Here is a 70,911-nt window from a genome sequence, read left to right as displayed (position 1 = left end):
TATCGGGAGACTTAGGGGAACGCTGGGTGGAAGGAAATTTGTGGCTTCTCTCTGATTCCAGAACTTTCTGTCACCAAAATGTGAGGAAAATGTGTTTTTTTAAGCCAAATTTTGAGGTTTGCAAAGGATTCTGGGTAACAGAACCCGGTCAGAGCCCCACATCTCACCCCATCTTGGATTCCCCTAGGTCTCTAGATTTTAAAAATGCGCAGGTTTTTTAGGTTTCCCTAGGTGCCGGCTGAGCAAGAGGCCAAAATCTACAGGTAGGCACTTTGCAAAAAACACCTTTGTTTTCTTTCAAAAAATGTGATGTGTCCACGTTGCTTTTTGGGGCAGTTCCTGTCGCGGGCACTAGGCCTACCCACACAAGAGAGGTATCATTTTTATCGGGAGACTTGGGGGAACGCTGGGTGGAAGGAAATTTGTGGCTCCTCTCTGATTCCAGAACTTTGTGTCACCAAAATATGAGGAAAATTTGTTTTTTTAGCCAAATTATGAGGTTTGCAAAGGATTCTGGGTAACAGAACCCGGTCAGAGCCCCACATGTCACCCCATCTTGGATTCCCCTAGGTCTCTAGTTTTTAAAAATGCGCAGGTTTTGTAGGTTTCCCTAGGTGCCGGCTGAGCCAGAGGCCAAAATCTACAGGTAGGCACTTTGCAACAAACACCTCTGTTTTCTTTAAAAAAAATGTGATGTGTCCACGTTGCGTTTTGGGGCAGTTCCTGTCGTGGGCGCTAGACCTACCCACACAAGTCAGGTATCATTTTTATCGGGAGACTTGGGGAAATGCTGGGTGGAAGGAAATTTGTGGCTCCTCTCTGATTCCAGAACTTTGTGTCACCAAAATATGAGGAAAATGTGTTTTTTTAGCCAAATTTTGAGGTTTGCAAAGGATTCTGGGTAACAGAACGTGGTTAGAGCCCCACATGTCACCCCATCTTGGATTCCCCTAGGTCTCTAGTTTTAAAAAATGCAGAGGTTTGTTAGGTTTCCCTAGTTGCCGGCTGAGCTAGTGGCCAAAATCTACAGGTAGGCACTTTGCAAAAAAACACCTCTGTTTTCTTTCAAAAAATGTGATGTGTTCACATTGCGTTTTGGGGCCTTTCCTGTCGCGGGCGCTAGGCCTACCCACACAAGTGAGGTATCATTTGTATCGGGAGACTTGGGGGAACTTTGAGTGGAAGGTAATTTGTGGCTCCTCTGTGATTCCAGATCTTTCTGTCACCAAAATGTGAGGAAAATGTGTTTTTTTAGCCACATTTTGAGGTTTGCAAAAGATACTGGGTAACAGAACCTGGTCGGAGCCCCATAAGTCACCCCATCCTGGATTCCCCTAGGTCTCTAGTTTAAAAAAATGCTGAGGTTTGGTAGGTTTCCCTAGGTGCCGGCTGAGCTAGAAGGCAAAATCTACAGGTAGGCACTTTGCAAAAAACACCTGTTTTCTTAAAAAAAAAATATGATGTGTCCACGTTGCGTTTTGGGGCATTTCCTCTCGCGGGCGCTAGGCCTACCCACACAAGTGAGGTATCATTTTTAGCAGGAGACGTGGGGGAACGCTGGGTGAAAGGAAATTTGTGGCTCCTCTCTGATTCCAGAACTTTCTGTCACCAAAATGTGAGGAAAATGTGTTTTTTTAGCTAAATTGTGAGCCTTGCAAATGATTCTGGGTAACAGAACCTGGTCAGACCCCCCCACAAGTCACCCCATCCTGGATTCCCCTAGGTCTCTAGTTTTCAAAAATGCACAGGTTTGCTAGGTTTCCCTATGTGCCGGCTGAGCTAGAGGCCAAAATCTACAGGTAGGCACTTTGCAAAAAACACCTCTGTTTTCTTTAAAAAAATGTGATGTGTACACATTGCATTTTGGGGCAGTTCCTGTCGCGGGCGCTAGGCCTACCCACACAAGTGAGGTATCATTTTTATCGGGAGGCTTGGGGGATCGCTGGGTGGAAGGAAATATGTGGCTCCTCCCTGATTCCATAACTTTCTGTCACCAAAATGTGAGGAAAATGTGTTTTTTTAGCCAAATTTTGAGGTTTGCAAAGGAATCCGGGTAACAGAACCTGGTCAGAGCCCCACAAGTCTCCCCATCTTGAAATACCCCAAGTCTCTAGTTTTCAAAAATGCTCAGGTTTGGTACGTTTCCCTAGGTGCCAGCTGAGCTAGAGGCCAAAATCTACAGGTAGGCACTTTGCAAAAAAACACCTCTGTTTTCTTTCAAAAAATGTGACGTGTTCCCATAGCGTTTTGGGGCCTTTCCTGTCGCGGGCACTAGGCCTACCCCCACAAGTGAGGTATAATTTTTATTGGGACACTTGTGGGAACGCTGGGTGGAAGGAAATTTGTGGCTCCTCTCAGATTCCAGAACTTTATGTCACCAAAATGTGAGGAAAACGTGTTTTTTTAGCCAAATGTTGAGGTTTGCAAAGGATTCTGGGTAACAGAACCCGGTCAGAGCCCCACATCTCACCCCATCTTGGATTCCCCTAGGTCTCTAGTTTTTAAAAATGCGCAGGTTTTGTAGGTTTCCCTAGGTGCCGGCTGAGCAAGAGGCCAAAATCTACAGGTAGGCACTTTGCAACAAACACCTCTGTTTTCTTTAAAAAAAATGTGATGTGTCCACGTTGCGTTTTGGGGCAGTTCCTGTCGTGGGCGCTAGACCTACCCACACAAGTCAGGTATCATTTTTATCGGGAGACTTGGGGAAATGCTGGGTGGAAGGAAATTAGTGGCTCCTCTCTGATTCCAGAACTTTGTGTCACCAAAATATGAGGAAAATGTGTTTTTTTTGCCAAATGTTGAGGTTTGCAAAGGATTCTGGGTAACAGAATGTGGTTAGAGCCCCACATGTCACCCCATCCTGGATTCCCCTAGGTCTCTAGTTTTCAAAAATGCAGAGGTTTGGTAGGTTTCCCTAGGTGCCGGCTGAGCTAGAGGCCAAAATCTACAGGTAGGCACTTTGCAAAAAAACACCTCTGTTTTCTTTCAAAAAATGTGATGTGTTCACATAGCGTTTTGGGGCCTTTCCTGTCGCGGGCGCTAGGCCTACCCACACAAGTGAGGTATCATTTGTATCGGAAGACATGGGGGAACGTTGAGTGGAAGGTAATTTGTGGCTCCTCTGTGATTCCAGATCTTTCTGTCACCAAAATGTGAGCAAAATGTGTTTTTTTAGCCACATTTTGAGGTTTGCCAAAGATACTGGGTAACAGAACCTGGTCGGAGCCCCGCAAGTCACCCCATCCTGGATTCCCCTAGGTCTCTAGTTTAAAAAAATGCTGAGGTTTGGTAGGTTTCCCTAGGTGCCGGCTGAGCTAGAAGGCAAAATCTACAGGTAGGCACTTTGCAAAAAACACCTGTTTTCTTCAAAAAAAAATGTGATGTGTCCACGTTGCGTTTTGGGGCATTTCCTCTTGCAGGCGCTAGGCCTACCCACACAAGTGAGGTATCATTTTTAGCAGGAGACGTGGGGGAACGCTGGGTGAAAGGAAATTTGTGGCTCCTCTCTGATTCCAGAACTTTCTGTCACCAAAATGTGAGGAAAATGTGTTTTTTTAGCTAAATTGTGAGCCTTGCAAATGATTCTGGGTAACAGAACCTGGTCAGACCCCCCCCACAAGTCACCCCATCCTGGATTCCCCTAGGTCTCTAGTTTTCAAAAATGCACAGGTTTGGTAGGTTTCCCTATGTGCCGGCTGAGCTAGAGGCCAAAATCTACAGGTAGGCACTTTGCAAAAAACACCTCTGTTTTCTTTCAAAAAATGTGATGTGTACACATTGCATTTTGGGGCAGTTCCTGTCGCGGGCGCTAGGCCTACCCACACAAGTGAGGTATCATTTTTATCGGGAGGCTTGGGGGATCGCTGGGTGGAAGGAAATATGTGGCTCCTCCCTGATTCCATAACTTTCTGTCACCAAAATGTGAGGAAAATGTGTTTTTTTAGCCAAATTTTGAGGTTTGCAAAGGAATCCGGGTAACAGAACCTGGTCAGAGCCCCACAAGTCTCCCCATCTTGAAATACCCCAAGTCTCTAGTTTTCAAAAATGCTCAGGTTTGGTAGGTTTCCCTAGGTGCCAGCTGAGCTAGAGGCCAAAATCTACAGGTAGGCACTTTGCAAAAAAACACCTCTGTTTTCTTTCAAAAAATGTGACGTGTTCCCATAGCGTTTTGGGGCCTTTCCTGTCGCGGGCGCTAGGCCTACCCACCCAAGTGAGGTATCATTTTTATTGGGAGACTTGTGGGAACGCTGGGTGGAAGGAAATTTGTGGCTCCTCTCAGATTCCAGAAATTTATGTCACCAAAATGTGAGGAAAACGTGTTTTTTTAGCCAAATGTTGAGGTTTGCAAAGGATTCTGGGTAACAGAACCTGCTCACAGCCCCACAAGACACCCCATCTTGGATTTCCCTAGGTCTTTGATTTTCAAAAATGCACAGGTTTGGTAGCTTTCCCTAGGTGCCGGCTGAGCTAGAGGCCAAAATCTACAGGTAGGCCCTTTGCAAAAAACGCCTCTGTTTTCTTTAAAAAAATGTGATGTGTCCACGTTGCGTTTTGGGGCAGTTCCTGTCGCGGGCGCTAGGCCTACCCACACAAGTGAGGTATCATTTTTATCGGGAGACTTAGGGGAACGCTGGGTGGAAGGAAATTTGTGGCTTCTCTCTGATTCCAGAACTTTCTGTCACCAAAATGTGAGGAAAATGTGTTTTTTTAAGCCAAATTTTGAGGTTTGCAAAGGATTCTGGGTAACAGAACCCGGTCAGAGCCCCACATCTCACCCCATCTTGGATTCCCCTAGGTCTCTAGATTTTAAAAATGCGCAGGTTTTGTAGGTTTCCCTAGGTGCCGGCTGAGCAAGAGGCCAAAATCTACAGGTAGGCACTTTGCAACAAACACCTCTGTTTTCTTTAAAAAAAATGTGATGTGTCCACGTTGCGTTTTGGGGCAGTTCCTGTCGTGGGCGCTAGACCTACCCACACAAGTCAGGTATCATTTTTATCGGGAGACTTGGGGAAATGCTGGGTGGAAGGAAATTTGTGGCTCCTCTCTGATTCCAGAACTTTGTGTCAGCAAAATATGAGGAAAATGTGTTTTTTTTTGCCAAATTTTGAGGTTTGCAAAGGATTCTGGGTAACAGAACGTGGTTAGAGCCCCACATGTCACCCCATCTTGGATTCCCCTAGGTCTCTAGTTTTCAAAAATGCAGAGGTTTGTTAGGTTTCCCTAGGTGCCGGCTGAGCTAGAAGGCAAAATCTACAGGTAGGCACTTTGCAAAAAACACCTGTTTTCTTAAAAAAAAAATATGATGTGTCCACGTTGCGTTTTGGGGCATTTCCTCTCGCGGGCGCTAGGCCTACACACACAAGTGAGGTATCATTTTTAGCAGGAGACGTGGGGGAACGCTGGGTGAAAGGAAATTTGTGGCTCCTCTCTGATTCCAGAACTTTCTGTCACCAAAATGTGAGGAAAATGTGTTTTTTTAGCTAAATTGTGAGCCTTGCAAATGATTCTGGGTAACAGAACCTGGTCAGACCCCCCCACAAGTCACCCCATCCTGGATTCCCCTAGGTCTCTAGTTTTCAAAAATGCACAGGTTTGGTAGGTTTCCCTATGTGCCGGCTGAGCTAGAGGCCAAAATCTACAGGTAGGCACTTTGCAAAAAACACCTCTGTTTTCTTTCAAAAAATGTGATGTGTACACATTGCGTTTTGGGGCATTTCCTCTCGCGGGCGCTAGGCCTACACACACAAGTGAGGTATCATTTTTAGCAGGAGACGTGGGGGAACGCTGGGTGAAAGGAAATTTGTGGCTCCTCTCTGATTCCATAACTTTCTGTCACCAAAATGTGAGGAAAATGTGTTTTTTTAGCCAAATTTTGAGGTTTGCAAAGGAATCCGGGTAACAGAACCTGGTCAGAGCCCCACAAGTCTCCCCATCTTGAAATACCCCAAGTCTCTAGTTTTCAAAAATGCTCAGGTTTGGTACGTTTCCCTAGGTGCCAGCTGAGCTAGAGGCCAAAATCTACAGGTAGGCACTTTGCAAAAAAACACCTCTGTTTTCTTTCAAAAAATGTGACGTGTTCCCATAGCGTTTTGGGGCCTTTCCTGTCGCGGGCGCTAGGCCTACCCCCACAAGTGAGGTATCATTTTTATTGGGACACTTGTGGGAACGCTGGGTGGAAGGAAATTTGTGGCTCCTCTCAGATTCCAGAACTTTATGTCACCAAAATGTGAGGAAAACGTGTTTTTTTAGCCAAATGTTGAGGTTTGCAAAGGATTCTGGGTAACAGAACCCGGTCAGAGCCCCACATCTCACCCCATCTTGGATTCCCCTAGGTCTCTAGTTTTTAAAAATGCGCAGGTTTTGTAGGTTTCCCTAGGTGCCGGCTGAGCAAGAGGCCAAAATCTACAGGTAGGCACTTTGCAACAAACACCTCTGTTTTCTTTAAAAAAAATGTGATGTGTCCACGTTGCGTTTTGGGGCAGTTCCTGTCGTGGGCGCTAGACCTACCCACACAAGTCAGGTATCATTTTTATCGGGAGACTTGGGGAAATGCTGGGTGGAAGGAAATTAGTGGCTCCTCTCTGATTCCAGAACTTTGTGTCACCAAAATATGAGGAAAATGTGTTTTTGTTTGCCAAATGTTGAGGTTTGCAAAGGATTCTGGGTAACAGAACGTGGTTAGAGCCCCACATGTCACCCCATCCTGGATTCCCCTAGGTCTCTAGTTTTCAAAAATGCAGAGGTTTGGTAGGTTTCCCTAGGTGCCGGCTGAGCTAGAGGCCAAAATCTACAGGTAGGCACTTTGCAAAAAAACACCTCTGTTTTCTTTCAAAAAATGTGATGTGTTCACATAGCGTTTTGGGGCCTTTCCTGTCGCGGGCGCTAGGCCTACCCACACAAGTGAGGTATCATTTGTATCGGAAGACTTGGGGGAACGTTGAGTGGAAGGTAATTTGTGGCTCCTCTGTGATTCCAGATCTTTCTGTCACCAAAATGTGAGCAAAATGTGTTTTTTTAGCCACATTTTGAGGTTTGCCAAAGATACTGGGTAACAGAACCTGGTCGGAGCCCCGCAAGTCACCCCATCCTGGATTCCCCTAGGTCTCTAGTTTAAAAAAATGCTGAGGTTTGGTAGGTTTCCCAAGGTGCCGGCTGAGCTAGAAGGCAAAATCTACAGGTAGGCACTTTGCAAAAAACACCTGTTTTCTTCAAAAAAAAATGTGATGTGTCCACGTTGCGTTTTGGGGCATTTCCTCTTGCAGGCGCTAGGCCTACCCACACAAGTGAGGTATCATTTTTAGCAGGAGACGTGGGGGAACGCTGGGTGAAAGGAAATTTGTGGCTCCTCTCTGATTCCAGAACTTTCTGTCACCAAAATGTGAGGAAAATGTGTTTTTTTAGCTAAATTGTGAGCCTTGCAAATGATTCTGGGTAACAGAACCTGGTCAGACCCCCCCCCACAAGTCACCCCATCCTGGATTCCCCTAGGTCTCTAGTTTTCAAAAATGCACAGGTTTGGTAGGTTTCCCTATGTGCCGGCTGAGCTAGAGGCCAAAATCTACAGGTAGGCACTTTGCAAAAAACACCTCTGTTTTCTTTCAAAAAATGTGATGTGTACACATTGCATTTTGGGGCAGTTCCTGTCGCGGGCGCTAGGCCTACCCACACAAGTGAGGTATCATTTTTATCGGGAGGCTTGGGGGATCGCTGGGTGGAAGGAAATATGTGGCTCCTCCCTGATTCCATAACTTTCTGTCACCAAAATGTGAGGAAAATGTGTTTTTTTAGCCAAATTTTGAGGTTTGCAAAGGAATCCGGGTAACAGAACCTGGTCAGAGCCCCACAAGTCTCCCCATCTTGAAATACCCCAAGTCTCTAGTTTTCAAAAATGCTCAGGTTTGGTACGTTTCCCTAGGTGCCAGCTGAGCTAGAGGCCAAAATCTACAGGTAGGCACTTTGCAAAAAAACACCTCTGTTTTCTTTAAAAAAATGTGACGTGTTCCCATAGCGTTTTGGGGCCTTTCCTGTCGCGGGCGCTAGGCCTACCCCCACAAGTGAGGTATCATTTTTATTGGGACACTTGTGGGAACGCTGGGTGGAAGGAAATTTGTGGCTCCTCTCAGATTCCAGAACTTTATGTCACCAAAATGTGAGGAAAACGTGTTTTTTTAGCCAAATGTTGAGGTTTGCAAAGGATTCTGGGTAACAGAACCCGGTCAGAGCCCCACATCTCACCCCATCTTGGATTCCCCTAGGTCTCTAGTTTTTAAAAATGCGCAGGTTTTGTAGGTTTCCCTAGGTGCCGGCTGAGCAAGAGGCCAAAATCTACAGGTAGGCACTTTGCAACAAACACCTCTGTTTTCTTTAAAAAAAATGTGATGTGTCCACGTTGCGTTTTGGGGCAGTTCCTGTCGTGGGCGCTAGACCTACCCACACAAGTCAGGTATCATTTTTATCGGGAGACTTGGGGAAATGCTGGGTGGAAGGAAATTAGTGGCTCCTCTCTGATTCCAGAACTTTGTGTCACCAAAATATGAGGAAAATGTGTTTTTGTTTGCCAAATGTTGAGGTTTGCAAAGGATTCTGGGTAACAGAACGTGGTTAGAGCCCCACATGTCACCCCATCCTGGATTCCCCTAGGTCTCTAGTTTTCAAAAATGCAGAGGTTTGGTAGGTTTCCCTAGGTGCCGGCTGAGCTAGAGGCCAAAATCTACAGGTAGGCACTTTGCAAAAAAACACCTCTGTTTTCTTTCAAAAAATGTGATGTGTTCACATAGCGTTTTGGGGCCTTTCCTGTCGCGGGCGCTAGGCCTACCCACACAAGTGAGGTATCATTTGTATCGGAAGACTTGGGGGAACGTTGAGTGGAAGGTAATTTGTGGCTCCTCTGTGATTCCAGATCTTTCTGTCACCAAAATGTGAGCAAAATGTGTTTTTTTAGCCACATTTTGAGGTTTGCCAAAGATACTGGGTAACAGAACCTGGTCGGAGCCCCGCAAGTCACCCCATCCTGGATTCCCCTAGGTCTCTAGTTTAAAAAAATGCTGAGGTTTGGTAGGTTTCCCTAGGTGCCGGCTGAGCTAGAAGGCAAAATCTACAGGTAGGCACTTTGCAAAAAACACCTGTTTTCTTCAAAAAAAAATGTGATGTGTCCACGTTGCGTTTTGGGGCATTTCCTCTTGCAGGCGCTAGGCCTACCCACACAAGTGAGGTATCATTTTTAGCAGGAGACGTGGGGGAACGCTGGGTGAAAGGAAATTTGTGGCTCCTCTCTGATTCCAGAACTTTCTGTCACCAAAATGTGAGGAAAATGTGTTTTTTTAGCTAAATTGTGAGCCTTGCAAATGATTCTGGGTAACAGAACCTGGTCAGACCCCCCCCCACAAGTCACCCCATCCTGGATTCCCCTAGGTCTCTAGTTTTCAAAAATGCACAGGTTTGGTAGGTTTCCCTATGTGCCGGCTGAGCTAGAGGCCAAAATCTACAGGTAGGCACTTTGCAAAAAACACCTCTGTTTTCTTTCAAAAAATGTGATGTGTACACATTGCATTTTGGGGCAGTTCCTGTCGCGGGCGCTAGGCCTACCCACACAAGTGAGGTATCATTTTTATCGGGAGGCTTGGGGGATCGCTGGGTGGAAGGAAATATGTGGCTCCTCCCTGATTCCATAACTTTCTGTCACCAAAATGTGAGGAAAATGTGTTTTTTTAGCCAAATTTTGAGGTTTGCAAAGGAATCCGGGTAACAGAACCTGGTCAGAGCCCCACAAGTCTCCCCATCTTGAAATACCCCAAGTCTCTAGTTTTCAAAAATGCTCAGGTTTGGTAGGTTTCCCTAGGTGCCAGCTGAGCTAGAGGCCAAAATCTACAGGTAGGCACTTTGCAAAAAAACACCTCTGTTTTCTTTCAAAAAATGTGACGTGTTCCCATAGCGTTTTGGGGCCTTTCCTGTCGCGGGCGCTAGGCCTACCCACCCAAGTGAGGTATCATTTTTATTGGGAGACTTGTGGGAACGCTGGGTGGAAGGAAATTTGTGGCTCCTCTCAGATTCCAGAAATTTATGTCACCAAAATGTGAGGAAAACGTGTTTTTTTAGCCAAATGTTGAGGTTTGCAAAGGATTCTGGGTAACAGAACCTGCTCACAGCCCCACAAGACACCCCATCTTGGATTTCCCTAGGTCTTTGATTTTCAAAAATGCACAGGTTTGGTAGCTTTCCCTAGGTGCCGGCTGAGCTAGAGGCCAAAATCTACAGGTAGGCCCTTTGCAAAAAACGCCTCTGTTTTCTTTAAAAAAATGTGATGTGTCCACGTTGCGTTTTGGGGCAGTTCCTGTCGCGGGCGCTAGGCCTACCCACACAAGTGAGGTATCATTTTTATCGGGAGACTTAGGGGAACGCTGGGTGGAAGGAAATTTGTGGCTTCTCTCTGATTCCAGAACTTTCTGTCACCAAAATGTGAGGAAAATGTGTTTTTTTAAGCCAAATTTTGAGGTTTGCAAAGGATTCTGGGTAACAGAACCCGGTCAGAGCCCCACATCTCACCCCATCTTGGATTCCCCTAGGTCTCTAGATTTTAAAAATGCGCAGGTGTTGTAGGTTTCCCTAGGTGCCGGCTGAGCAAGAGGCCAAAATCTACAGGTAGGCACTTTGCAACAAACACCTCTGTTTTCTTTAAAAAAAATGTGATGTGTCCACGTTGCGTTTTGGGGCAGTTCCTGTCGTGGGCGCTAGACCTACCCACACAAGTCAGGTATCATTTTTATCGGGAGACTTGGGGAAATGCTGGGTGGAAGGAAATTTGTGGCTCCTCTCTGATTCCAGAACTTTGTGTCACCAAAATATGAGGAAAATGTGTTTTTGTTTGCCAAATGTTGAGGTTTGCAAAGGATTCTGGGTAACAGAACGTGGTTAGAGCCCCACATGTCACCCCATCCTGGATTCCCCTAGGTCTCTAGTTTTCAAAAATGCAGAGGTTTGGTAGGTTTCCCTAGGTGCCGGCTGAGCTAGAGGCCAAAATCTACAGGTAGGCACTTTGCAAAAAAACACCTCTGTTTTCTTTCAAAAAATGTGATGTGTTCACATAGCGTTTTGGGGCCTTTCCTGTCGCGGGCGCTAGGCCTACCCACACAAGTGAGGTATCATTTGTATCGGAAGACTTGGGGGAACGTTGAGTGGAAGGTAATTTGTGGCTCCTCTGTGATTCCAGATCTTTCTGTCACCAAAATGTGAGCAAAATGTGTTTTTTTAGCCACATTTTGAGGTTTGCCAAAGATACTGGGTAACAGAACCTGGTCGGAGCCCCGCAAGTCACCCCATCCTGGATTCCCCTAGGTCTCTAGTTTAAAAAAATGCTGAGGTTTGGTAGGTTTCCCTAGGTGCCGGCTGAGCTAGAAGGCAAAATCTACAGGTAGGCACTTTGCAAAAAACACCTGTTTTCTTCAAAAAAAAATGTGATGTGTCCACGTTGCGTTTTGGGGCATTTCCTCTTGCAGGCGCTAGGCCTACCCACACAAGTGAGGTATCATTTTTAGCAGGAGACGTGGGGGAACGCTGGGTGAAAGGAAATTTGTGGCTCCTCTCTGATTCCAGAACTTTCTGTCACCAAAATGTGAGGAAAATGTGTTTTTTTAGCTAAATTGTGAGCCTTGCAAATGATTCTGGGTAACAGAACCTGGTCAGACCCCCCCCACAAGTCACCCCATCCTGGATTCCCCTAGGTCTCTAGTTTTCAAAAATGCACAGGTTTGGTAGGTTTCCCTATGTGCCGGCTGAGCTAGAGGCCAAAATCTACAGGTAGGCACTTTGCAAAAAACACCTCTGTTTTCTTTCAAAAAATGTGATGTGTACACATTGCATTTTGGGGCAGTTCCTGTCGCGGGCGCTAGGCCTACCCACACAAGTGAGGTATCATTTTTATCGGGAGGCTTGGGGGATCGCTGGGTGGAAGGAAATATGTGGCTCCTCCCTGATTCCATAACTTTCTGTCACCAAAATGTGAGGAAAATGTGTTTTTTTAGCCAAATTTTGAGGTTTGCAAAGGAATCCGGGTAACAGAACCTGGTCAGAGCCCCACAAGTCTCCCCATCTTGAAATACCCCAAGTCTCTAGTTTTCAAAAATGCTCAGGTTTGGTAGGTTTCCCTAGGTGCCAGCTGAGCTAGAGGCCAAAATCTACAGGTAGGCACTTTGCAAAAAAACACCTCTGTTTTCTTTCAAAAAATGTGACGTGTTCCCATAGCGTTTTGGGGCCTTTCCTGTCGCGGGCGCTAGGCCTACCCACCCAAGTGAGGTATCATTTTTATTGGGAGACTTGTGGGAACGCTGGGTGGAAGGAAATTTGTGGCTCCTCTCAGATTCCAGAAATTTATGTCACCAAAATGTGAGGAAAACGTGTTTTTTTAGCCAAATGTTGAGGTTTGCAAAGGATTCTGGGTAACAGAACCTGCTCACAGCCCCACAAGACACCCCATCTTGGATTTCCCTAGGTCTTTGATTTTCAAAAATGCACAGGTTTGGTAGCTTTCCCTAGGTGCCGGCTGAGCTAGAGGCCAAAATCTACAGGTAGGCCCTTTGCAAAAAACGCCTCTGTTTTCTTTAAAAAAATGTGATGTGTCCACGTTGCGTTTTGGGGCAGTTCCTGTCGCGGGCGCTAGGCCTACCCACACAAGTGAGGTATCATTTTTATCGGGAGACTTAGGGGAACGCTGGGTGGAAGGAAATTTGTGGCTTCTCTCTGATTCCAGAACTTTCTGTCACCAAAATGTGAGGAAAATGTGTTTTTTTAAGCCAAATTTTGAGGTTTGCAAAGGATTCTGGGTAACAGAACCCGGTCAGAGCCCCACATCTCACCCCATCTTGGATTCCCCTAGGTCTCTAGATTTTAAAAATGCGCAGGTTTTGTAGGTTTCCCTAGGTGCCGGCTGAGCAAGAGGCCAAAATCTACAGGTAGGCACTTTGCAACAAACACCTCTGTTTTCTTTAAAAAAAATGTGATGTGTCCACGTTGCGTTTTGGGGCAGTTCCTGTCGTGGGCGCTAGACCTACCCACACAAGTCAGGTATCATTTTTATCGGGAGACTTGGGGAAATGCTGGGTGGAAGGAAATTTGTGGCTCCTCTCTGATTCCAGAACTTTGTGTCAGCAAAATATGAGGAAAATGTGTTTTTTTTGCCAAATTTTGAGGTTTGCAAAGGATTCTGGGTAACAGAACGTGGTTAGAGCCCCACATGTCACCCCATCTTGGATTCCCCTAGGTCTCTAGTTTTCAAAAATGCAGAGGTTTGTTAGGTTTCCCTAGGTGCCGGCTGAGCTAGAAGGCAAAATCTACAGGTAGGCACTTTGCAAAAAACACCTGTTTTCTTAAAAAAAAAATATGATGTGTCCACGTTGCGTTTTGGGGCATTTCCTCTCGCGGGCGCTAGGCCTACACACACAAGTGAGGTATCATTTTTAGCAGGAGACGTGGGGGAACGCTGGGTGAAAGGAAATTTGTGGCTCCTCTCTGATTCCAGAACTTTCTGTCACCAAAATGTGAGGAAAATGTGTTTTTTTAGCTAAATTGTGAGCCTTGCAAATGATTCTGGGTAACAGAACCTGGTCAGACCCCCCCACAAGTCACCCCATCCTGGATTCCCCTAGGTCTCTAGTTTTCAAAAATGCACAGGTTTGGTAGGTTTCCCTATGTGCCGGCTGAGCTAGAGGCCAAAATCTACAGGTAGGCACTTTGCAAAAAACACCTCTGTTTTCTTTCAAAAAATGTGATGTGTACACATTGCATTTTGGGGCAGTTCCTGTCGCGGGCGCTAGGCCTACCCACACAAGTGAGGTATCATTTTTATCGGGAGGCTTGGGGGATCGCTGGGTGGAAGGAAATATGTGGCTCCTCCCTGATTCCATAACTTTCTGTCACCAAAATGTGAGGAAAATGTGTTTTTTTAGCCAAATTTTGAGGTTTGCAAAGGAATCCGGGTAACAGAACCTGGTCAGAGCCCCACAAGTCTCCCCATCTTGAAATACCCCAAGTCTCTAGTTTTCAAAAATGCTCAGGTTTGGTACGTTTCCCTAGGTGCCAGCTGAGCTAGAGGCCAAAATCTACAGGTAGGCACTTTGCAAAAAAACACCTCTGTTTTCTTTCAAAAAATGTGACGTGTTCCCATAGCGTTTTGGGGCCTTTCCTGTCGCGGGCGCTAGGCCTACCCCCACAAGTGAGGTATCATTTTTATTGGGACACTTGTGGGAACGCTGGGTGGAAGGAAATTTGTGGCTCCTCTCAGATTCCAGAACTTTATATCACCAAAATGTGAGGAAAACGTGTTTTTTTAGCCAAATGTTGAGGTTTGCAAAGGATTCTGGGTAACAGAACCCGGTCAGAGCCCCACATCTCACCCCATCTTGGATTCCCCTAGGTCTCTAGTTTTTAAAAATGCGCAGGTTTTGTAGGTTTCCCTAGGTGCCGGCTGAGCAAGAGGCCAAAATCTACAGGTAGGCACTTTGCAACAAACACCTCTGTTTTCTTTAAAAAAAATGTGATGTGTCCACGTTGCGTTTTGGGGCAGTTCCTGTCGTGGGCGCTAGACCTACCCACACAAGTCAGGTATCATTTTTATCGGGAGACTTGGGGAAATGCTGGGTGGAAGGAAATTAGTGGCTCCTCTCTGATTCCAGAACTTTGTGTCACCAAAATATGAGGAAAATGTGTTTTTTTTGCCAAATGTTGAGGTTTGCAAAGGATTCTGGGTAACAGAACGTGGTTAGAGCCCCACATGTCACCCCATCCTGGATTCCCCTAGGTCTCTAGTTTTCAAAAATGCAGAGGTTTGGTAGGTTTCCCTAGGTGCCGGCTGAGCTAGAGGCCAAAATCTACAGGTAGGCACTTTGCAAAAAAACACCTCTGTTTTCTTTAAAAAAATGTGATGTGTTCACATAGCGTTTTGGGGCCTTTCCTGTCGCGGGCGCTAGGCCTACCCACACAAGTGAGGTATCATTTGTATCGGAAGACTTGGGGGAACGTTGAGTGGAAGGTAATTTGTGGCTCCTCTGTGATTCCAGATCTTTCTGTCACCAAAATGTGAGCAAAATGTGTTTTTTTAGCCACATTTTGAGGTTTGCCAAAGATACTGGGTAACAGAACCTGGTCGGAGCCCCGCAAGTCACCCCATCCTGGATTCCCCTAGGTCTCTAGTTTAAAAAAATGCTGAGGTTTGGTAGGTTTCCCTAGGTGCCGGCTGAGCTAGAAGGCAAAATCTACAGGTAGGCACTTTGCAAAAAACACCTGTTTTCTTCAAAAAAAAATGTGATGTGTCCACGTTGCGTTTTGGGGCATTTCCTCTTGCAGGCGCTAGGCCTACCCACACAAGTGAGGTATCATTTTTAGCAGGAGACGTGGGGGAACGCTGGGTGAAAGGAAATTTGTGGCTCCTCTCTGATTCCAGAACTTTCTGTCACCAAAATGTGAGGAAAATGTGTTTTTTTAGCTAAATTGTGAGCCTTGCAAATGATTCTGGGTAACAGAACCTGGTCAGACCCCCCCCACAAGTCACCCCATCCTGGATTCCCCTAGGTCTCTAGTTTTCAAAAATGCACAGGTTTGGTAGGTTTCCCTATGTGCCGGCTGAGCTAGAGGCCAAAATCTACAGGTAGGCACTTTGCAAAAAACACCTCTGTTTTCTTTCAAAAAATGTGATGTGTACACATTGCATTTTGGGGCAGTTCCTGTCGCGGGCGCTAGGCCTACCCACACAAGTGAGGTATCATTTTTATCGGGAGGCTTGGGGGATCGCTGGGTGGAAGGAAATATGTGGCTCCTCCCTGATTCCATAACTTTCTGTCACCAAAATGTGAGGAAAATGTGTTTTTTTAGCCAAATTTTGAGGTTTGCAAAGGAATCCGGGTAACAGAACCTGGTCAGAGCCCCACAAGTCTCCCCATCTTGAAATACCCCAAGTCTCTAGTTTTCAAAAATGCTCAGGTTTGGTAGGTTTCCCTAGGTGCCAGCTGAGCTAGAGGCCAAAATCTACAGGTAGGCACTTTGCAAAAAAACACCTCTGTTTTCTTTCAAAAAATGTGACGTGTTCCCATAGCGTTTTGGGGCCTTTCCTGTCGCGGGCGCTAGGCCTACCCACCCAAGTGAGGTATCATTTTTATTGGGAGACTTGTGGGAACGCTGGGTGGAAGGAAATTTGTGGCTCCTCTCAGATTCCAGAAATTTATGTCACCAAAATGTGAGGAAAACGTGTTTTTTTAGCCAAATGTTGAGGTTTGCAAAGGATTCTGGGTAACAGAACCTGCTCACAGCCCCACAAGACACCCCATCTTGGATTTCCCTAGGTCTTTGATTTTCAAAAATGCACAGGTTTGGTAGCTTTCCCTAGGTGCCGGCTGAGCTAGAGGCCAAAATCTACAGGTAGGCCCTTTGCAAAAAACGCCTCTGTTTTCTTTAAAAAAATGTGATGTGTCCACGTTGCGTTTTGGGGCAGTTCCTGTCGCGGGCGCTAGGCCTACCCACACAAGTGAGGTATCATTTTTATCGGGAGACTTAGGGGAACGCTGGGTGGAAGGAAATTTGTGGCTTCTCTCTGATTCCAGAACTTTCTGTCACCAAAATGTGAGGAAAATGTGTTTTTTTAAGCCAAATTTTGAGGTTTGCAAAGGATTCTGGGTAACAGAACCCGGTCAGAGCCCCACATCTCACCCCATCTTGGATTCCCCTAGGTCTCTAGATTTTAAAAATGCGCAGGTTTTGTAGGTTTCCCTAGGTGCCGGCTGAGCAAGAGGCCAAAATCTACAGGTAGGCACTTTGCAACAAACACCTCTGTTTTCTTTAAAAAAAATGTGATGTGTCCACGTTGCGTTTTGGGGCAGTTCCTGTCGTGGGCGCTAGACCTACCCACACAAGTCAGGTATCATTTTTATCGGGAGACTTGGGGAAATGCTGGGTGGAAGGAAATTTGTGGCTCCTCTCTGATTCCAGAACTTTGTGTCAGCAAAATATGAGGAAAATGTGTTTTTTTTGCCAAATTTTGAGGTTTGCAAAGGATTCTGGGTAACAGAACGTGGTTAGAGCCCCACATGTCACCCCATCTTGGATTCCCCTAGGTCTCTAGTTTTCAAAAATGCAGAGGTTTGTTAGGTTTCCCTAGGTGCCGGCTGAGCTAGAAGGCAAAATCTACAGGTAGGCACTTTGCAAAAAACACCTGTTTTCTTAAAAAAAAAATATGATGTGTCCACGTTGCGTTTTGGGGCATTTCCTCTCGCGGGCGCTAGGCCTACACACACAAGTGAGGTATCATTTTTAGCAGGAGACGTGGGGGAACGCTGGGTGAAAGGAAATTTGTGGCTCCTCTCTGATTCCAGAACTTTCTGTCACCAAAATGTGAGGAAAATGTGTTTTTTTAGCTAAATTGTGAGCCTTGCAAATGATTCTGGGTAACAGAACCTGGTCAGACCCCCCCACAAGTCACCCCATCCTGGATTCCCCTAGGTCTCTAGTTTTCAAAAATGCACAGGTTTGGTAGGTTTCCCTATGTGCCGGCTGAGCTAGAGGCCAAAATCTACAGGTAGGCACTTTGCAAAAAACACCTCTGTTTTCTTTCAAAAAATGTGATGTGTACACATTGCATTTTGGGGCAGTTCCTGTCGCGGGCGCTAGGCCTACCCACACAAGTGAGGTATCATTTTTATCGGGAGGCTTGGGGGATCGCTGGGTGGAAGGAAATATGTGGCTCCTCCCTGATTCCATAACTTTCTGTCACCAAAATGTGAGGAAAATGTGTTTTTTTAGCCAAATTTTGAGGTTTGCAAAGGAATCCGGGTAACAGAACCTGGTCAGAGCCCCACAAGTCTCCCCATCTTGAAATACCCCAAGTCTCTAGTTTTCAAAAATGCTCAGGTTTGGTACGTTTCCCTAGGTGCCAGCTGAGCTAGAGGCCAAAATCTACAGGTAGGCACTTTGCAAAAAAACACCTCTGTTTTCTTTCAAAAAATGTGACGTGTTCCCATAGCGTTTTGGGGCCTTTCCTGTCGCGGGCGCTAGGCCTACCCCCACAAGTGAGGTATCATTTTTATTGGGACACTTGTGGGAACGCTGGGTGGAAGGAAATTTGTGGCTCCTCTCAGATTCCAGAACTTTATATCACCAAAATGTGAGGAAAACGTGTTTTTTTAGCCAAATGTTGAGGTTTGCAAAGGATTCTGGGTAACAGAACCCGGTCAGAGCCCCACATCTCACCCCATCTTGGATTCCCCTAGGTCTCTAGTTTTTAAAAATGCGCAGGTTTTGTAGGTTTCCCTAGGTGCCGGCTGAGCAAGAGGCCAAAATCTACAGGTAGGCACTTTGCAACAAACACCTCTGTTTTCTTTAAAAAAAATGTGATGTGTCCACGTTGCGTTTTGGGGCAGTTCCTGTCGTGGGCGCTAGACCTACCCACACAAGTCAGGTATCATTTTTATCGGGAGACTTGGGGAAATGCTGGGTGGAAGGAAATTAGTGGCTCCTCTCTGATTCCAGAACTTTGTGTCACCAAAATATGAGGAAAATGTGTTTTTTTTGCCAAATGTTGAGGTTTGCAAAGGATTCTGGGTAACAGAACGTGGTTAGAGCCCCACATGTCACCCCATCCTGGATTCCCCTAGGTCTCTAGTTTTCAAAAATGCAGAGGTTTGGTAGGTTTCCCTAGGTGCCGGCTGAGCTAGAGGCCAAAATCTACAGGTAGGCACTTTGCAAAAAAACACCTCTGTTTTCTTTCAAAAAATGTGATGTGTTCACATAGCGTTTTGGGGCCTTTCCTGTCGCGGGCGCTAGGCCTACCCACACAAGTGAGGTATCATTTGTATCGGAAGACTTGGGGGAACGTTGAGTGGAAGGTAATTTGTGGCTCCTCTGTGATTCCAGATCTTTCTGTCACCAAAATGTGAGCAAAATGTGTTTTTTTAGCCACATTTTGAGGTTTGCCAAAGATACTGGGTAACAGAACCTGGTCGGAGCCCCGCAAGTCACCCCATCCTGGATTCCCCTAGGTCTCTAGTTTAAAAAAATGCTGAGGTTTGGTAGGTTTCCCTAGGTGCCGGCTGAGCTAGAAGGCAAAATCTACAGGTAGGCACTTTGCAAAAAACACCTGTTTTCTTCAAAAAAAAATGTGATGTGTCCACGTTGCGTTTTGGGGCATTTCCTCTTGCAGGCGCTAGGCCTACCCACACAAGTGAGGTATCATTTTTAGCAGGAGACGTGGGGGAACGCTGGGTGAAAGGAAATTTGTGGCTCCTCTCTGATTCCAGAACTTTCTGTCACCAAAATGTGAGGAAAATGTGTTTTTTTAGCTAAATTGTGAGCCTTGCAAATGATTCTGGGTAACAGAACCTGGTCAGACCCCCCCCACAAGTCACCCCATCCTGGATTCCCCTAGGTCTCTAGTTTTCAAAAATGCACAGGTTTGGTAGGTTTCCCTATGTGCCGGCTGAGCTAGAGGCCAAAATCTACAGGTAGGCACTTTGCAAAAAACACCTCTGTTTTCTTTCAAAAAATGTGATGTGTACACATTGCATTTTGGGGCAGTTCCTGTCGCGGGCGCTAGGCCTACCCACACAAGTGAGGTATCATTTTTATCGGGAGGCTTGGGGGATCGCTGGGTGGAAGGAAATATGTGGCTCCTCCCTGATTCCATAACTTTCTGTCACCAAAATGTGAGGAAAATGTGTTTTTTTAGCCAAATTTTGAGGTTTGCAAAGGAATCCGGGTAACAGAACCTGGTCAGAGCCCCACAAGTCTCCCCATCTTGAAATACCCCAAGTCTCTAGTTTTCAAAAATGCTCAGGTTTGGTAGGTTTCCCTAGGTGCCAGCTGAGCTAGAGGCCAAAATCTACAGGTAGGCACTTTGCAAAAAAACACCTCTGTTTTCTTTCAAAAAATGTGACGTGTTCCCATAGCGTTTTGGGGCCTTTCCTGTCGCGGGCGCTAGGCCTACCCACCCAAGTGAGGTATCATTTTTATTGGGAGACTTGTGGGAACGCTGGGTGGAAGGAAATTTGTGGCTCCTCTCAGATTCCAGAAATTTATGTCACCAAAATGTGAGGAAAACGTGTTTTTTTAGCCAAATGTTGAGGTTTGCAAAGGATTCTGGGTAACAGAACCTGCTCACAGCCCCACAAGACACCCCATCTTGGATTTCCCTAGGTCTTTGATTTTCAAAAATGCACAGGTTTGGTAGCTTTCCCTAGGTGCCGGCTGAGCTAGAGGCCAAAATCTACAGGTAGGCCCTTTGCAAAAAACGCCTCTGTTTTCTTTAAAAAAATGTGATGTGTCCACGTTGCGTTTTGGGGCAGTTCCTGTCGCGGGCGCTAGGCCTACCCACACAAGTGAGGTATCATTTTTATCGGGAGACTTAGGGGAACGCTGGGTGGAAGGAAATTTGTGGCTTCTCTCTGATTCCAGAACTTTCTGTCACCAAAATGTGAGGAAAATGTGTTTTTTTAAGCCAAATTTTGAGGTTTGCAAAGGATTCTGGGTAACAGAACCCGGTCAGAGCCCCACATCTCACCCCATCTTGGATTCCCCTAGGTCTCTAGATTTTAAAAATGCGCAGGTTTTGTAGGTTTCCCTAGGTGCCGGCTGAGCAAGAGGCCAAAATCTACAGGTAGGCACTTTGCAACAAACACCTCTGTTTTCTTTAAAAAAAATGTGATGTGTCCACGTTGCGTTTTGGGGCAGTTCCTGTCGTGGGCGCTAGACCTACCCACACAAGTCAGGTATCATTTTTATCGGGAGACTTGGGGAAATGCTGGGTGGAAGGAAATTTGTGGCTCCTCTCTGATTCCAGAACTTTGTGTCAGCAAAATATGAGGAAAATGTGTTTTTTTTTGCCAAATTTTGAGGTTTGCAAAGGATTCTGGGTAACAGAACGTGGTTAGAGCCCCACATGTCACCCCATCTTGGATTCCCCTAGGTCTCTAGTTTTCAAAAATGCAGAGGTTTGTTAGGTTTCCCTAGGTGCCGGCTGAGCTAGAAGGCAAAATCTACAGTTAGGCACTTTGCAAAAAACACCTGTTTTCTTAAAAAAAAAATATGATGTGTCCACGTTGCGTTTTGGGGCATTTCCTCTCGCGGGCGCTAGGCCTACACACACAAGTGAGGTATCATTTTTAGCAGGAGACGTGGGGGAACGCTGGGTGAAAGGAAGTTTGTGGCTCCTCTCTGATTCCAGAACTTTCTGTCACCAAAATGTGAGGAAAATGTGTGTTTTTTAGCTAAATTGTGAGCCTTGCAAATGATTCTGGGTAACAGAACCTGGTCAGACCCCCCCACAAGTCACCCCATCCTGGATTCCCCTAGGTCTCTAGTTTTCAAAAATGCACAGGTTTGGTAGGTTTCCCTATGTGCCGGCTGAGCTAGAGGCCAAAATCTACAGGTAGGCACTTTGCAAAAAACACCTCTGTTTTCTTTCAAAAAATGTGATGTGTACACATTGCATTTTGGGGCAGTTCCTGTCGCGGGCGCTAGGCCTACCCACACAAGTGAGGTATCATTTTTATCGGGAGGCTTGGGGGATCGCTGGGTGGAAGGAAATATGTGGCTCCTCCCTGATTCCATAACTTTCTGTCACCAAAATGTGAGGAAAATGTGTTTTTTTAGCCAAATTTTGAGGTTTGCAAAGGAATCCGGGTAACAGAACCTGGTCAGAGCCCCACAAGTCTCCCCATCTTGAAATACCCCAAGTCTCTAGTTTTCAAAAATGCTCAGGTTTGGTAGGTTTCCCTAGGTGCCAGCTGAGCTAGAGGCCAAAATCTACAGGTAGGCACTTTGCAAAAAAACACCTCTGTTTTCTTTCAAAAAATGTGACGTGTTCCCATAGCGTTTTGGGGCCTTTCCTGTCGCGGGCGCTAGGCCTACCCACCCAAGTGAGGTATCATTTTTATTGGGAGACTTGTGGGAACGCTGGGTGGAAGGAAATTTGTGGCTCCTCTCAGATTCCAGAAATTTATGTCACCAAAATGTGAGGAAAACGTGTTTTTTTAGCCAAATGTTGAGGTTTGCAAAGGATTCTGGGTAACAGAACCTGCTCACAGCCCCACAAGACACCCCATCTTGGATTTCCCTAGGTCTTTGATTTTCAAAAATGCACAGGTTTGGTAGCTTTCCCTAGGTACCGGCTGAGCTAGAGGCCAAAATCTACAGGTAGGCCCTTTGCAAAAAACGCCTCTGTTTTCTTTAAAAAAATGTGATGTGTCCACGTTGCGTTTTGGGGCAGTTCCTGTCACGGGCGCTAGGCCTACCCACACAAGTGAGGTATCATTTTTATCGGGAGACTTAGGGGAGCGCTGGGTGGAAGGAAATTTGTGGCTTCTCTCTGATTCCAGAACTTTCTGTCACCAAAATGTGAGGAAAATGTGTTTTTTTAAGCCAAATTTTGAGGTTTGCAAAGGATTCTGGGTAACAGAACCCGGTCAGAGCCCCACATCTCACCCCATCTTGGATTCCCCTAGGTCTCTAGATTTTAAAAATGCGCAGGTTTTGTAGGTTTCCCTAGGTGCCGGCTGAGCAAGAGGCCAAAATCTACAGGTAGGCACTTTGCAACAAACACCTCTGTTTTCTTTAAAAAAAATGTGATGTGTCCACGTTGCGTTTTGGGGCAGTTCCTGTCGTGGGCGCTAGACCTACCCACACAAGTCAGGTATCATTTTTATCGGGAGACTTGGGGAAATGCTGGGTGGAAGGAAATTTGTGGCTCCTCTCTGATTCCAGAACTTTGTGTCAGCAAAATATGAGGAAAATGTGTTTTTTTTTGCCAAATTTTGAGGTTTGCAAAGGATTCTGGGTAACAGAACGTGGTTAGAGCCCCACATGTCACCCCATCTTGGATTCCCCTAGGTCTCTAGTTTTCAAAAATGCAGAGGTTTGTTAGGTTTCCCTAGGTGCCGGCTGAGCTAGAAGGCAAAATCTACAGGTAGGCACTTTGCAAAAAACACCTGTTTTCTTAAAAAAAAAATATGATGTGTCCACGTTGCGTTTTGGGGCATTTCCTCTCGCGGGCGCTAGGCCTACACACACAAGTGAGGTATCATTTTTAGCAGGAGACGTGGGGGAACGCTGGGTGAAAGGAAATTTGTGGCTCCTCTCTGATTCCAGAACTTTCTGTCACCAAAATGTGAGGAAAATGTGTTTTTTTAGCTAAATTGTGAGCCTTGCAAATGATTCTGGGTAACAGAACCTGGTCAGACCCCCCCCACAAGTCACCCCATCCTGGATTCCCCTAGGTCTCTAGTTTTCAAAAATGCACAGGTTTGGTAGGTTTCCCTATGTGCCGGCTGAGCTAGAGGCCAAAATCTACAGGTAGGCACTTTGCAAAAAACACCTCTGTTTTCTTTCAAAAAATGTGATGTGTACACATTGCATTTTGGGGCAGTTCCTGTCGCGGGCGCTAGGCCTACCCACACAAGTGAGGTATCATTTTTATCGGGAGGCTTGGGGGATCGCTGGGTGGAAGGAAATATGTGGCTCCTCCCTGATTCCATAACTTTCTGTCACCAAAATGTGAGGAAAATGTGTTTTTTTAGCCAAATTTTGAGGTTTGCAAAGGAATCCGGGTAACAGAACCTGGTCAGAGCCCCACAAGTCTCCCCATCTTGAAATACCCCAAGTCTCTAGTTTTCAAAAATGCTCAGGTTTGGTACGTTTCCCTAGGTGCCAGCTGAGCTAGAGGCCAAAATCTACAGGTAGGCACTTTGCAAAAAAACACCTCTGTTTTCTTTCAAAAAATGTGACGTGTTCCCATAGCGTTTTGGGGCCTTTCCTGTCGCGGGCGCTAGGCCTACCCCCACAAGTGAGGTATCATTTTTATTGGGACACTTGTGGGAACGCTGGGTGGAAGGAAATTTGTGGCTCCTCTCAGATTCCAGAACTTTATGTCACCAAAATGTGAGGAAAACGTGTTTTTTTAGCCAAATGTTGAGGTTTGCAAAGGATTCTGGGTAACAGAACCCGGTCAGAGCCCCACATCTCACCCCATCTTGGATTCCCCTAGGTCTCTAGTTTTTAAAAATGCGCAGGTTTTGTAGGTTTCCCTAGGTGCCGGCTGAGCAAGAGGCCAAAATCTACAGGTAGGCACTTTGCAACAAACACCTCTGTTTTCTTAAAAAAAAATGTGATGTGTCCACGTTGCGTTTTGGGGCAGTTCCTGTCGTGGGCGCTAGACCTACCCACACAAGTCAGGTATCATTTTTATCGGGAGACTTGGGGAAATGCTGGGTGGAAGGAAATTAGTGGCTCCTCTCTGATTCCAGAACTTTGTGTCACCAAAATATGAGGAAAATGTGTTTTTTTTCCCAAATGTTGAGGTTTGCAAAGGATTCTGGGTAACAGAACGTGGTTAGAGCCCCACATGTCACCCCATCCTGGATTCCCCTAGGTCTCTAGTTTTCAAAAATGCAGAGGTTTGGTAGGTTTCCCTAGGTGCCGGCTGAGCTAGAGGCCAAAATCTACAGGTAGGCACTTTGCAAAAAAACACCTCTGTTTTCTTTCAAAAAATGTGATGTGTTCACATAGCGTTTTGGGGCCTTTCCTGTCGCGGGCGCTAGGCCTACCCACACAAGTGAGGTATCATTTGTATCGGAAGACTTGGGGGAACGTTGAGTGGAAGGTAATTTGTGGCTCCTCTGTGATTCCAGATCTTTCTGTCACCAAAATGTGAGCAAAATGTGTTTTTTTAGCCACATTTTGAGGTTTGCCAAAGATACTGGGTAACAGAACCTGGTCGGAGCCCCGCAAGTCACCCCATCCTGGATTCCCCTAGGTCTCTAGTTTAAAAAAATGCTGAGGTTTGGTAGGTTTCCCTAGGTGCCGGCTGAGCTAGAAGGCAAAATCTACAGGTAGGCACTTTGCAAAAAACACCTGTTTTCTTTAAAAAAAAATATGATGTGTCCACGTTGCGTTTTGGGGCATTTCCTCTCGCGGGCGCTAGGCCTACCCACACAAGTGAGGTATCATTTTTAGCAGGAGACGTGGGGGAACGCTGGGTGAAAGGAAATTTGAGGCTCCTCTCTGATTCCAGAACTTTCTGTCACCAAAATGTGAGGAAAATGTGTTTTTTTAGCTAAATTGTGAGCCTTGCAAATGATTCTGGGTAACAGAACCTGGTCAGACCCCCCCACAAGTCACCCCATCCTGGATTCCCCTAGGTCTCTAGTTTTCAAAAATGCACAGGTTTGGTAGGTTTCCCTATGTGCCGGCTGAGCTAGAGGCCAAAATCTACAGGTAGGCACTTTGCAAAAAACACCTCTGTTTTCTTTCAAAAAATGTGATGTGTACACATTGCATTTTGGGGCAGTTCCTGTCGCGGGCGCTAGGCCTACCCACACAAGTGAGGTATCATTTTTATCGGGAGGCTTGGGGGATCGCTGGGTGGAAGGAAATATGTGGCTCCTCCCTGATTCCATAACTTTCTGTCACCAAAATGTGAGGAAAATGTGTTTTTTTAGCCAAATTTTGAGGTTTGCAAAGGAATCCGGGTAACAGAACCTGGTCAGAGCCCCACAAGTCTCCCCATCTTGAAATACCCCAAGTCTCTAGTTTTCAAAAATGCTCAGGTTTGGTACGTTTCCCTAGGTGCCAGCTGAGCTAGAGGCCAAAATCTACAGGTAGGCACTTTGCAAAAAAACACCTCTGTTTTCTTTCAAAAAATGTGACGTGTTCCCATAGCGTTTTGGGGCCTTTCCTGTCGCGGGCGCTAGGCCTACCCCCACAAGTGAGGTATCATTTTTATTGGGACACTTGTGGGAACGCTGGGTGGAAGGAAATTTGTGGCTCCTCTCAGATTCCAGAACTTTATGTCACCAAAATGTGAGGAAAACGTGTTTTTTTAGCCAAATGTTGAGGTTTGCAAAGGATTCTGGGTAACAGAACCCGGTCAGAGCCCCACATCTCACCCCATCTTGGATTCCCCTAGGTCTCTAGTTTTTAAAAATGCGCAGGTTTTGTAGGTTTCCCTAGGTGCCGGCTGAGCAAGAGGCCAAAATCTACAGGTAGGCACTTTGCAACAAACACCTCTGTTTTCTTTAAAAAAAATGTGATGTGTCCACGTTGCGTTTTGGGGCAGTTCCTGTCGTGGGCGCTAGACCTACCCACACAAGTCAGGTATCATTTTTATCGGGAGACTTGGGGAAATGCTGGGTGGAAGGAAATTAGTAGCTCCTCTCTGATTCCAGAACTTTGTGTCACCAAAATATGAGGAAAATGTGTTTTTTTTTGCCAAATGTTGAGGTTTGCAAAGGATTCTGGGTAACAGAACGTGGTTAGAGCCCCACATGTCACCCCATCCTGGATTCCCCTAGGTCTCTAGTTTTCAAAAATGCAGAGGTTTGGTAGGTTTCCCTAGGTGCCGGCTGAGCTAGAGGCCAAAATCTACAGGTAGGCACTTTGCAAAAAAACACCTCTGTTTTCTTTCAAAAAATGTGATGTGTTCACATAGCGTTTTGGGGCCTTTCCTGTCGCGGGCGCTAGGCCTACCCACACAAGTGAGGTATCATTTGTATCGGAAGACTTGGGGGAACGTTGAGTGGAAGGTAATTTGTGGCTCCTCTGTGATTCCAGATCTTTCTGTCACCAAAATGTGAGCAAAATGTGTTTTTTTAGCCACATTTTGAGGTTTGCCAAAGATACTGGGTAACAGAACCTGGTCGGAGCCCCGCAAGTCACCCCATCCTGGATTCCCCTAGGTCTCTAGTTTAAAAAAATGCTGAGGTTTGGTAGGTTTCCCTAGGTGCCGGCTGAGCTAGAAGGCAAAATCTACAGGTAGGCACTTTGCAAAAAACACCTGTTTTCTTAAAAAAAAAATGTGATGTGTCCACGTTGCGTTTTGGGGCATTTCCTCTTGCAGGCGCTAGGCCTACCCACACAAGTGAGGTATCATTTTTAGCAGGAGACGTGGGGGAACGCTGGGTGAAAGGAAATTTGTGGCTCCTCTCTGATTCCAGAACTTTCTGTCACCAAAATGTGAGGAAAATGTGTTTTTTTAGCTAAATTGTGAGCCTTGCAAATGATTCTGGGTAACAGAACCTGGTCAGACCCCCCCCACAAGTCACCCCATCCTGGATTCCCCTAGGTCTCTAGTTTTCAAAAATGCACAGGTTTGGTAGGTTTCCCTATGTGCCGGCTAAGCTAGAGGCCAAAATCTACAGGTAGGCACTTTGCAAAAAACACCTCTGTTTTCTTTCAAAAAATGTGATGTGTACACATTGCATTTTGGGGCAGTTCCTGTCGCGGGCGCTAGGCCTACCCACACAAGTGAGGTATCATTTTTATCGGGAGGCTTGGGGGATCGCTGGGTGGAAGGAAATATGTGGCTCCTCCCTGATTCCATAACTTTCTGTCACCAAAATGTGAGGAAAATGTGTTTTTTTAGCCAAATTTTGAGGTTTGCAAAGGAATCCGGGTAACAGAACCTGGTCAGAGCCCCACAAGTCTCCCCATCTTGAAATACCCCAAGTCTCTAGTTTTCAAAAATGCTCAGGTTTGGTAGGTTTCCCTAGGTGCCAGCTGAGCTAGAGGCCAAAATCTACAGGTAGGCACTTTGCAAAAAAACACCTCTGTTTTCTTTCAAAAAATGTGACGTGTTCCCATAGCGTTTTGGGGCCTTTCCTGTCGCGGGCGCTAGGCCTACCCACCCAAGTGAGGTATCATTTTTATTGGGAGACTTGTGGGAACGCTGGGTGGAAGGAAATTTGTGGCTCCTCTCAGATTCCAGAAATTTATGTTACCAAAATGTGAGGAAAACGTGTTTTTTTAGCCAAATGTTGAGGTTTGCAAAGGATTCTGGGTAACAGAACCTGCTCACAGCCCCACAAGACACCCCATCTTGGATTTCCCTAGGTCTTTGATTTTCAAAAATGCACAGGTTTGGTAGCTTTCCCTAGGTGCCGGCTGAGCTAGAGGCCAAAATCTACAGGTAGGCCCTTTGCAAAAAACGCCTCTGTTTTCTTTAAAAAAATGTGATGTGTCCACGTTGCGTTTTGGGGCAGTTCCTGTCGCGGGCGCTAGGCCTACCCACACAAGTGAGGTATCATTTTTATCGGGAGACTTAGGGGAACGCTGGGTGGAAGGAAATTTGTGGCTTCTCTCTGATTCCAGAACTTTCTGTCACCAAAATGTGAGGAAAATGTGTTTTTTTAAGCCAAATTTTGAGGTTTGCAAAGGATTCTGGGTAACAGAACCCGGTCAGAGCCCCACATCTCACCCCATCTTGGATTCCCCTAGGTCTCTAGATTTTAAAAATGCGCAGGTTTTGTAGGTTTCCCTAGGTGCCGGCTGAGCAAGAGGCCAAAATCTACAGGTAGGCACTTTGCAACAAACACCTCTGTTTTCTTTAAAAAAAATGTGATGTGTCCACGTTGCGTTTTGGGGCAGTTCCTGTCGTGGGCGCTAGACCTACCCACACAAGTCAGGTATCATTTTTATCGGGAGACTTGGGGAAATGCTGGGTGGAAGGAAATTTGTGGCTCCTCTCTGATTCCAGAACTTTGTGTCAGCAAAATATGAGGAAAATGTGTTTTTTTTTGCCAAATTTTGAGGTTTGCAAAGGATTCTGGGTAACAGAACGTGGTTAGAGCCCCACATGTCACCCCATCTTGGATTCCCCTAGGTCTCTAGTTTTCAAAAATGCAGAGGTTTGTTAGGTTTCCCTAGGTGCCGGCTGAGCTAGAAGGCAAAATCTACAGGTAGGCACTTTGCAAAAAACACCTGTTTTCTTAAAAAAAAAATATGATGTGTCCACGTTGCGTTTTGGGGCATTTCCTCTCGCGGGCGCTAGGCCTACACACACAAGTGAGGTATCATTTTTAGCAGGAGACGTGGGGGAACGCTGGGTGAAAGGAAATTTGTGGCTCCTCTCTGATTCCAGAACTTTCTGTCACCAAAATGTGAGGAAAATGTGTTTTTTTAGCTAAATTGTGAGCCTTGCAAATGATTCTGGGTAACAGAACCTGGTCAGACCCCCCCACAAGTCACCCCATCCTGGATTCCCCTAGGTCTCTAGTTTTCAAAAATGCACAGGTTTGGTAGGTTTCCCTATGTGCCGGCTGAGCTAGAGGCCAAAATCTACAGGTAGGCACTTTGCAAAAAACACCTCTGTTTTCTTTCAAAAAATGTGATGTGTACACATTGCATTTTGGGGCAGTTCCTGTCGCGGGCGCTAGGCCTACCCACACAAGTGAGGTATCATTTTTATCGGGAGGCTTGGGGGATCGCTGGGTGGAAGGAAATATGTGGCTCCTCCCTGATTCCATAACTTTCTGTCACCAAAATGTGAGGAAAATGTGTTTTTTTAGCCAAATTTTGAGGTTTGCAAAGGAATCCGGGTAACAGAACCTGGTCAGAGCCCCACAAGTCTCCCCATCTTGAAATTCCCCAAGTCTCTAGTTTTCAAAAATGCTCAGGTTTGGTACGTTTCCCTAGGTGCCAGCTGAGCTAGAGGCCAAAATCTACAGGTAGGCACTTTGCAAAAAAACACCTCTGTTTTCTTTCAAAAAATGTGACGTGTTCCCATAGCGTTTTGGGGCCTTTCCTGTCGCGGGCGCTAGGCCTACCCCCACAAGTGAGGTATCATTTTTATTGGGACACTTGTGGGAACGCTGGGTGGAAGGAAATTTGTGGCTCCTCTCAGATTCCAGAACTTTATGTCACCAAAATGTGAGGAAAACGTGTTTTTTTAGCCAAATGTTGAGGTTTGCAAAGGATTCTGGGTAACAGAACCCGGTCAGAGCCCCACATCTCACCCCATCTTGGATTCCCCTAGGTCTCTAGTTTTTAAAAATGCGCAGGTTTTGTAGGTTTCCCTAGGTGCCGGCTGAGCAAGAGGCCAAAATCTACAGGTAGGCACTTTGCAACAAACACCTCTGTTTTCTTTAAAAAAAATGTGATGTGTCCACGTTGCGTTTTGGGGCAGTTCCTGTCGTGGGCGCTAGACCTACCCACACAAGTCAGGTATCATTTTTATCGGGAGACTTGGGGAAATGCTGGGTGGAAGGAAATTAGTGGCTCCTCTCTGATTCCAGAACTTTGTGTCACCAAAATATGAGGAAAATGTGTTTTTTTTTGCCAAATGTTGAGGTTTGCAAAGGATTCTGGGTAACAGAACGTGGTTAGAGCCCCACATGTCACCCCATCCTGGATTCCCCTAGGTCTCTAGTTTTCAAAAATGCAGAGGTTTGGTAGGTTTCCCTAGGTGCCGGCTGAGCTAGAGGCCAAAATCTACAGGTAGGCACTTTGCAAAAAAACACCTCTGTTTTCTTTCAAAAAATGTGATGTGTTCACATAGCGTTTTGGGGCCTTTCCTGTCGCGGGCGCTAGGCCTACCCACACAAGTGAGGTATCATTTGTATCGGAAGACTTGGGGGAACGTTGAGTGGAAGGTAATTTGTGGCTCCTCTGTGATTCCAGATCTTTCTGTCACCAAAATGTGAGCAAAATGTGTTTTTTTAGCCACATTTTGAGGTTTGCCAAAGATACTGGGTAACAGAACCTGGTCGGAGCCCCGCAAGTCACCCCATCCTGGATTCCCCTAGGTCTCTAGTTTAAAAAAATGCTGAGGTTTGGTAGGTTTCCCTAGGTGCCGGCTGAGCTAGAAGGCAAAATCTACAGGTAGGCACTTTGCAAAAAACACCTGTTTTCTTCAAAAAAAAATGTGATGTGTCCACGTTGCGTTTTGGGGCATTTCCTCTTGCAGGCGCTAGGCCTACCCACACAAGTGAGGTATCATTTTTAGCAGGAGACGTGGGGGAACGCTGGGTGAAAGGAAATTTGTGGCTCCTCTCTGATTCCAGAACTTTCTGTCACCAAAATGTGAGGAAAATGTGTTTTTTTAGCTAAATTGTGAGCCTTGCAAATGATTCTGGGTAACAGAACCTGGTCAGACCCCCCCCACAAGTCACCCCATCCTGGATTCCCCTAGGTCTCTAGTTTTCAAAAATGCACAGGTTTGGTAGGTTTCCCTATGTGCCGGCTGAGCTAGAGGCCAAAATCTACAGGTAGGCACTTTGCAAAAAACACCTCTGTTTTCTTTCAAAAAATGTGATGTGTACACATTGCATTTTGGGGCAGTTCCTGTCGCGGGCGCTAGGCCTACCCACACAAGTGAGGTATCATTTTTATCGGGAGGCTTGGGGGATCGCTGGGTGGAAGGAAATATGTGGCTCCTCCCTGATTCCATAACTTTCTGTCACCAAAATGTGAGGAAAATGTTTTTTTTTAGCCAAATTTTGAGGTTTGCAAAGGAATCCGGGTAACAGAACCTGGTCAGAGCCCCACAAGTCTCCCCATCTTGAAATACCCCAAGTCTCTAGTTTTCAAAAATGCTCAGGTTTGGTAGGTTTCCCTAGGTGCCAGCTGAGCTAGAGGCCAAAATCTACAGGTAGGCACTTTGCAAAAAAACACCTCTGTTTTCTTTCAAAAAATGTGACGTGTTCCCATAGCGTTTTGGGGCCTTTCCTGTCGCGGGCGCTAGGCCTACCCACCCAAGTGAGGTATCATTTTTATTGGGAGACTTGTGGGAACGCTGGGTGGAAGGAAATTTGTGGCTCCTCTCAGATTCCAGAAATTTATGTCACCAAAATGTGAGGAAAACGTGTTTTTTTAGCCAAATGTTGAGGTTTGCAAAGGATTCTGGGTAACAGAACCTGCTCACAGCCCCACAAGACACCCCATCTTGGATTTCCCTAGGTCTTTGATTTTCAAAAATGCACAGGTTTGGTAGCTTTCCCTAGGTGCCGGCTGAGCTAGAGGCCAAAATCTACAGGTAGGCCCTTTGCAAAAAACGTCTCTGTTTTCTTTAAAAAAATGTGATGTGTCCACGTTGCGTTTTGGGGCAGTTCCTGTCGCGGGCGCTAGGCCTACCCACACAAGTGAGGTATCATTTTTATCGGGAGACTTAGGGGAACGCTGGGTGGAAGGAAATTTGTGGCTTCTCTCTGATTCCAGAACTTTCTGTCACCAAAATGTGAGGAAAATGTGTTTTTTTAAGCCAAATTTTGAGGTTTGCAAAGGATTCTGGGTAACAGAACCCGGTCAGAGCCCCACATCTCACCCCATCTTGGATTCCCCTAGGTCTCTAGATTTTAAAAATGCGCAGGTTTTGTAGGTTTCCCTAGGTGCCGGCTGAGCAAGAGGCCAAAATCTACAGGTAGGCACTTTGCAACAAACACCTCTGTTTTCTTTAAAAAAAATGTGATGTGTCCACGTTGCGTTTTGGGGCAGTTCCTGTCGTGGGCGCTAGACCTACCCACACAAGTCAGGTATCATTTTTATCGGGAGACTTGGGGAAATGCTGGGTGGAAGGAAATTTGTGGCTCCTCTCTGATTCCAGAACTTTGTGTCAGCAAAATATGAGGAAAATGTGTTTTTTTTTGCCAAATTTTGAGGTTTGCAAAGGATTCTGGGTAACAGAACGTGGTTAGAGCCCCACATGTCACCCCATCTTGGATTCCCCTAGGTCTCTAGTTTTCAAAAATGCAGAGGTTTGTTAGGTTTCCCTAGGTGCCGGCTGAGCTAGAAGGCAAAATCTACAGGTAGGCACTTTGCAAAAAACACCTGTTTTCTTAAAAAAAAAATATGATGTGTCCACGTTGCGTTTTGGGGCATTTCCTCTCGCGGGCGCTAGGCCTACACTCACAAGTGAGGTATCATTTTTAGCAGGAGACGTGGGGGAACGCTGGGTGAAAGGACATTTGTGGCTCCTCTCTGATTCCAGAACTTTCTGTCACCAAAATGTGAGGAAAATGTGTTTTTTTAGCTAAATTGTGAGCCTTGCAAATGATTCTGGGTAACAGAACCTGGTCAGACCCCCCCACAAGTCACCCCATCCTGGATTCCCCTAGGTCTCTAGTTTTCAAAAATGCACAGGTTTGGTAGGTTTCCCTATGTGCCGGCTGAGCTAGAGGCCAAAATCTACAGGTAGGCACTTTGCAACAAACACCTCTGTTTTCTTTAAAAAAAATGTGATGTGTCCACGTTGCGTTTTGGGGCAGTTCCTGTCGTGGGCGCTAGACCTACCCACACAAGTCAGGTATCATTTTTATCGGGAGACTTGGGGAAATGCTGGGTGGAAGGAAATTAGTGGCTCCTCTCTGATTCCAGAACTTTGTGTCACCAAAATATGAGGAAAATGTGTTTTTTTGGCCAAATTTTGAGGTTTGCAAAGGATTCTGGGTAACAGAACGTGGTTAGAGCCCCACATGTCACCCCATCCTGGATTCCCCTAGGTCTCTAGTTTTCAAAAATGCAGAGGTTTCGTAGGTTTCCCTAGGTGCCGGCTGAGCTAGAGGCCAAAATCTACAGGTAGGCACTTTGCAAAAAAACACCTCTGTTTTCTTTCAAAAAATGTGATGTGTTCACATAGCGTTTTGGGGCCTTTCCTGTCGCGGGCGCTAGGCCTACCCACACAAGTGAGGTATCATTTGTATCGGAAGACTTGGGGGAACGTTGAGTGGAAGGTAATTTGTGGCTCCTCTATGATTCCATATCTTTCTGTCACCAAAATGTGAGCAAAATGTGTTTTTTTAGCCACATTTTGAGGTTTGCCAAAGATACTGGGTAACAGAACCTGGTCGGAGCCCCGCAAGTCACCCCATCCTGGATTCCCCTAGGTCTCTAGTTTAAAAAAATGCTGAGGTTTGGTAGGTTTCCCTAGGTGCCGGCTGAGCTAGAAGGCAAAATCTACAGGTAGGCACTTTGCAAAAAACACCTGTTTTCTTCAAAAAAAAATGTGATGTGTCCACGTTGCGTTTTGGGGCATTTCCTCTTGCAGGCGCTAGGCCTACCCACACAAGTGAGGTATCATTTTTAGCAGGAGACGTGGGGGAACGCTGGGTGAAAGGAAATTTGTGGCTCCTCTCTGATTCCAGAACTTTCTGTCACCAAAATGTGAGGAAAATGTGTTTTTTTAGCTAAATTGTGAGCCTTGCAAATGATTCTGGGTAACAGAACCTGGTCAGACCCCCCCCACAAGTCACCCCATCCTGGATTCCCCTAGGTCTCTAGTTTTCAAAAATGCACAGGTTTGGTAGGTTTCCCTATGTGCCGGCTAAGCTAGAGGCCAAAATCTACAGGTAGGCACTTTGCAAAAAACACCTCTGTTTTCTTTCAAAAAATGTGATGTGTACACATTGCATTTTGGGGCAGTTCCTGTCGCGGGCGCTAGGCCTACCCACACAAGTGAGGTATCATTTTTATCGGGAGGCTTGGGGGATCGCTGGGTGGAAGGAAATATGTGGCTCCTCCCTGATTCCATAACTTTCTGTCACCAAAATGTGAGGAAAATGTGTTTTTTTAGCCAAATTTTGAGGTTTGCAAAGGAATCCGGGTAACAGAACCTGGTCAGAGCCCCACAAGTCTCCCCATCTTGAAATACCCCAAGTCTCTAGTTTTCAAAAATGCTCAGGTTTGGTAGGTTTCCCTAGGTGCCAGCTGAGCTAGAGGCCAAAATCTACAGGTAGGCACTTTGCAAAAAAACACCTCTGTTTTCTTTCAAAAAATGTGACGTGTTCCCATAGCGTTTTGGGGCCTTTCCTGTCGCGGGCGCTAGGCCTACCCACCCAAGTGAGGTATCATTTTTATTGGGAGACTTGTGGGAACGCTGGGTGGAAGGAAATTTGTGGCTCCTCTCAGATTCCAGAAATTTATGTCACCAAAATGTGAGGAAAACGTGTTTTTTTAGCCAAATGTTGAGGTTTGCAAAGGATTCTGGGTAACAGAACCTGCTCACAGCCCCACAAGACACCCCATCTTGGATTTCCCTAGGTCTTTGATTTTCAAAAATGCACAGGTTTGGTAGCTTTCCCTAGGTGCCGGCTGAGCTAGAGGCCAAAATCTACAGGTAGGCCCTTTGCAAAAAACGCCTCTGTTTTCTTTAAAAAAATGTGATGTGTCCACGTTGCGTTTTGGGGCAGTTCCTGTCGCGGGCGCTAGGCCTACCCACACAAGTGAGGTATCATTTTTATCGGGAGACTTAGGGGAACGCTGGGTGGAAGGAAATTTGTGGCTTCTCTCTGATTCCAGAACTTTCTGTCACCAAAATGTGAGGAAAATGTGTTTTTTTAAGCCAAATTTTGAGGTTTGCAAAGGATTCTGGGTAACAGAACCCGGTCAGAGCCCCACATCTCACCCCATCTTGGATTCCCCTAGGTCTCTAGATTTTAAAAATGCGCAGGTTTTGTAGGTTTCCCTAGGTGCCGGCTGAGCAAGAGGCCAAAATCTACAGGTAGGCACTTTGCAACAAACACCTCTGTTTTCTTTAAAAAAAATGTGATGTGTCCACGTTGCGTTTTGGGGCAGTTCCTGTCGTGGGCGCTAGACCTACCCACACAAGTCAGGTATCATTTTTATCGGGAGACTTGGGGAAATGCTGGGTGGAAGGAAATTTGTGGCTCCTCTCTGATTCCAGAACTTTCTGTCACCAAAATATGAGGAAAATGTGTTTTTTTTTGCCAAATTTTGAGGTTTGCAAAGGATTCTGGGTAACAGAACGTGGTTAGAGCCCCACATGTCACCCCATCTTGGATTCCCCTAGGTCTCTAGTTTTAAAAAATGCGCAGGTTTTGTAGGTTTCCCTATTTGCCGGCTGAGCGAGATGCCAAAATCTACAGGTAGGCACTTTGCAACAAACACCTCTGTTTTCTTTAAAAAAAATTGATGTGTCCATGTTGCGTTTTGGGGCATTTCCTGTCACGGGCGCTAGGCCTACCCACACAAGTGAGGTATCAATTTTATCGGGAGACTTGGGGGAGCACTGGGTGGAAGGAAATTTGTGGCTCCTCTCTGATTCCAGAACTTTCTGTCACCAAAATGTCAGGAAAATTTGTTTTTTTAGCCAGATGTTGAAGTTTGCAAAGGATTCTGGGTAAGAGAACCTGGTCAGACCCCCACGAGTCACCCCATCTTGGATTCCCCTAGGTCTCTAGTTTTAAAAAATGCACAGGTTTGGTAGGTTTCCCTAAGTGCCGGCTGAGCTAGAGGCCAAAATCTACAGGTAGGCACTTTGCAACAAACACCTCTGTTTTCTTAAAAAAATGTGATGTGTCCACGTTGCATTCTGGAGCATTTCCTGTCACGGGCGCTAGGCCTACCCACACAAATGAGGTATCATTTTTATCGGGAGACTTGGGGGAACGCTGTGTGGAAGGAAATTTGTGGCTCCTCTCTGAGTCCAGAACTTTCTGTCACCAAAATGTGAGGAAAATGTGTTTTTTTAGCCAAATTTTGAGGTTTGCAAAGGATTCCGGGTAACAGAACCTGGTCAGAGTCCCACAAGTGACCCCATCTTGAAATCCCCTAGGTCTCTAGTTTTCAAAAATGCACGGGATTGGTAGGTTTCCCTAGGTGCCGGCTAAGCTAGAGGCCAAAATCTACAGGTAGGCACTTTCCAAAAAACACCTCTGTTTTCGTTCAAAAAATGTGATGTGTCCATATTGCGTTTTGGGGCCTGTCCTGTCGCGGGCGCTAGGTCTACCCACACAAGTGAGGTATCATTTTTATAGGGAGACTTGGGGGAACGCTGGGTGGAAGGAAATTTGTGGTTCCTCTGTGATTCCAGAACTTTGTGTCACCAAAATGTGAGGAAAATGTGTTTTATTAGCCAAATTTTGAGGTTTGCAAAGGATTCCAGGTAACAGAACCTGGTCGGAGCCCCACAAGTCACCCCATCTTGAATTCCCCTAGGTCTATAGTTTTAAAAACTGCACAGGTTTGGTAGGTTTCCCTAGGTGCCGGCTGAGCTAGAGGCCAAAATCTACAGGTAGGCACTTTGCAACAAACACCTCTGTTTTCTTTAAAAAAATGTGATGTGTCCACGTTGCGTTTTGGGGCATTTCCTGTCACGGGCGCTAAGCCTACCCACACAAGTGAGGTATCACTTTTATCGGGAGAATTGGGGGAACGCTGGGTGGAAGGAAATTTGTGGCTCCGTTCTGATTCCAGAACTTTATTTCTCCAAAATGTGGGGTTTTTTGCCATATTTTGAGGTTTGCAAAGGATTCTGGGTAACAGAACCTGGTCAGAGCCCCACAAGTCACCCCATCCTGGATTCCCCTAGGTCTCTAGTTTTCAAAAATGCACAGGTTTGGTAGGTTTCCCTAGGTGACGACTGAGCTAGAGGCCAAAATCTACAGGTAGGCACTTTGCAACAAACACCTCTGTTTTCTTTCAAAAAATGTGATGTGTCCACGTTGTGTTTTGGGGCCTTTCCTGTCGCGGGCGCTAGGCCTACCCACACAAGTGAGGTATCATTTTTATCGGGAGTCTTCGGGGAACGCTGGGTGGAAGGAAATTTGTGGCTCCTCTCTGATTCCAGATCTTTCTGTCACCAAAATGTGAGGAAAATGTGTTTTTGTAGCCAAATTTTTAGGTTTGGAAAGGATTCTGGGTAACAGAACCTGGTCAGAGCCCCACAAGTCACCCTATCTTGGACTCCCCTAGGTCTTTAGTTTTGAAAAATGCACAGGTTTGGTAGGTTTCCCTATGTGCCTGCTGAGCTAGAGGCCAAAATCTACAGGTAGGCACTTTGCAACAAACACCTCTGTTTTCTTTAAAAAAATGTGATGTGTCCACTTTGAGTTGTGGGGCATTTACTGTCGCGGGCGCTAGGCCTACCCACACAAGTGAGTTATCATTTCCACGGGAGACTTGGGGGAACGCTGGCTGAAAGGAAATTTGTGGCTCCTCTCTGATTCCAGAACTTTCTTTCACCAAAATGTGAGGAAAATGTGTTTTTTTTAGCTACAGTTTGAGGTTTGCAAAGGATTCTGGGTAACAGAACCTGGTCGGAGCCCCACAAGTCACCCCATCTTGGATTCCCCTAGGTCTAAAGTTTTAAAAACTGCGCAGGTTTCGTAGGTTTCCCTAGGTGCCGGCTGAGCTAGAGGCCAAAATCTACAGGTAGGCACTTTGCAAAAAACACCTCTGTTTTCTTTAAAAAAATGTGATGTGTCCACTTTGCGTTTTGGGGCATTTCCTGTCACGGGCGCAAGGCCTACCCACACAAGTGAGGTATCATTTTTATCGGGAGACTTGGGGGAACGCTGGGTGGAAGGAAATTTGTGGCTCCCCTCTGATTCCAGAACTTTCTGTCTCCAAAATGTGAGAAAAATGTGGGATTTTTGCCATATTTTGAGGTTTGCAAAGGATTCTGGGTAACAGAACCTGGTCAGAGCCCCACAAGTCACCCCATCTTGGATTCCCCTAGTCCTTTAATTTTCAAAAATGCACAGGGTTGGTGGGTTTTCCTAGGTGCCAGCTGAGCTAGAGGCCAAAATCTACAGGTAGGCACTTTGCAAAAAACACCTATGTTTTCTTTCAAAAAATGTGATGTGTCCACTTTGCGTTTTGGGGCATTTCCTGTCACGGGCGCAAGGCCTACCCACACAAGTGAGGTATCATTTTTATCGGAAGACTTGGGGGAACGGTGGGTGGAAGGAAATTTGTGGCTCCCCTCTGATTCCAGAACTTTCTGTCTCCAAAATGTGAGAAAAATGTGGGTTTTTTGCCATATTTTGAGGTTTGCAAAGGATTCTGGGTAACAGAACCTGGTCAGAGCCCCACAAGTCACCACATCTTGGATTCCCCTAGGTCTCTAGTTTTCAAAAATGCACAGGTTTGGTAGGTTTCCCTAGGTGCTGGCTGAGCTAGAGGCCAAAATCTACAGGTAGGCACTTTGCAAAAAACACCTCTGTTTTCTTTCAAAATTGTGATGTGTCCACGTTGCGTTTTGGGGCCTTTCCTCTCATGGGCGCTAGGCCTACCCACACAAGTGAGGTATCATTTTTAGTGGGAGACTTGTGGGAACGATGGGTGGAAGGAAATTTGTGGCTCCGTTCTGATTCCAGAACTTTCTTTCTCCAAAATGTGGTTTTTTTGCCATATTTTGAGGTTTGCAAAGGATTCTGGGTAACAGAACCTGGTCAGAGCCCCACAAGTCACCCCATCTTGGATTCCCCTAGGTCTCTAGTTTTCAGAAATGCACAGGTTTGGTAGGTTTCCCTAGGTGACGACTGAGCTATAGGCCAAAATCTACAGGTAGGCACTTTGCAACAAACACCTCTGTTTTCTTTAAAAAAATGTGATGTGTCCACGTTGTGTTTTGGGGCCTTTCCTGTCGCGGACGCTAGGCCTACCCACACAAGTGAGGTATCATTTTTATTGGGAGTCTTCGGGGAACGCTGGGTGGAAGGAAATTTGTGGCTCCTCTCTGATTCCAGAACTTTCTGTCACCAAAATGTAAGGAAAATGTGTTTTTTTGCCCCAATTTTGAGTTTTGCAAAGGATTCCAGGTAACAGAACCTGATCAGAGCCCCACAAGTAACCCCATCTTGAAATCCCCTAGGTCTCTAGTTTTCAAAAAAGCACATGTTTGGTAGGTTTCCCTAGGTGCCAGCTGAGCTAGATGCCAAAATCTACAGGTAGGCACTTTGCAAAAAACACCTCTGTTTTCTTTCAAAAAATGTGATGTGTCCATGTTGCGTTTTGGGGCCTTTCCTGTCGCGGGCGCTAGGCCTACCCACACAAGTGATGTATCATTTTTATCGGGAGACTTAGGGGAACGCTGGGTGGAAGGAAATTTGTGGCTCCTCTCAGATTCCAGAACTTTCTGTCACCAAAATGTGAGGAAAACGTGTTTTTTTAGCCAAATGTTGAGGTTTGTAAAGGACTCTGGGTAACAGAACCTATTCAGAGCCCCACAAGTCACCCCATCTTGGATTCCCCTAGTCCTTTAATTTTCAAAAATGCACAGGGTTGGTGGGTTTCCCTAGGTGCCAGCTGAGCTAGAGGCCAAAATCTACAGGTAGGCACTTTGCAAAAAACACCTATGTTTTCTTTAAAAAAAAGTGTGATGTGTCCACGTTGCGTTTTAGGGCAGTTCCTGTCGCGGGCGATTGGCCTAGACACACAAGTGAGGTTTTATTTTTTATAGGGAGACTTGGGGGGACGCTGGGTGGAAGGAAATTTGTGGTTTCTCTCTGATTCCAGAACTTTGTGTCACCAAAATGTGAGGAAAATGTGTTTTATTAGCCAAATTTTTAGGTTTGCAAAGGATTCTGGGTAACAGAACCTGGTTGGAGCCCCCCAAGTCACCCCATCTTGGATTCCCCTAGGTCTCTAGTTTTAAAAAATGCACAGGTTTGGTAGGTTTCCCTAGGTGCCGGCTGAGCTAGAGGCCAAAATCTACAGGTAGGCACTTTGCAACAAATCCTCTGTTTTCTTTAAAAAAATGTGATGTGTCCACGTTGCATTTTGGGGCATTTCCTGTCACGGGCGCTAGTCCTACCCACACAAGTGAGGTATCATTTTTATCGGGAGACTTGGGGGAACGCTGGGTGGAAGGAAATTTGTGGCTCCGTTCTGATTCCAGAACTTTCTTTCTCCAAAATGTGGGTTTTTTTGCCATATTTTGAGGTTTGCAAAGGATTCTGGGTAACAGAACCTGGTCAGAGCCCCACAAGTCACCCCATCTTGGATTCCCCTAGGTCTCTAGTTTTCAAAAATGCACAGGTTTGGTAGGTTTCCCTAGGTGACGACTGAGCTAGAGGCCAAAATCTACAGGTAGGCACTTTGCAACAAACACCTCTGTTTTCTTTAAAAAAATGTGATGTGTCCACGTTGTGTTTTGGGGCCTTTCCTGTCGCGGACGCTAGGCCTACCCACACAAGTGAGGTATCATTTTTATCGGGAGTCTTCGGGGAACGCTGGGTGGAAGGAAATTTGCGGCTCCTCTCTGATTCCAGATCTTTCTGTCACCAAAATGTGAGGAAAATGTGTTTTTGTAGCCAAATTTTTAGGTTTGCAAAGGATTCTGGGTAACAGAACCTGGTCAGAGCCCCACAAGTCACCCTATCTTGGACTCCCCTAGGTCTTTAGTTTTGAAAAATGCACAGGTTTGGTAGGTTTCCCTACGTGCCTGCTGAGCTAGAGGCCAAAATCTACAGGTAGGCACTTTGCAACAAACACCTCTGTTTTCTTTTAAAAAATGTGATGTGTCCACGTTGCGTTGTGGGGCATTTCCTGTCGCGGGCGCGGGGCCTACCCACACAAGTGAGTTATCATTTCTACGGGAGACTTGGGGGAACGCTGGGTGAAAGGAAATTTGTGGCTCCTCTCTGATTCCAGAACTTTCTTTCACCAAAATGTGAGGAAAATGTGCTTTTTTTAGCTACATTTTGAGATTTGCAAAGGATTCTGGGTAACAGAATCTGGTCAGAGCCCCACAAGTGACCCCATCCTGGATTCCCCTAGGTCTCTAGTTTAAAAAAATGCACAGGTTTGGGAGGTTTCCCTAGGTGCCAGCTGAGCTAGAGGCTAAAATCTACAGGTAGGCACTTTGCAAAAAACACCTCTGTTTTACACAAAAAAAAAGTGTGATGTGTCCACGTTGCGTTTTGGGGCAGTTCCTGTCGCGGGCGATAGGCCTACTCACACAAGTGAGGTATAATTTTTATAGGGAGACTTGGGGGAACGCTGGGTGGAAGGAAATTTGTGGTTCCTCTCTGATTCCAGAACTTTGTGTCACCAAAATGTGAGGAAAATGTGTTTTATTAGCCAAATTTTGAGGTTTGCAAAGGATTCTGGGTAACAGAACCTGGTCGGAGCCCCACAAGTCACCCCATCTTGGATTCCCCTAGGTCTATAGTTAAAAAAAATGCACAGGTTTGGTAGGTTTCCCTAGGTGCCGGCTGAGCTAGAGGCCAAAATCTACAGGTAGGCACTTTGCAAAAAACACCTGTTTTCTTTAAAAAAAAGTGATGTGTCCACTTTGCGTTTTGGGGCATTTCCTGTCACGGGCGCTAGGCCTACCCACACCAGTGAGGTATCATTTTTATCGGGAGACTTGGGGGAACGCTGGGTGGAAGGAAATTTGTGGCTCCCCTCTGATTCCAGAACTTTCTGTCTCCAAAATGTGAGAAAAATGTGGGTTTTTTGCCATATTTTGAGGTTTGCAAAGGATTCTGGGTAACAGAACCTGGTCAGAGCCCCACAAGTCACCACATCTTGGATTCCCCTAGGTCTCTTGTTTTAAAAAATGCACAGGTTTGGTAGGTTTCCCTAGGTGCCGGCTGAGCTAGAGGCCAAAATCTACAGGTAGGCACTTTGCAAAAAACACCTGTTTTCTTTCAAAATTGTGATCTGTCCACGTTGCGTTTTGGGGCCTTTCCTGTCATTGGCGCTAAGCCTACCCACACAAGTGAGGTATCATTTTTAGTGGGAGACTTCTGGGAACGATGGGTGGAAGGAAATTTGTGGCTCCTCTCAGATTCCAGAACTTTCTGTCACCAAAATGTGAAGAAAACGTGTTTTTTTAGCCAAATTTTGAGGTTTGCAAAGGATTCTGGGTAACAGAACCTGGTCACAGCCACACATGTCACCCCATCTTGGATTCCCCTAGGTCTCTAGTTTTTAAAAATGCGCAGGTTTTGTAGGTTTCCCTAGGTGCCGGCTGAGTGAGAGGCCAAAATCTACAGGTAGGCACTTTGCAACAAACACCTCTGTTTTCTTTAGAAAAATGTGATGTGTCCACGTTGCGTTTTGGGGCATTTCCTCTCACGGGCGCTAGGCCTACCCACACAAGTGAGGTATCAATTTTATCGGGAGACTTGGGGGAGCGCTGGGTGGAAGGAAATTTGTGGCTCCTCTCTGATTCCAGAACTTTCTGTCACCAAAATGTGAGGAAAATGTGTTTTTTAGCCAAATGTTGAGGTTTGCAAAAGATTCTGGGTAACAGAACCTGGTCAGAGCACCACAAGTCACCCCATCCTGGATTCCCCTAGGTCTCTAGTTTAAAGAAATGCACAGGTTTGGTAGGTTTCCCTAGGTGCCGACTGAGCTAGAGGCCAAAATCTACAGGTAGGCACTTTTCAAAAAACGCCTCTGTTTTATTTAAAAAAATGTGATGTGTCCACGTTGCGTTTTGGGGCATTTCCTGTTGCGTGCGCTAGACCTACCCACACAAGTGAGGTATCATTTTTATCGGGAGACTTGGGGGAACGCTCGGTGAAAGGAAATTTGTGGCTCCTCTCTGATTCCAGAACTTTCTGTCACCAAAATGTAAGGAAAATGTGTTTTTTTGCCCAAATTTTGAGGTTTGCAAAGGATTCCAGGTAACAGAACCTGAACAGAGCCCCACAAGTAACCCCATCTTGAAATCCCCTAGGTCTCTAGTTTTCAAAAATGCACAGGTTTGGTAGGTTTCCCTAGGTGCCGGCTGAGCTAGATGCCACAAACTACAGGTAGGCACTTTGCAAAAAACACCTCTGTTTTCTTTCAAAAAATCTGATGTGTCCATGTTGCGTTTTGGGGCCTTTCCTGTCGCGGGCGCTAGGCCTACCCACACAAGTGATGTATCATTTTTATCGGGAGACTTAGGGGAACGCTGGGTAGAAGGAAATTTGTGGCTCCTCTCAGATTCCAGAACTTTCTGTCACCAAAATGTGAGGAAAACATGTTTTTTTAGCCAAATGTTGAGGTTTGTAAAGGACTCTGGGTAACAGAACCTATTCAGAGCCCCACAAGTCTCCCCATCTTGGATTCCCCTAGTCCTTTAATTTTCAAAAATGCACAGGGTTGGTGGGTTTCCCTAGCTGCCAGCTGAGCTAGAGGCCAAAATCTACAGGGAGGCACTTTGCAAAAAACACCTATGTTTTCTTTAAAAAAAGTGTGATGTGTCCACGTTGCGTTTTAGGGCAGTTCCTGTCGCGGGCGATTGGCCTACCCACACAAGTGAGGTATCATTTTTATCGGGAGACTTGGGGGAACGCTGGGTGGAAGCAAATTTGTGGCTCCCCTCTGATTCCAGAACTTTCTGTCTCCAAAATGTGAGAAAAATGTGGGTTTTTTGCCATATTTTGAGGTTTGCAAAGGATTCTGGGTAACAGAACCTGGTCAGAGCCCCACAAGTCACCACATCTTGGATTCCCCTAGGTCTCTAGTTTTCAAAAATGCACAGGTTTGGTAGGTTTCCCTAGGTGCCGGCTGAGCTAGAGGCCAAAATCTACAGGTAGGCACTTTGCAAAAAACACCTCTGTTTTCTTTCAAACTTGTGATGTGTCCACGTTGCGTTTTGGCGCCTTTCCTGTCATGGGCGCTAGGCCTACCCACACAAGTGAGGTATCATTTTTAGTGGGAGACTTGTGGGAACGATGGGTGGAAGGAAATTTGTGTCTCCTCTCAGATTCCAGAACTTTCTGTCACCAAAATGTGAGGAAAACGTGTTTTTTTAGCCAAATGTTGAGGTTTGCAAAGGATTGTAGGTAACAGAACCTGGTCAGAGCCCCACAAGTCACCCCATCTTGGATTCCCCTAGGTATTTAATTTAAAAAAATGCACAGGTTTGGTAGGTTTCCCTAGGTGCTGGCTGAGCTAGAGGCCAAAATCTACAGGTAGGCACTTTGCAAAAAACACCTCTGTTTTCTTTAAAAAAATGTGATGTGTCCACGTTGTGTTTTGGGGGCATTTCCTGTCGCGGGCGCTAGGCCTACCCACACAAGTGAAATTTCATTTTTATCGGGAGACTTAGGGGAACGCTGGGTGGAAGGAAATTTGTGGCTCCTCTCTGATTCCAGAACTTTCTGTCACCAAAATGTGAGGAAAATGTGTTTTTTTAGCCAACTTTTGAGGATGGCAAAGGATTCTGGGTAACATAACCTAGTCAGAGCCCCACAAGTCACCCCCTATGTCTCTAGTTTTCAGAAATGCACAGGTATGGTAGGTTTCCTTAGGTGCCGGCTGAGCTAGAGGCCAAAATCTACAGGTAGGCACTTTGCAAAAAACACCTCTGTTTTCTTTAAAAAATTTGATGTGTCCACGTTGCGTTTTGGGGCATTTCCGGTTGGCAGCGCAAGGCCTACCCACACAAGTGCGGTATCATTTTTATCGGGAGATTTGGGGCAAGGCTGGGTGGAAGGAAATTTGTGGCTCCTCAAAGATTCCAGAACTTTCTGTCACCAAAATGTGAGGAAAATGTGTTTTTGTAGCCAGATTTTGAGGTTTGCAAAGGATTCTGGGTAACAGAACCTGGTCAGAGCCCCACAAGTCACCCCATCTTGGATTCCCCTAGGTCTCTAGGTTTGAAAAATGCACAGGTTTGGTAGTTTTCCCTAGGTGCTGGTTGAGCTAGAGGCCAAACTCCACAGGTAGGCACTTTGCAAAAAACACCTCTGTTTTCTTTCTAAAAATGTGATGTGTCCACGTTGCGTTTTGGGGCATTTCCTGTCGCGGGTGCTAGGCCTACCCACACAAGTGAGGTATCATTTTTATCGGGAGACTTGAGGGATCGCTGGGTGGAAGGAAATTTGTGGCTCCTCTCAGATACAGAAATTTCTGTCACCAAAATGTGAGGAAAACGTGTTTTTTTAGCTAAATTTTGAGGTTTTCAAAGGATTCTGTGTAACAGATCCTGGTCAGAACCCCACAAGTCACCGCATCTTGGATTTCCCTAGGCCTCTAGTTTTCAAAAATGCACAGGTTTGGTAGGTTTCCCTAGGTGACGGCTGAGCTAGAGGCCAAAATCTACAGGTAGGCACTTTGCAAAAAACACCTCTGTTTTCTTTAAAAAAATGTGATGTGTCCACGGTGTGTTTTGGGGCCTTTCCTGTCGCGGGCGCTAGGCCTACCCACACAAGTGAGGTATCATTTTTATCGGGAGACTTGGGGAAACGCTGGGTGGAAGGAAATTTGTGGCTCCTCTCTGATTCCAGATCTTTCTGTCACCAAAATGTAAGGAAAATGTGTGTTTGTAGCCAAATTTTGAGGTTTGCAAAGGATTCTGGGTAACAGAACCTGGTCAGAGCCCCACAAGTCACCCTATCTTGGATTCCCCTAGGTCTTTAGTTTTGAAGGATGCACAGGTTTGGTAGGTTTCCCTAGGTGCCTCCTGAGCTAGAGGCCAAAATCTACAGGTAGGCACTTTGCAACAAACACCTCTGTTTTTTTTCAAAAAATGTGATGTGTCCACGTTGCGTTTTGGGGCATTTCCTGTCACGGGCGCTAGGCCTACCCACACAAGTGAGGTATCATTTTTATCGGGAGACTTGGGGGAAGGCTGGGTGAAAGGAAATTTGTGGCTCATCTCAGATTCCAGAACTTTCTGTCACCAAAATGTGAGGAAAATGTGTTTTTTTTAGCTAAATTTTGAGGTTTGCAAAGGATTCTGGGTAACAGAACCTGGTCAGAGCCCCACAAGTCACCCCATCCTGGATTCCCCTAGGTCTCTAGTTTTCAAAAATGCACAGGTTTGGTAGGTTTCCCTAGGTACCGGCTGAGCTAGAGGCCAAACTCTACAGGTAGGCACTTTACAACAAACACCTCTGTTTTCTTAAAAAAAAGTGTGATGTGTCCACGTTGCGTTTTGTGGCAGTTCCTGTCGCAGGCGATTGGCCTACCCACACAAGTGAGGTATCATTTTTATAGGGAGACTTGGGGGAACGCTGGGTGGAAGGAAATTTGTGGTTTCTCTCTGATTCCAGAACTTTGTGTCACCAAAATGTGAGGAAAATGTGTTTTATTAGCCAAATTTTGAGGTTTGCAAAGGATTCTGGGTAACAGAACCTGGTCAGAGCCCCACAAGTCACCCCATCTTGGATTCCCCTAGGTCTTTAATTTTGAAAAATGCACAGGTTTGGTAGGGTTCCCTAGGTGTCGGCTAAGATAGAGACCAAAATCTACAGGTAGGCACTTTGCAAAAAACACCTCTGTTTTCTTTCAAAAAATGTGATGTGTCCACGTTGCGTTTTGGGTCATTTCCTGTCACGGGCACTAGGCCTCACCACACAAGTGAGGTATCATTTTTACCAGGAGACTTGGGGGAACGCTGGGTGGAAGGAAATTTGTGGCTCCTCTCAGATTCCAGAACTTTCTGTCACCAAAATGTGAGGAAAACATTTGGTTTAGCCAAATTTTGAGGTTTGCAAAGGATTCTGGGTAACAGAACCTGGTCACAGCCCCACAAGTCACCCCATCTTTGATTCCCCTAGGTGTCTAGTTTTAAAAAATGCACAGGGTTGGTAGGTTTCCCTAGGTGCCGGTTCAGCTAGACGCCAAATTCTACAGGTAGGCACTTTGCAAAAAACACCTCTGTTTTCTTTCCAAAAATGTGATGTGTCCCTGTTGCGTTTTGGGGCATTTCCTGTTGCGGCGCTAGGCCTACCCACACAATTGAGGTATCATTTTTATCGGGAGACTTGGGAGAAGGCTGGGAGGAGGAAATTTGTGGCTCCTCTCAGATTCCAGAACTTTCTGTCACCAAAATGTGAGGAAAATGTGTTTTTGTAGCCAAATTTTGAGGTTTGCAAAGGATTCTGGGTAACAGAACCTGGTCAGAGCCCCACAAGTCACCCCATCTTGGATTCCCCTAGGTCTTTAGTTTTGAAAAATGCAGAGGTTTGGTAGGTTTCCCTAGGTGCCGGCTGAGCTAGAGGCCAAAATCTACAGGTAGGCACTTTGCAAAAAACACCTCTGTTTTCTTTCAAAAAATGTGATGTGTCCACGTTGCGTTTTGGGGCATTTCCTGTCACGGGCACTAGGCCTCACCGCATAAGTGAGGTATCATTTTTATCGGGAGACTTGGGGGAACGCTGGGTGGAAGGAAATTTGTGGCTCCTCTCAGATTCCAGAACTTTCTGTCACCAAAATGTGAGGAAAACGTTTGTTTTAGCCAAATTTTGAGGTTTGCAAAGGATTCTGGGTAACAGAACCTGGTCACAGCCCCACAAGTCACCCCATCTTGGATTCCCCTAGGTGTCTAGTTTTCAAAAATGCACAGGTTTGGTAGGTTTCCCTAGGTGCCGATTGAGCTAGAGGCCAAATTCTACAGGTAGGCTCTTTGCAAAAAACACCTCTGTTTTCTTTCTAAAAATGTGATGTGTCCATGTTGCGTTTTGGGGCATTTCCTGTTGCGGCGCTAGGCCTACCCACACAAGTGAGGTATCATTTTTATCGGGAGACTTGGGGGAAGGCTGGGAGTAAGGAAATTTGTGGCTCCTCTCAGATTCCAGAACTTTCTGTCACCAAAATGTGAGGAAAATGTGTTTTTGTAGCCAAATTTTGAGGTTTGCAAAGGATTCTGGGTAACAGAACCTGTTGAGAGCCCCACAAGTCACCCAATCTTGGATTCGCCTAGGTCTCTAGTTTTGAAAAATGCGCAGGTTTGGTAGGTTTCCCTAGGTGCCGTCTGAGCTAGAGGCCAAAAACTACAGGTAGGCACTTTGCAACAAACACCTCTGTTTTCTTTAAAAAAATGTAATGTGTCCACGTTGTGTTTTGGGGCATTTCCTGTCGCGGGCGCTAGGCCTAACCACACAAGTGAGGTATCATTTTTATCGGGAGACTTGGGGAAAGACTGGGTAAAATGAAATTTGTGGTTCCTCTCAGATTCCAGATCTTTCTGTCACCAAAATGTGAGGAAAATGTGTTTTTTGTAGCTACATTTTGAGGTTTGCAAAGGATTCTGGGTAACAGAACGTGGTCAGAGCCCCACAAGTCACCCCATCCTGGATTCCCCTAGGTCTCTAGTTTTCAAAAATGCACAGGTTTGGTAGGTTTCCCTAGGTGACGGCTGAGCTAGAGGCCAAAATCTACAGGTAGGCACTTTGCAACAAACGCCTCTGTTTTCTTTGAAAAAATGTCATGTGTCCATGTTGCGTTATGGGGCATTTCCTGTCACGGGCGCTAGGCCTACCCACACAAGTGAGGTATCATTTTTATCGGGAGACTTGGGGGAACGCTGGGTGGAAGGAAATTAGTGGCTTCGCTCTGATTCCAGAACTTTCTGTCTCCAAAATGTGAGAAAAATGTGGGTTTTTTTGCCATATTTTGAGGTTTGCAAAGGATTCTGGGTAACAGAACCTGGTCAGAGCCCCACAAGTCACCCCATCCTGGATTCCCCTAGGTCTCTACTTTTCAAAAATGCACAGGTTTGGTAGGTTTCCCTAGGTGACGGCTGAGCTATAGGCCAAAATCTACAGGTAGGCACTTTGCAACAAACACCTCTGTTTTCTTTCAAAAAATGTGATGTGTCCACGTTGCGTTTTGGGGCATTTCCTGTCACGGGCGCTAGGCCTACCCACACAAGTGAGGTATCATTTTTATCGGGAGACTTGGGGGAACGCTGGGTGGAAGGAAATTAGTGGCTCCGCTCTGATTCCAGAACTTTCTGTCTCCAAAATGTGAGAAAAATGTGGGGTTTTTTGGCCATATTTCGAGGTTTGCAAAGGATTCTGGGTAACAGAACCTGGTCAGAGTCCCACAAGTCACCCCATCTTGGATTCCCCTAGGTCTCTAGTTTTCAAAAATGCACAGGTTTGGTAGGTTTCCCTAGGTGGCGGCTGAGCTAAAGGCCAAAATCTACAGGTAGGCACTTTGCAAAAAACACCTCTGTTTTCTTTAAAAAAATGTGATGTGTCCACGTTGTGTTTTGGGGCCTTTCCTGTCGCAGGCGCTAGGCCTACCCACACAAGTGAGGTATCATTTTTATCTGGAGACTTAGGGGAAGGCTGGGTGTAAGGAAATTTGTGGCTCCTCTCAGATTCCAGAACTTTCTGTCACCAAAATGTGAGGAAAATGTGTTTTTGTAGCCAAATTTTGAGGTTTGCAAAGGATTCTGGGTAACAGAACCTGGTGAGAGCCCCACAAGTCACCCAATCTTGGATTCCCCTAGGTCTCTAGTTTTGAAAAATGCACAGGTTTGGTAGGTTTCCCTAGGTGCCGTCTGAGCTAGAGGCCAAAAACTACAGGTAGGCACTTTGCAACAGACACCTCTGTTTTCTTTGAAAAAATGTAATGTGTCCACGTTGTGTTTTGGGGCATTTCCTGTCGCGGGCGCTAGGCCTAACCACACAAGTGAGGAATCATTTTTATCGGGAGACTTGGGGAAAGGCTGGGTAAAATGAAATTTGTGGTTCCTCTCAGATTCCAGATCTTTCTGTCACCAAAATGTGAGGAAAATGTGTTTTTTTTAGCTACATTTTGAGGTTTGCAAAGGATTCTGGGTAACAGAACGTGGTCAGAGCCCCACAAGTCACCCCATCCTGGATTCCCCTAGGTCTCTAGTTTTCAACAATGCACAGGTTTAGTAGGTTTCCCTAGGTGACGGCTGAGCTAGAGGCCAAAATCTACAGGTAGGCACTTTGCAACAAACACCTCTGTTTTGTTTAAAAAAATGTAATGTGTCCACGTTGTGTTTTGGGGCATTTCCTGTCGCGGGCGCTAGGCCTAACCACACAAGTGAGGTATCATTTTTATCGGGAGACTTGGGGAAAGGCTGGGTAAAATGAAATTTGTGGTTCCTCTCAGATTCCAGATCTTTCTGTCACCAAAATGTGAGGAAAATGTGTTTTTTGTAGCTACATTTTGAGGTTTGCAAAGGATTCTGGGTAACAGAACGTGGTCAGAGCCCCACAAGTCACCCCATCCTGGATTCCCCTAGGTCTCTAGTTTTCAAAAATGCACAGGTTTGGTAGGTTTCCCTATGTGCCGGCTGAGCTAGAGGCCAAAATCTACTGGTAGGCACTTTGCAAAAAACACCTCTGTTTTCTTTCAAAAAATGTGATGTGTACACATTGGATTTTGGGGCAGTTCCTGTCGCGGGCGCTAGGCCTACCCACACAAGTGAGGTATCATTTTTATCGGGAGGCTTGGGGGATCGCTGGGTGGAAGGAAATATGTGGCTCCTCCCTGATTCCATAACTTTCTGTCACCAAAATGTGAGGAAAATGTGTTTTTTTAGCCAAATTTTGATGTTTGCAAAGGAATCCGGGTAACAGAACCTGGTCAGAGCCCCACAAGTCTCCCCATCTTGAAATACCCCAAGTCTCTAGTTTTCAAAAATGCACAGGTTTGGTAGGTTTCCCTAGGTGCCAGCTGAGCTAGAGGCCAAAATCTACAGGTAGGCACTTTGCAAAAAAACACCTCTGTTTTCTTTCAAAAAATCTGACGTGTTCCCATAGCGTTTTGGGGCCTTACCTGTCGCGGGCGCTAGGCCTACCCACACAAGTGAGGTATCATTTTTATTGGGAGACTTGTGGGAACGCTGGGTGGAAGGAAATTTGTGGCTCCTCTCAGATTCCAGAACTTTCTGTCACCAAAATGTGAGGAAAACGTGTTTTTTTAGCCAAATGTTGAGGTTTGCAAAGGATTCTGGGTAACAGAACCTGGTCACAGCCCCACAAGTCACCCCATCTTGGATTTCCCTAGGTCTTTGATTTTCAAAAATGCACAGGTTTGGTAGCTTTCCCTAGGTGCTGGCTGAGCTAGAGGCCAAAATCTACAGGTAGGCACTTTGCAAAAAACACCTTTGTTTTCTTTCAAAAAATGTGATGTGTCCACGTTGCTTTTTGGGGCAGTTCCTGTCGCGGGCACTAGGCCTACCCACACAAGAGAGGTATCATTTTTATCGGGAGACTTGGGGAACGCTGGGTGGAAGGAAATTTGTGGCTCCTCTCTGATTCCAGAACTTTGTGTCACCAAAATATGAGGAAAATGTGTTTTTTTAGCCAAATTATGAGGTTTGCAAAGGATTCTGGGTAACAGAACCCGGTCAGAGCCCCACATGTCACCCCATCTTGGATTCCCCTAGGTCTTTAGTTTTTAAAAATGCGCAGGTTTTGTGGGTTTCCCTAGGTGCCGGCTGAGCGAGAGGCCAAAATCTACAGGTAGGCACTTTGCAACAAACACCTCTGTTTTCTTTAAAAAAAAATGTGATGTGTCCACGTTGCGTTTTGGGGCAGTTCCTGTCGTGGGCGCTAGACCTACCCACACAAGTCAGGTATCATTTTTATCGGGAGACTTGGGGAAATGCTGGGTGGAAGGAAATTTGTGGCTCCTCTCTGATTCCAGAACTTTGTGTCACCAAAATATGAGGAAAATGTGTTTTTTTAGCCAAATTTTGAGGTTTGCAAAGGATTCTGGGTAACAGAACGTGGTTAGAGCCCCACATGTCACCCCATCTTGGATTCCCCTAGGTCTCTAGTTTTAAAAAATGCAGAGGTTTGTTAGGTTTCCCTAGTTGCCGGCTGAGCTAGTGGCCAAAATCTACAGGTAGGCACTTTGCAAAAAAACACCTCTGTTTTCTTTCAAAAAATGTGATGTGTTCACATTGCGTTTTGGGGCCTTTCCTGTCACGGGCGCTAGGCCTACCCACACAAGTGAGGTATCATTTGTATCGGGAGACTTGGGGGAACGTTGAGTGGGAGGTAATTTGTGGCTCCTCTGTGATTCCAGATCTTTCTGTCACCAAAATGTGAGGAAAATGTGTTTTTTTAGCCACATTTTGAGGTTTGCAAAAGATACTGGGTAACAGAACCTGGTCGGAGCCCCACAAGTCACCCCATCCTGGATTCCCCTAGGTCTCTAGTTTAAAAAAATGCTGAGGTTTGGTAGGTTTCCCTAGGTGCCGTCTGAGCTAGAAGGCAAAATCTACAGGTAGGCACTTTGCAAAAAACACCTGTTTTCTTCAAAAAAAAATGTGATGTGTCCACGTTGCGTTTTGGGGCATTTCCTCTCGCGGGCGCTAGGCCTACCCACACAAGTGAGGTATCATTTTTATCGGGAGGCTTGGGGGAACGCTGGGTGAAAGGAAATATGTGGCTCCTCCCTGATTCCATAACTTTCTGTCACCAAAATGTGAGGAAAATGTGTTTTTTTAGCCAAATTTTGAGGTTTGCAAAGGAATCCGGGTAACAGAACCTGGTCAGAGCCCCACAAGTCTCCCCATCTTGAAATACCCCAAGTCTCTAGTTTTGAAAAATGCACAGGTTTGGTAGGTTTCCCTAGGTGTCGGCTGAGCTAGAGGCCAAAATCTACAGGTAGGCACTTTGCAAAAAACACCTCTGTTTTCTTTAAAAAAATGTGATGTGTCCACGTTGCGTTTTGGGGCATTTCCTGTCGCGGGCACTAGGCCTCACCACACAAGTGAGGTATAATTTTTATCGGGAGACTTGGGGCAACGCTGGGTGGAAGGAAATTTGTGGCTCCTCTCTGATTCCAGAACTTTCTGTCACCAAAATGTGAGGAAAACTTTTTTTTAGCCAAATTTTGAGGTTTGCAAAGGATTCTGGGTAACAGAACCTGGTCAGAGCCCCACAAGTCACCCCATCCTGGATTCCCCTAGGTCTCTAGTTTTCAAAAATACACAGGTTTGGTAGGTTTCCCTAGGTGCCGGCTGAGCTAGAGGCCAAAATCTACAGGTAGGAACTTTACAACAAACAACTCTGTTTTCTTTAAAAAAAGTGTGATGTGTCCACTTTGCGTTTTGTGGCAGTTCCTGTCGCGGGCGATTGGCCTACCCACACAAGTGAGGTATCATTTTTATAGGGAGACTTGGGGGAACGCTGGGTGGAAGGAAATTTGTGGTTTCTCTCTGATTCCAGAACTTTGTGTCACCAAAATGTGAGGGAAATGTGTTTTATTAGCCAAATTGTGAGGTTTGCAAAGGATTCTGGGTACCAGAACCTGGTCGGAGCCCCACAAGTCACCCCATCTTGGATTCCCCTAGGTCTCTAGTTTTATAAAATGCACAGGTTTGGTAGGTTTCCCTAGGTGACGGCTGAGATAGAGGCCAAAATCTACAGGTAGGCACTTTGCAAAAAACACCTCTGTTTTCTTTCAAAATTGTGATGTGTCCACGTTGCGTTTTGGGGCCTTTCCTGTCATGGGCGCTAGGCCTACCCACACAAGTGAGGTATCATTTTTAGTGGGAGACTTGTGGGAACAATGGGTGGAAGGAAATTTGTGGCTCATCTCAGATTCCAGAACTTTCTGTCACCAAAATGTGTTTTTTTAGCTAAATTTTGAGGTTTGCAAAGGATTCTGAGTAACAGAACCTGGTCAGAGCTCCACAAGTCACCCCATCCTGGATTCCCCTAGGTCTCTAGTTTTCAAAAATGCACAGGTTAGGTAGGTTTGCCTAGGTGCCGGCTGAGCTAGAGGCCAAAATCTACAGGTAGGCACTTTGCAACAAACACCTCTGTTTTCTTTCAAAAAATTTGATGTGTCCACGTTGCGTTTTGGGGCATTTCCTGTCACGGGCGCTAGGCCTACCCACACAAGTGAGGTATAATTTTTATCGGGAGACTTAGGGGAACGCTGGGTGGAAGGAAATTTGTGGCTTCTCTCTGATTCCAGAACTTTCTGTCTCCAAAATATGAGAAAAATGTGGGTTTTTTTGCCATATTTTGAGGTTTGCAAAGGATTCTGGGTAACAGAACCTAGTCAGAGCCCCCCAAGTCACCCCATCTTGGATTCCCCTAGGTCTTTAATTTTGAAAAATGCACAGGTTTGGTAGGGTTCCCTAGGTGTCGGCTGAGATAGAGGCCAAAATCTACAGGTAGGCACTTTGCAAAAAACACCTCTGTTTTCTTTCAAAAAATGTGATGTGTCCACGTTGCGTTTTGGGGCATTTCCTGTCACGGGCGCTAGGCCTACCCACACAAGTGAGGTATCATTTTTATCTGGAGACTTAGGGGAACGCTGGGTGGAAGGAAATTTGTGGCTCCTCTCTGATTCCAGAACTTTCTCTCACCAAAATGTGAGGAAAATGTGTTTTTTTAGCCAAATTTTGAGGATGGCAAATGATTCTGGGTAACAGAACCTAGTCAGAGCCCCACAAGTCACCCCATCTTGGATTCCCCTAGGTCTTTAATTTTGAAAAATGCACAGGTTTGGTAGGGTTCCCTAGGTGTCGGCTAAGATAGAGACCAAAATCTACAGGTAGGCACTTTGCAAAAAACACCTCTGTTTTCTTTCAAAAAATGTGATGTGTCCACGTTGCGTTTTGGGTCATTTCCTGTCACGGGCACTAGGCCTCACCACACAAGTGAGGTATCATTTTTACCAGGAGACTTGGGGGAACGCTGGGTGGAAGGAAATTTGTGGCTCCTCTCAGATTCCAGAACTTTCTGTCACTAAAATGTGAGGAAAACATTTGGTTTAGCCAAATTTTGAGGTTTGCAAAGGATTCTGGGTAACAGAACCTGGTCACAGCCCCACAAGTCACCCCATCTTTGATTCCCCTAGGTGTCTAGTTTTAAAAAATGCACAGGGTTGGTAGGTTTCCCTAGGTGCCGGTTCAGCTAGACGCCAAATTCTACAGGTAGGCACTTTGCAAAAAACACCTCTGTTTTCTTTCCAAAAATGTGATGTGTCCCTGTTGCGTTTTGGGGCATTTCCTGTTGCGGCGCTAGGCCTACCCACACAATTGAGGTATCATTTTTATCGGGAGACTTGGGAGAAGGCTGGGAGGAGGAAATTTGTGGCTCCTCTCAGATTCCAGAACTTTCTGTCACCAAAATGTGAGGAAAATGTGTTTTTGTAGCCAAATTTTGAGGTTTGCAAAGGATTCTGGGTAACAGAACCTGGTCAGAGCCCCACAAGTCACCCCATCTTGGATTCCCCTAGGTCTTTAGTTTTGAAAAATGCAGAGGTTTGGTAGGTTTCCCTAGGTGCCGGCTGAGCTAGAGGCCAAAATCTACAGGTAGGCACTTTGCAAAAAACACCTCTGTTTTCTTTCAAAAAATGTGATGTGTCCACGTTGCGTTTTGGGGCATTTCCTGTCACGGGCACTAGGCCTCACCACACAAGTGAGGTATCATTTTTATCGGAAGACCTGGGGGAACGCTGGGTGGAAGGAAATTTGTGGCTCCTCTCAGATTCCAGAACTTTCTGTCACCAAAATGTGAGGAAAACGTTTGTTTTAGCCAAATTTTGAGGTTTGCAAAGGATTCTGGGTAACAGAACCTGGTCACAGCCCCACAAGTCACCCCATCTTGGATTCCCCTAGGTGTCTAGTTTTCAAAAATGCACAGGTTTGGTAGGTTTCCCTAGGTGCCGATTGAGCTAGAGGCCAAATTCTACAGGTAGGCTCTTTGCAAAAAACACCTCTGTTTTCTTTCTAAAAATGTGATGTGTCCATGTTGCGTTTTGGGGCATTTCCTGTTGCGGCGCTAGGCCTACCCACACAAGTGAGGTATCATTTTTATCGGGAGACTTGGGGGAAGGCTGGGAGTAAGGAAATTTGTGGCTCCTCTCAGATTCCAGAACTTTCTGTCACCAAAATGTGAGGAAAATGTGTTTTTGTAGCCAAATTTTGAGGTTTGCAAAGGATTCTGGGTAACAGAACCTGGTGAGAGCCCCACAAGTCACCCAATCTTGGATTCGCCTAGGTCTCTAGTTTTGAAAAATGCACAGGTTTGGTAGGTTTCCCTAGGTGCCGTCTGAGCTAGAGGCCAAAAACTACAGGTAGGCACTTTGCAACAAACACCTCTGTTTTCTTGAAAAAAATGTAATGTGTCCACGTTGTGTTTTGGGGCATTTCCTGTCGCGGGCGCTAGGCCTAACCACACAAGTGAGGTATCATTTTTATCGGGAGACTTGGGGAAAGGCTGGGTAAAATGAAATTTGTGGTTCCTCTCAGATTCCAGATCTTTCTGTCACCAAAATGTGAGGAAAATGTGTTTTTTGTAGCTACATTTTGAGGTTTGCAAAGGATTCTGGGTAACAGAACGTGGTCAGAGCCCCACAAGTCACCCCATCCTGGATTCCCCTAGGTCTCTAGTTTTCAAAAATGCACAGGTTTGGTAGGTTTCCCTAGGTGACGGCTGAGCTAGAGGCCAAAATCTACAGGTAGGCACTTTGCAACAAACGCCTCTGTTTTCTTTGAAAAAATGTCATGTGTCCATGTTGCGTTATGGGGCATTTCCTGTCACGGGCGCTAGGCCTACCCACACAAGTGAGGTATCATTTTTATCGGGAGACTTGGGGGAACGCTGGGTGGAAGGAAATTAGTGGCTTCGCTCTGATTCCAGAACTTTCTGTCTCCAAAATGTGAGAAAAATGTGGGGTTTTTTGCCATATTTTGAGGTTTGCAAAGGATTCTGGGTAACAGAACCTGGTCAGAGCCCCACAAGTCACCCCATCCTGGATTCCCCTAGGTCTCTACTTTTCAAAAATGCACAGGTTTGGTAGGTTTCCCTAGGTGACGGCTGAGCTATAGGCCAAAATCTACAGGTAGGCACTTTGCAACAAACACCTCTGTTTTCTTTCAAAAAATGTGATGTGTCCACGTTGCGTTTTGGGGCATTTCCTGTCACGGGCGCTAGGCCTACCCACACAAGTGAGGTATCATTTTTATCGGGAGACTTGGGGGAACGCTGGGTGGAAGGAAATTAGTGGCTCCGCTCTGATTCCAGAACTTTCTGTCTCCAAAATGTGAGAAAAATGTGGGGTTTTTTGGCCATATTTCGAGGTTTGCAAAGGATTCTGGGTAACAGAACCTGGTCAGAGTCCCACAAGTCACCCCATCTTGGATTCCCCTAGGTCTCTAGTTTTCAAAAATGCACAGGTTTGGTAGGTTTCCCTAGGTGGCGGCTGAGCTAAAGGCCAAAATCTACAGGTAGGCACTTTGCAAAAAACACCTCTGTTTTCTTTAAAAAAATGTGATGTGTCCACGTTGTGTTTTGGGGCCTTTCCTGTCGCAGGCGCTAGGCCTACCCACACAAGTGAGGTATCATTTTTATCTGGAGACTTAGGGGAAGGCTGGGTGTAAGGAAATTTGTTGCTCCTCTCAGATTCCAGAACTTTCTGTCACCAAAATGTGAGGAAAATGTGTTTTTGTAGCCAAATTTTGAGGTTTGCAAAGGATTCTGGGTAACAGAACCTGGTGAGAGCCCCACAAGTCACCCAATCTTGGATTCCCCTAGGTCTCTAGTTTTGAAAAATGCACAGGTTTGGTAGGTTTCCCTAGGTGCCGTCTGAGCTAGAGGCCAAAAACTACAGGTAGGCACTTTGCAACAGACACCTCTGTTTTCTTTGAAAAAATGTAATGTGTCCACGTTGTGTTTTGGGGCATTTCCTGTCGCGGGCGCTAGGCCTAACCACACAAGTGAGGTATCATTTTTATCGGGAGACTTGGGGAAAGGCTGGGTAAAATGAAATTTGTGGTTCCTCTCAGATTCCAGATCTTTCTGTCACCAAAATGTGAGGAAAATGTGTTTTTTTTAGCTACATTTTGAGGTTTGCAAAGGATTCTGGGTAACAGAACGTGGTCAGAGCCCCACAAGTCACCCCATCCTGGATTCCCCTAGGTCTCTAGTTTTCAAAAATGCACAGGTTTAGTAGGTTTCCCTAGGTGACGGCTGAGCTAGAGGCCAAAATCTACAGGTAGGCACTTTGCAACAAACACCTCTGTTTTCTTTAAAAAAATGTAATGTGTCCACGTTGTGTTTTGGGGCATTTCCTGTCGCGGGCGCTAGGCCTAACCACACAAGTGAGGTATCATTTTTATCGGGAGACTTGGGGAAAGGCTGGGTAAAATGAAATTTGTGGTTCCTCTCAGATTCCAGATCTTTCTGTCACCAAAATGTGAGGAAAATGTGTTTTTTGTAGCTACATTTTGAGGTTTGCAAAGGATTCTGGGTAACAGAACGTGGTCAGAGCCCCACAAGTCACCCCATCCTGGATTCCCCTAGGTCTCTAGTTTTCAAAAATGCACAGGTTTGGTAGGTTTCCCTAGGTGACGGCTGAGCTAGAGGCCAAAATCTACAGGTAGGCACTTTGCAACAAACGCCTCTGTTTTCTTTGAAAAAATGTCATGTGTCCATGTTGCGTTATGGGGCATTTCCTGTCACGGGCGCTAGGCCTACCCACACAAGTGAGGTATCATTTTTATTGGGAGACTTGGGGGAACGCTGGGTGGAAGGAAATTAGTGGCTTCGCTCTGATTCCAGAACTTTCTGTCTCCAAAATGTGAGAAAAATGTGGGTTTTTTTTGCCATATTTTGAGGTTTGCAAAGGATTCTGGGTAACAGAACCTGGTCAGAGCCCCACAAGTCACCCCATCCTGGATTCCCCTAGGTCTCTACTTTTCAAAAATGCACAGGTTTGGTAGGTTTCCCTAGGTGACGGCTGAGCTAGAGGCCAAAATCTACAGGTAGGCACTTTGCAACAAACACCTCTGTTTTCTTTCAAAAAATGTGATGTGTCCACGTTGCGTTTTGGGGCATTTCCTGTCACGGGCGCTAGGCCTACCCACACAAGTGAGGTATCATTTTTATCGGGAGACTTGGGGGAACGCTGGGTGGAAGGAAATTAGTGGCTCCGCTCTGATTCCAGAACTTTCTGTCTCCAAAATGTGAGAAAAATGTGGTTTTTTTTGGCCATATTTTGAGGTTTGCAAAGGATTCTGGGTAACAGAACCTGGTCAGAGTCAGACAAGTCACCCCATCTTGGATTCACCTAGGTCTCTAGTTTTAAAAAATGTCCTGGTTTGGTAGGTTTCCCTAGGTGGCGGCTGAGCTAAAGGCCAAAATCTACAGGTAGGCACTTTGCAAAAAACACCTCTGTTTTCTTTCAAAAAATGTGATGTGTCCACGTTGTGTTTTGGGGCCTTTCCTGTCGCAGGCGCTAGGCCTACCCACACAAGTGAGGTATCATTTTTATCGGGAGACTTGGGGGAAGGCTGGGTGTAAGGAAATTTGTGGCTCCTCTCAGATTCCAGAACTTTCTGTCACCAAAATGTGAGGAAAATGTGTTTTTGTAGCCACATTTTGAGGTTTGCAAAGGATTCTGGGTAACAGAACCTGGTGAGAGCCCCACAAGTCACCCAGTCTTGGATTCCCCTAGGTCTCTAGTTTTGAAAAATGCACAGGTTTGGTAGGTTTCCCTAGGTGACGGCTGAGCTAGAGGCCAAAATCTACAGGTAGACACTTTGCAACAAACACCTCTGTTTTCCTTCAAAAAATGTAATGTGTCCACGTTGTGTTTTGGGGCATTTCCTGTCGCGGGCGCTAGGCCTAACCACACAAGTGAGGTATCATTTTTATCGGGAGACTTGGGGAAAGGCTGGGTAAAATGAAATTTGTGGTTCCTCTCAGATTCCAGATCTTTCTGTCACCAAAATGTGAGGAAAATGTGTTTTTTTTAGCTACATTTTGAGGTTTGCAAAGGATTCTGGGTAACAGAACGTGGTCAGAGCCCCACAAGTCACCCCATCCTGGATTCCCCTAGGTCTCTAGTTTTCAAAAATGCACAGGTTTGGTAGGTTTCCCTAGGTGACGGCTGAGCTAGAGGCCAAAATCTACAGGTAGGCACTTTGCAACAAACGCCTCTGTTTTCTTTGAAAAAATGTCATGTGTCCATGTTGCGTTATGGGGCATTTCCTGTCACGGGCGCTAGGCCTACCCACACAAGTGAGGTATCATTTTTATCGGGAGACTTAGGGGAACGCTGGGTGGAAGGAAATTAGTGGCTTTGCTCTGATTCCAGAACTTTCTGTCTCCAAAATGTGAGAAAAATGTGTTTTTTTTTGCCATATTTTGAGGTTTGCAAAGGATTCTGGGTAACAGAACCTGGTCAGAGCCCCACAAGTCACCCCATCCTGGATTCCCCTAGGTCTCTACTTTTAAAAAATGCACAGGTTTGGTAGGTTTCCCTAGGTGACGGCTGAGCTAGAGGCCAAAATCTACAGGTAGGCACTTTGCAACAAACACCTCTGTTTTCTTTCAAAAAATGTGATGTGTCCACGTTGCGTTTTGGGGCATTTCCTGTCACGGGCGCTAGGCCTACCCACACAAGTGAGGTATCATTTTTATCGGGAGACTTGGGGGAACGCTGGGTGGAAGGAAATTAGTGGCTTCGCTCTGATTCCAGAACTTTCTGTCTCCAAAATGTGAGAAAAATGTGGGTTTTTTTGCCATATTTTGAGATTTGCAAAGGATTCTGGGTAACAGAACCTGGTCAGAGCCCCACAAGTCACCCCATCCTGGATTCCCCTAGGTCTCTACTTTTCAAAAATGCACAGGTTTGGTAGGTTTCCCTAGGTGACGGCTGAGCTAGAGGCCAAAATCTACAGGTAGACACTTTGCAACAAACACCTCTGTTTTCCTTCAAAAAATGTAATGTGTCCACGTTGTGTTTTGGGGCATTTCCTGTCGCGGGCGCTAGGCCTAACCACACAAGTGAGGTATCATTTTTATCGGGAGACTTGGGGAAAGGCTGGGTAAAATGAAATTTGTGGTTCCTCTCAGATTCCAGATCTTTCTGTCACCAAAATGTGAGGAAAATGTGTTTTTTTTAGCTACATTTTGAGGTTTGCAAAGGATTCTGGGTAACAGAACGTGGTCAGAGCCCCACAAGTCACCCCATCCTGGATTCCCCTAGGTCTCTAGTTTTAAAAAATGCACAGGTTTGGTAGGTTTCCCTAGGTGACGGCTGAGCTAGAGGCCAAAATCTACAGGTAGGCACTTTGCAACAAACGCCTCTGTTTTCTTTGAAAAAATGTCATGTGTCCATGTTGCGTTATGGGGCATTTCCTGTCACGGGCGCTAGGCCTACCCACACAAGTGAGGTATCATTTTTATCGGGAGACTTAGGGGAACGCTGGGTGGAAGGAAATTAGTGGCTTTGCTCTGATTCCAGAACTTTCTGTCTCCAAAATGTGAGAAAAATGTGTTTTTTTTTGCCATATTTTGAGGTTTGCAAAGGATTCTGGGTAACAGAACCTGGTCAGAGCCCCACAAGTCACCCCATCCTGGATTCCCCTAGGTCTCTACTTTTAAAAAATGCACAGGTTTGGTAGGTTTCCCTAGGTGACGGCTGAGCTAGAGGCCAAAATCTACAGGTAGGCACTTTGCAACAAACACCTCTGTTTTCTTTCAAAAAATGTGATGTGTCCACGTTGCGTTTTGGGGCATTTCCTGTCACGGGCGCTAGGCCTACCCACACAAGTGAGGTATCATTTTTATCGGGAGACTTGGGGGAACGCTGGGTGGAAGGAAATTAGTGGCTTCGCTCTGATTCCAGAACTTTCTGTCTCCAAAATGTGAGAAAAATGTGGGTTTTTTTGCCATATTTTGAGATTTGCAAAGGATTCTGGGTAACAGAACCTGGTCAGAGCCCCACAAGTCACCCCATCCTGGATTCCCCTAGGTCTCTACTTTTCAAAAATGCACAGGTTTGGTAGGTTTCCCTAGGTGACTGCTGAGCTAGAGGCCAAAATCTACAGGTAGACACTTTGCAACAAACACCTCTGTTTTCCTTCAAAAAATGTAATGTGTCCACGTTGTGTTTTGGGGCATTTCCTGTCGCGGGCGCTAGGCCTAACCACACAAGTGAGGTATCATTTTTATCGGGAGACTTGGGGAAAGGCTGGGTAAAATGAAATTTGTGGTTCCTCTCAGATTCCAGATCTTTCTGTCACCAAAATGTGAGGAAAATGTGTTTTTTTTAGCTACATTTTGAGGTTTGCAAAGGATTCTGGGTAACAGAACGTGGTCAGAGCCCCACAAGTCACCCCATCCTGGATTCCCCTAGGTCTCTAGTTTTAAAAAATGCACAGGTTTGGTAGGTTTCCCTAGGTGACGGCTGAGCTAGAGGCCAAAATCTACAGGTAGGCACTTTGCAACAAACGCCTCTGTTTTCTTTGAAAAAATGTCATGTGTCCATGTTGCGTTATGGGGCATTTCCTGTCACGGGCGCTAGGCCTACCCACACAAGTGAGGTATCATTTTTATCGGGAGACTTGGGGGAACGCTGGGTGGAAGGAAATTAGTGGCTTCGCTTTGATTCCAGAACTTTCTGTCTCCAAAATATGAGAAAAATGTGGGTTTTTTTGCCATATTTTGAGGTTTGCAAAGGATTCTGGGTAACAGAACCTAGTCAGAGCCCCACAAGTCACCCCATCTTGGATTCCCCTAGGTCTTTAATTTTGAAAAATGCACAGGTTTGGTAGGGTTCCCTAGGTGTCGGCTGAGATAGAGGCCAAAATCTACAGGTAGGTACTTTGCAAAAAACACCTCTGTTTTCTTTCAAAAAATGTGATGTGTCCACGTTGCGTTTTGGGGCATTTCCTGTCACGGGCGCTAGGCCTACCCACACAAGTGAGGTATCATTTTTATCTGGAGACTTAGGGGAACGCTGGGTGGAAGGAAATTTGTGGCTTCTCTCTGATTCCAGAACTTTCTGTCTCCAAAATATGAGAAAAATGTGGGTTTTTTTGCCATATTTTGAGGTTTGCAAAGGATTCTGGGTAACAGAACCTAGTCAGAGCCCCACAAGTCACCCCATCTTGGATTCCCCTAGGTCTTTAATTTTGAAAAATGCACAGGTTTGGTAGGGTTCCCTAGGTGTCGGCTGAGATAGAGGCCAAAATCTACAGGTAGGCACTTTGCAAAAAACACCTCTGTTTTCTTTCAAAAAATGTGATGTGTCCACGTTGCGTTTTGGGGCATTTCCTGTCACGGGCGCTAGGCCTACCCACACAAGTGAGGTATCATTTTTATATGGAGACTTAGGGGAACGCTGGGTGGAAGGAAATTTGTGGCTCCTCTCTGATTCCAGAACTTTCTCTCACCAAAATGTGAGGAAAATGTGTTTTTTTAGCCAAATTTTGAGGATGGAAAATGATTCTGGGTAACAGAACCTAGTCAGAGCCCCACAAGTCACCCCATCTTGGATTCCCCTAGGTCTTTAATTTTGAAAAATGCACAGGTTTGGTAGGGTTCCCTAGGTGTCGGCTAAGATAGAGACCAAAATCTACAGGTAGGCACTTTGCAAAAAACACCTCTGTTTTCTTTCAAAAAATGTGATGTGTCCACGTTGCGTTTTGGGTCATTTCCTGTCACGGGCACTAGGCCTCACCACACAAGTGAGGTATCATTTTTACCAGGAGACTTGGGGGAACGCTGGGTGGAAGGAAATTTGTGGCTCCTCTCAGATTCCAGAACTTTCTGTCACTAAAATGTGAGGAAAACATTTGGTTTAGCCAAATTTTGAGGTTTGCAAAGGATTCTGGGTAACAGAACCTGGTCACAGCCCCACAAGGCACCCCATCTTTGATTCCCCTAGGTGTCTAGTTTTAAAAAATGCACAGGGTTGGTAGGTTTCCCTAGGTGCCGGTTCAGCTAGACGCCAAATTCTACAGGTAGGCACTTTGCAAAAAACACCTCTGTTTTCTTTCCAAAAATGTGATGTGTCCCTGTTGCGTTTTGGGGAATTTACTGTTGCGGCGCTAGGCCTACCCACACAATTGAGGTATCATTTTTATCGGGAGACTTGGGAGAAGGCTGGGAGGAGGAAATTTGTGGCTCCTCTCAGATTCCAGAACTTTCTGTCACCAAAATGTGAGGAAAATGTGTTTTTGTAGCCAAATTTTGAGGTTTGCAAAGGATTCTGGGTAACAGAACCTGCTCAGAGCCCCACAAGTCACCCCATCTTGGATTCCCCTAGGTCTTTAGTTTTGAAAAATGCAGAGGTTTGGTAGGTTTCCCTAGGTGCCGGCTGAGCTAGAGGCCAAAATCTACAGGTAGGCACTTTGCAAAAAACACCTCTGTTTTCTTTCAAAAAATGTGATGTGTCCACGTTGCGTTTTTGGGGCATTTCCTGTCACGGGCACTAGGCCTCACCACACAAGTGAGGTATCATTTTTATCGGAAGACTTGGGGGAACGCTGGGTGGAAGGAAATTTGTGGCTCCTCTCAGATTCCAGAACTTTCTGTCACCAAAATGTGAGGAAAACGTTTGTTTTAGCCAAATTTTGAGGTTTGCAAAGGATTCTGGGTAACAGAACCTGGTCACAGCCCCACACGTCACCCCATCTTGGATTCCCCTAGGTGTCTAGTTTTCAAAAATGCACAGGTTTGGTAGGTTTCCCTAGGTGCCGATTGAGCTAGAGGCCAAATTCTACAGGTAGGCTCTTTGCAAAAAACACCTCTGTTTTCTTTCTAAAAATGTGATGTGTCCATGTTGCGTTTTGGGGCATTTCCTGTTGCGGCGCTAGGCCTACCCACACAAGTGAGGTATCATTTTTATCGGGAGACTTGGGGGAAGGCTGGGAGTAAGGAAATTTGTGGCTCCTCTCAGATTCCAGAACTTTCTGTCACCAAAATGTGAGGAAAATGTGTTTTTGTAGCCAAATTTTGAGGTTTGCAAAGGATTCTGGGTAACAGAACCTGGTGAGAGCCCCACAAGTCACCCAATCTTGGATTCGCCTAGGTCTCTAGTTTTGAAAAATGCACAGGTTTGGTAGGTATCCCTAGGTGCCGTCTGAGCTAGAGGCCAAAAACTACAGGTAGGCACTTTGCAACAAACACCTCTGTTTTCTTTAAAAAAATGTAATGTGTCCACGTTGTGTTTTGGGGCATTTCCTGTCGCGGGCGCTAGGCCTAACCACACAAGTGAGGTATCATTTTTATCGGGAGACTTGGGGAAAGGCTGGGTAAAATGAAATTTGTGGTTCCTCTCAGATTCCAGATCTTTCTGTCACCAAAATGTGAGGAAAATGTGTTTTTTGTAGCTACATTTTGAGGTTTGCAAAGGATTCTGGGTAACAGAACGTGGTCAGAGCCCCACAAGTCACCCCATCCTGGATTCCCCTAGGTCTCTAGTTTTCAAAAATGCACAGGTTTGGTAGGTTTCCCTAGGTGACGGCTGAGCTAGAGGCCAAAATCTACAGGTAGGCACTTTGCAACAAACGCCTCTGTTTTCTTTGAAAAAATGTCATGTGTCCATGTTGCGTTATGGGGCATTTCCTGTCACGGGCGCTAGGCCTACACACACAAGTGAGGTATCATTTTTATCGGGAGACTTGGGGGAACGCTGGGTGGAAGGAAATTAGTGGCTTCGCTCTGATTCCAGAACTTTCTGTCTCCAAAATGTGAGAAAAATGTGGGGTTTTTTGCCATATTTTGAGGTTTGCAAAGGATTCTGGGTAACAGAACCTGGTCAGAGCCCCACAAGTCACCCCATCCTGGATTCCCCTAGGTCTCTACTTTTCAAAAATGCACAGGTTTGGTAGGTTTCCCTAGGTGACGGCTGAGCTATAGGCCAAAATCTACAGGTAGGCACTTTGCAACAAACACCTCTGTTTTCTTTCAAAAAATGTGATGTGTCCACGTTGCGTTTTGGGGCATTTCCTGTCACGGGCGCTAGGCCTACCCACACAAGTGAGGTATCATTTTTATCGGGAGACTTGGGGGAACGCTGGGTGGAAGGAAATTAGTGGCTCCGCTCTGATTCCAGAACTTTCTGTCTCCAAAATGTGAGAAAAATGTGGGGTTTTTTGGCCATATTTCGAGGTTTGCAAAGGATTCTGGGTAACAGAACCTGGTCAGAGTCCCACAAGTCACCCCATCGTGGATTCCCCTAGGTCTCTAGTTTTCAAAAATGCACAGGTTTGGTAGGTTTCCCTAGGTGGCGGCTGAGCTAAAGGCCAAAATCTACAGGTAGGCACTTTGCAAAAAACACCTCTGTTTTCTTTAAAAAAATGTGATGTGTCCACGTTGTGTTTTGGGGCCTTTCCTGTCGCAGGCGCTAGGCCTACCCACACAAGTGAGGTATCATTTTTATCTGGAGACTTAGGGGAAGGCTGGGTGTAAGGAAATTTGTTGTTCCTCTCAGATTCCAGAACTTTCTGTCACCAAAATGTGAGGAAAATGTGTTTTTGTAGCCAAATTTTGAGGTTTGCAAAGGATTCTGGGTAACAGAACCTGGTGAGAGCCCCACAAGTCACCCAATCTTGGATTCCCCTAGGTCTCTAGTTTTGAAAAATGCACAGGTTTGGTAGGTTTCCCTAGGTGCCGTCTGAGCTAGAGGCCAAAAACTACAGGTAGGCACTTTGCAACAGACACCTCTGTTTTCTTTGAAAAAATGTAATGTGTCCACGTTGTGTTTTGGGGCATTTCCTGTCGCGGGCGCTAGGCCTAACCACACAAGTGAGGTATCATTTTTATCGGGAGACTTGGTGAAAGGCTAGGTAAAATGAAATTTGTGGTTCCTCTCAGATTCCAGATCTTTCTGTCACCAAAATGTGAGGAAAATGTGGTTTTTTTAGCTACATTTTGAGGTTTGCAAAGGATTCTGGGTAACAGAACGTGGTCAGAGCCCCACAAGTCACCCCATCCTGGATTCCCCTAGGTCTCTAGTTTTCAAAAATGCACAGGTTTAGTAGGTTTCCCTAGGTGACGGCTGAGCTAGAGGCCAAAATCTACAGGTAGGCACTTTGCAACAAACACCTCTGTTTTCTTTAAAAAAATGTAATGTGTCCACGTTGTGTTTTGGGGCATTTCCTGTCGCGGGCGCTAGGCCTAACCACACAAGTGAGGTATCATTTTTATCGGGAGACTTGGGGAAAGGCTGGGTAAAATGAAATTTGTGGTTCCTCTCAGATTCCAGATCTTTCTGTCACCAAAATGTGAGGAAAATGTGTTTTTTGTAGCTACATTTTGAGGTTTGCAAAGGATTCTGGGTAACAGAACGTGGTCAGAGCCCCACAAGTCACCCCATCCTGGATTCCCCTAGGTCTCTAGTTTTCAAAAATGCACAGGTTTGGTAGGTTTCCCTAGGTGACGGCTGAGCTAGAGGCCAAAATCTACAGGTAGGCACTTTGCAACAAACGCCTCTGTTTTCTTTGAAAAAATGTCATGTGTCCATGTTGCGTTATGGGGCATTTCCTGTCACGGGCGCTAGGCCTACCCACACAAGTGAGGTATCATTTTTATCGGGAGACTTGGGGGAACGCTGGGTGGAAGGAAATTAGTGGCTTCGCTCTGATTCCAGAACTTTCTGTCTCCAAAATGTGAGAAAAATGTGGGTTTTTTTTGCCATATTTTGAGGTTTGCAAAGGATTCTGGGTAACAGAACCTGGTCAGAGCCCCACAAGTCACCCCATCCTGGATTCCCCTAGGTCTCTACTTTTCAAAAATGCACAGGTTTGGTAGGTTTCCCTAGGTGACGGCTGAGCTAGAGGCCAAAATCTACAGGTAGGCACTTTGCAACAAACACCTCTGTTTTCTTTCAAAAAATGTGATGTGTCCACGTTGCGTTTTGGGGCATTTCCTGTCACGGGCGCTAGGCCTACCCACACAAGTGAGGTATCATTTTTATCGGGAGACTTGGGGGAACGCTGGGTGGAAGGAAATTAGTGGCTCCGCTCTGATTCCAGAACTTTCTGTCTCCAAAATGTGAGAAAAATGTGGGTTTTTTTGGCCATATTTTGAGGTTTGCAAAGGATTCTGGGTAACAGAACCTGGTCAGAGTCAGACAAGTCACCCCATCTTGGATTCCCCTAGGTCTCTAGTTTTCAAAAATGTCCTGGTTTGGTAGGTTTCCCTAGGTGGCGGCTGAGCTAAAGGCCAAAATCTACAGGTAGGCACTTTGCAAAAAACACCTCTGTTTTCTTTAAAAAAATGTGATGTGTCCACGTTGTGTTTTGGGGCCTTTCCTGTCGCAGACGCTAGGCCTACCCACACAAGTGAGGTATCATTTTTATCGGGAGACTTGGGGGAAGGCTGGGTGTAAGGAAATTTGTGGCTCCTCTCAGATTCCAGAACTTTCTGTCACCAAAATGTGAGGAAAATGTGTTTTTGTAGCCACATTTTGAGGTTTGCAAAGGATTCTGGGTAACAGAACCTGGTGAGAGCCCCACAAGTCACCCAATCTTGGATTCCCCTAGGTCTCTAGTTTTGAAAAATGCACATGTTTGGTAGGTTTCCCTAGGTGCCGTCTGAGCTAGAGGCCAAAAACTACAGGTAGGCACTTTGCAACAGACACCTCTGTTTTCTTTAAAAAAATGTAATGTGTCCACGTTGTGTTTTGGGGCATTTCCTGTCGCGGGCGCTAGGCCTAACCACACAAGTGAGGTATCATTTTTATCGGGAGACTTGGGGAAAGGCTGGGTAAAATGAAATTTGTGGTTCCTCTCAGATTCCAGATCTTTCTGTCACCAAAATGTGAGGAAAATGTGTTTTTTTTAGCTACATTTTGAGGTTTGCAAAGGATTCTGGGTAACAGAACGTGGTCAGAGCCCCACAAGTCACCCCATCCTGGATTCCCCTAGGTCTCTAGTTTTCAACAATGCACAGGTTTGGTAGGTTTCCCTAGGTGACGGCTGAGCTAGAGGCCAAAATCTACAGGTAGGCACTTTGTAACAAATGCCTCTGTTTTCTTTGAAAAAATGTCATGTGTCCATGTTGCGTTTTGGGGCATTTCCTGTCACGGGCGCTAGGCCTACCCACACAAGTGAGGTATAATTTTTATCGGGAGACTTAGGGGAACGCTGGGTGGAAGGAAATTAGTGGCTTTGCTCTGATTCCAGAACTTTCTGTCTCCAAAATGTGAGAAAAATGTGGTTTTTTTTGCCATATTTTGAGGTTTGCAAAGGATTCTGGGTAACAGAACCTGGTCAGAGCCCCACAAGTCACCCCATCCTGGATTCCCCTAGGTCTCTACTTTTAAAAAATGCACAGGTTTGGTAGGTTTCCCTAGGTGACGGCTGAGCTAGAGGCCAAAATCTACAGGTAGGCACTTTGCAACAAACACCTCTGTTTTCTTTCAAAAAATGTGATGTGTCCACGTTGCGTTTTGGGGCATTTCCTGTCACGGGCGCTAGGCCTACCCACACAAGTGAGGTATCATTTTTATCGGGAGACTTGGGGGAACGCTGGGTGGAAGGAAATTAGTGGCTTCGCTCTGATTCCAGAACTTTCTGTCTCCAAAATGTGAGAAAAATGTGGGTTTTTTTGCCATATTTTGAGGTTTGCAAAGGATTCTGGGTAACAGAACCTGGTCAGAGCCCCACAAGTCACCCCATCCTGGATTCCCCTAGGTCTCTACTTTTCAAAAATGCACAGGTTTGGTAGGTTTCCCTAGGTGACGGCTGAGCTAGAGGCCAAAATCTACAGGTAGACACTTTGCAACAAACACCTCTGTTTTCTTTCAAAAAATGTAATGTGTCCACGTTGTGTTTTGGGGCATTTCCTGTCGCGGGCGCTATCCCTAACCACACAAGTGAGGTATCATTTTTATCGGGAGACTTGGGAAAGGCTGGGTAAAATGAAATTTGTGGTTCCTCTCAGATTCCAGATCTTTCTGTCACCAAAATGTGAGGAAAATGTGTTTTTTTTAGCTACATTTTGAGGTTTGCAAAGGATTCTGGGTAACAGAACGTGGTCAGAGCCCCACAAGTCACCCCATCCTGGATTCCCCTAGGTCTCTAGTTTTCAAAAATGCACAGGTTTGGTAGGTGTTCCTAGGTGACGGCTGAGCTAGAGGCCAAAATCTACAGGTAGGCACTTTGCAACAAACACCTCTGTTTTCTTTAAAAAAATGTAATGTGTCCACGTTGTGTTTTGGGGCATTTCCTGTCGCGGGCGCTAGGCCTAACCACACAAGTGAGGTATCATTTTTATCGGGAGACTTGGGGAAAGGCTGGGTAAAATGAAATTTGTGGTTCCTCTCAGATTCCAGATCTTTCTGTCACCAAAATGTGAGGAAAATGTGTTTTTTGTAGCTACATTTTGAGGTTTTCAAAGGATTCTGGGTAACAGAACGTGGTCAGAGCCCCACAAGTCACCCCATCCTGGATTCCCCTAGGTCTCTAGTTTTCAAAAATGCACAGGTTTGGTAGGTTTCCCTAGGTGACGGCTGAGCTAGAGGCCAAAATCTACAGGTAGGCACTTTGCAACAAACGCCTCTGTTTTCTTTGAAAAAATGTCATGTGTCCATGTTGCGTTATGGGGCATTTCCTGTCACGGGCGCTAGGCCTACCCACACAAGTGAGGTATCATTTTTATCGGGAGACTTGGGGGAACGCTGGGTGGAAGGAAATTAGTGGCTTCGCTCTGATTCCAGAACTTTCTGTCTCCAAAATGTGAGAAAAATGTGGGTTTTTTTGCCATATTTTGAGGTTTGCAAAGGATTCTGGGTAACAGAACCTGGTCAGAGCCCCACAAGTCACCCCATCCTGGATTCCCCTAGGTCTCTACTTTTCAAAAATGCACAGGTTTGGTAGGTTTCCCTAGGTGACGGCTGAGCTAGAGGCCAAAATCTACAGGTAGGCACTTTGCAACAAACACCTCTGTTTTCTTTCAAAAAATGTGATGTGTCCACGTTGCGTTTTGGGGCATTTCCTGTCACGGGCGC

This window comes from Pleurodeles waltl, chromosome 7, assembly GCF_031143425.1.
Source record: "Pleurodeles waltl isolate 20211129_DDA chromosome 7, aPleWal1.hap1.20221129, whole genome shotgun sequence".
In the NCBI taxonomy this organism is placed as follows: domain Eukaryota; kingdom Metazoa; phylum Chordata; class Amphibia; order Caudata; family Salamandridae; genus Pleurodeles; species Pleurodeles waltl.
Note: the sequence above shows the minus strand (reverse complement) of the source record.